General features: G+C 40.7%; 1 protein-coding gene and 2 pseudogenes across 2 annotated transcripts in view; all 3 read left to right on the forward strand.

Moving 5' to 3' along the window:
* Window positions 1-6,936, forward strand: part of LOC114263816 (uncharacterized) — an 8,322-nt pseudogene extending 1,386 nt beyond the window's left edge. The window contains exons 2-4 of the transcript XR_014343981.1: window positions 1,296-1,493; window positions 1,666-2,029; window positions 6,592-6,936. The product of XR_014343981.1 is annotated as an uncharacterized LOC114263816 (transcript). The remainder of the gene's footprint in view (window positions 1-1,295; window positions 1,494-1,665; window positions 2,030-6,591) is intronic.
* A 4,785-nt stretch (window positions 6,937-11,721) lies between these two features.
* Window positions 11,722-12,594, forward strand: LOC145802394 (disease resistance protein RPM1-like). The gene is made up of 2 exons (XM_082895106.1): window positions 11,722-12,112; window positions 12,197-12,594. Exons 1-2 carry the CDS (start codon window positions 11,722-11,724, stop codon window positions 12,592-12,594), a joined length of 789 nt encoding a protein of 262 aa, XP_082751232.1.
* A 9,343-nt stretch (window positions 12,595-21,937) lies between these two features.
* Window positions 21,938-39,246, forward strand: LOC114263831 (uncharacterized; annotated as a pseudogene).
* The last annotated feature ends 32,843 nt before the right edge of the window (window positions 39,247-72,089 follow it).

Genomic DNA, 72,089 nt, shown 5'->3' on the forward strand with positions numbered 1-72,089 from the left:
AGTTTGCAGATTTTTTTTTTTATTGATTTGTTCTCTGTTGATTCATTGTTTGAGAAAACTTTATTTCTTACTATGATTCAGTTTTGCATTGTGCTTGAGATCAATACTTGTCTAGACTGCAACTGTACTGGAATAAATTGTGCTTATGGCTTGCCAGTTTCTGATCTTCCAATGTTGTATAGCTCAATTTTGGTATCCTCTCCCCCCCTGCCTTCTCAAAAGACAAAAGACATACAAAGACAACTGCAAATGAGGCTATGAGACTCCTTGATAATTCTCTTAATCTTTAAAGAAGATATTTTATTACGCACCTTTTCATGAACTTTGTTGAAGGTAGGAATTTGGTGGTTGTTGGGCCATTGTAGTCAGCTATATAACACCCTTGTCTTCATTTGTAAGAGAAAATGATTAAACAAGCAGTTAGTAGTCTTTTCTTCTTTTTCTGTCCTTGTTGCTTAACCAAACAGATAAAGGGTGAGGCGATTTTTCCTATCCCTCCCTTTCTTTTCTTTCCTCTGTACACAATCCTTCCTCTCAGTTTTCTTCTAAAAGAATTAGTGGAAGGCCAAAATGAACATCAGCTGGGCCTATGGTAAAGAAATAGTTGCCAAGGATTTATGAGAGGATATGCCTTTAGATGGAGTTGATTGAAGGCTAAAGATGAAATCTACCTTAAAGGGTTTCAATGCTGGCTTTGTTGAGTTGAGTTGAGTTGAGTTTTCTTATTGAATTATTATATACAATTAAACTTTTGTGCTTCTTGTTCTGTTTTGAGTGTTGTCAGTGAGCAGTAGATATTGCTGAATTTAGTGCAAGGTTCAAGTTAGGTACTTGTGTTTTAAGTTCTTGTTCAACAAAGCTAATAGATGCTCTATATGTGGTTTTTAACGTTGTCGGATTTACCTTTCACCAATATATTTAGTCTTACCTTTATCTTATTTGTTTAGTTCTTATTATTTTTAAAGAAATATGTTTAACTACATTTTTTATTATATCTTCATATCTTTGTTTTTGTTATTCTATATTTTAACACAGCTCTGGATTGATAATACATGATTGATGTGTAAGTTTATATTTTTTGGGGGTTAAGTTTAGATTATATCTATGAGATTTGTAACACATTTCATCACCTCTCATTTATAAAGGTTCTCTCTGGAACTTTGGTTTACTATTTTATACTTATTTTTCGTTCGGGAGATATTCTTAAAATTTCTAAGATAGCCTTCAGAATGTTCTTGAAATTATGCGATGAAGAAATGCTTTCTACTTGACTTCTCTTTTTTTCCTTTCTTCATCGGCTTGCCAAGAAAGGACAAAAGTTTATAGACCTTCCCTATGTTGTCAAAGGAATGGACGTTTCGTTTAGTTGAATATTGAGTTACCTTGAAGCCACTGCTGAGGAAAAGCTAAAAAATAATGAATGCACCCCTGCAGATTTATGCTATCTAAAAAATAATGAATGCACCCCTGCAGATTTATGCTATTCTCTTCAGGTAATCATTTGGAATGCTTCCAATTTTTAATAATACATATTTTGTGGTGATAAAAAGTTTAGATGGTAATTTGGTATAGCTGTTTTTGGTAAATTGCAAGTTTTAGTTGAATATTTTGTTTACATGATCTAATTGTGAGCTCAATTTCTGTATACAATTTAAATTGTTTTAGGAAACTGTGTTTTCAATGCTCGTGGAGGTTACAGAACGAGCAATGGCACATTGTGACAAGAAAGATGTTCTCATTGTTGGTGGTGTGGGATGCAATGAACACTTGCAAGAGATGATGAGAATCATGTGCTCGGAGAGGGATGGAAAGTTGTTTTGTTACTGATGACAGGTACTATGTTGACAATGGGGCTATGATTGCGTATACTGGTCTCCTAGCTTATGCTAATGAGACGTCAACTCCGTTGGAGGAATCAACATTCACACAACGGTTCAGAACTGATGAAGTACTGGCAACCTGGAGAGAGAAAAAGGAGTCATCAAATGGTCTCATGGAAAAACGTGTCTAATTACCTATGTGTTTCAAGGTATTTTTTTTCAATAGATCATGGATTAGTTGCTTCCTACTTTTATAGAAGGTTTGAAATCCTTCACGAAATGATAAAATCGGCAAGCTGTGGACCGTCCATGGCTAATAATTTGGTTTCTCTACGTATCTGCATGGAAGTCCAACTGTGTATTGAAAATCAAGTGTGGATCGAGATTTTTTCTCTTTTAATTTTATTTTGTGGTGCTAGCAAGCTTTGTATTTATTTGACAGGCAAGCTTCTGCCTATGAAATTTGGAGAGCTTCTATTTCCACACACTATTTCATCTTGATGCACACATTTATTTTATTTTATTTTTATTTTTATGAATTGGATATCGACTTCCGAACAAAATATCATGGTTCAAAAATCAACTTCCTAACAAAATCTTATGGTTTGGCTACATATCTTTGGTTCGGAATTTGATTTCTGAACCATAGGTTTGGTTTCGAAAGTTGATTTCCAAAGTATGTAGTTTTGTTCAGAAGTTGATTTTGGAATGAAAACTGGTCTGTAAACTGAGAGAAAGTGTTGTGCGGAAATAGAAGCTCCCAAAATCAGCTTCTTGCATTGTTTATCAGGTTGTAAGCATACAATGCTTGTAGAAGCATGAATTTGGAACTAGGCAGGAGCAGGATTGAGACTTCACCTTCTGAAGTGCTTGGGTTTTCATGTTAGGAAGTTGGGGAGTTATAGGAGGGTTTCAAAACATATATAGTTATATACAAGTGTTATTTTGTAAAGAAATATATTTCTGTGTCAGTATTCAGTGCTCATCGAAAGGTTTTTGGAGACCCATCAAATTTTGAAAGCCAGAAATTGAAATGTGAAAGTAGTTGAAATTTTGTGAATTTTTTAATAATTGTATACAAATATTTGTAATGAAATTCTAAGAGGAATACGTTGTTTTTTCATAAGTAGTAGTAATACAACATCCATTCTTCCTCAACTTGGAATTATTTATATTTTTCTTTAGTATTCTATTTTTAGTATGTGAATCCTCTTGTTATTTAGTTGTTTCCATTCTTTATTCTATTTCTCTACTATTATTGCCTTATTTGTTTCCTTTTTTAAATTTAAACCTTGAACTTATGAGTAATGAGTAGAGAGGTCTCAACTGATTGGTTGGGCAAGATGGCCAGGTATTGCATGGAGTCATTTTCATGGAGTCATTTTGTGGGTGTGGTTTCTTAGTTCTTCAAATCAAGTGGCACTTTTCATTTCAAACAATCCTAATATGTATTATGTTATGTGACCTTGTGGGATATCAGTTTAGGCATTTGGATTCCCAATGGGTTTTGGAATAAAAGAAAATTCATTGGCATGTGCCTTTGGATATTTTTGGTCATGTAAACCATATTAGTGGTTGAGTGGGCTTCCTTAGGCTCAAGAGGTTTGGTGTGTGCGAGCCTATATACCGAAAATTTTGGCTTGCTTGTATTAACAAATGGTCTAGGGTAATTAATTACTGATTTTAATGACAACCGAGTTTGAGAATGTAGGCACAAAAATTTGTTATTCTGGTCTTTATTTTCACTTTGTTTGGTTGTTTGTCATTTATCTTCATTTATTTATATTGTAAAAATATATGTATTATTGATTGAGATAGATGTTACAAGATTGTTTGATATAGTGTTATGTATTACAACTCCTATATATAGAAGAGAAGGTGGTAGTAGGTGTAGTGTAGTGGAGGTGGTAGGTGAAGTGGGTGCTAGTGGAGATAGTGGAGGTGGTAGGTGAAGTGGGTGCTAGTGGAGATGGTAGGTGGAGGAGTAAATTGGTAAATTCTAACAGCCCCCCGCAAACTCAAGGAGGATAGAAACTAACCAACTTGAGTTTGGAGAGAGGAACAAAACAAGAAAATACATAAAAAGAAAAAAGGATAGGAGACACTGTATGGTCGTGTCAGACCGTTGGTGAAGACACTGTATGGGGGTGTCAGACCGATGTAGAAGACAGTTTATGGGGTCATGTCGGACCGTTGTAGAAGACAGTTTATGGGGTCATGTCGGACCGTTGTAGCAGACAATGTTGTGACAGTTGTTGTGACAGTTTACGGAGTCTTGCTGGACCCTTGTAGAAACTAACCGGAATCAATGTCGGGACAGTTTACAGAGTCTTGTCGGACCCGTGTAGAAACTAACCGGAATCTATGTCGGGACAGTTTACAGAGTCTTGTCGGACCCTTGTAGAAACTAACCGGAATCTATGTCGGGACAGTTTACAGAGTCTTGTCGGACCCATAAAGGAGCTAACCGGAATCAATGTCGGGACAGTTTACAGAGTCTTGTCGGACCCATAAAAAAATCGCATCCTCAAAAGGTGCGCCCAATTTTTCAAAAGGCGTGCCATCAAAAGGCGTGCCCAATCCATAAAAAGGCGTGCCATCAAAAAGGCGTGCCCAATTCATCAAAAGGTGTGCCGGACATGATGGCGAGGCACGTGGGCGCCTTGGCTTGCGTGCCCGAGTTGTCGGCTAGTGGCAAGAGGCGCGCGATGCGCGTGGCTGCCTCGGCTATAAGACGGAGGCTGAGGCGGAGGCAAAAACACCTGCGAGAGATATTCTGAGAGAGAGTTCTGAGAGAGATTTTGTAACACTCTGTTTTCTGAGAGAGTTTGCTGAGAGAGATACTGTGTAACACTCTGTTGTCCAGAAAAATGGCTTCGTCTTCGTCTTCCCGTGGACTGCTTACCCTCTTTCCCGACCTCAACGAGTCAACAAGAGAGAGAACTGGTGCGGTGGCACTGGAAACTCAACCAAGCGCCCCGGAGTTTACTCCGTTGAACTTTCCGATGCGGTCTGTGGAGCAAAGAATGGCAGTGCTGTCGGATGTGGAGGCCAATCAGTATACTTTGAAGGCATGTGTGGAAAGCATGACGGCGGTCACAAATTTGTCGCACCGGCTGCAGAGCAGGACAAATGAGGTGCAACAGTTAAACGCCCAACTGGCTCTGCTCCAACGCATGTATAAGGATGCGCGAGCAGAGATAAGCGTGCTGAAAGCGGAAAACAAGGAGCTGAAGCGGAAGGCCACCATGATGTTCCGATTTGGAGGTCCTCCATATGCTGCAGTGGAGGAGTATGGGGGAGTGAACGTGCTCGGCGGCATGGGAAACACGGAGGCAACACCGTCAAGGACTGTCCAAGACGGAGGCAAGAAGAAGAGACCGGCGGCAGAGTAGAGAAGGGATGTCGGTGTGTGGCCGTCTGCAGAAAAGAAAACAAAGCCGTTGTTTTTGTTTGTGTTTGTTTGTTTGTTTGTTTTTTTTTTTTTTTTTTTTTTTTTTTTTTATGTGTAAAATTGTGATCGGGGGTGATCCCGGAGATAAATAAAATATGAATTGGTGTGCAAATTGGTAATTTTGTTTTTTTTTATTATTATTATTATTTTTTTTTTATTTTTTTTTATTTTTTTTTTATGTGGAAAGAAGAAAAAGAAAAAAAAATATATATATATATATATATATATATTTAAAAAAAGTGGAAAAGGTGATGATGGTGTTGGGTGGAAAAGATGTTAAAATATGTTAAAATGGAAAATATGTTAAAATAAGAATTGTGAATGGGTGGCCAGAGGAGGTTCGCATGTGCTGATGTAGTTATTTATGTTATTTGTTGTTGGTGGGTGAGTAGTGATAATAAAAACAATGGTGAGCACTGAGGGAGTGAGAGGGGCCGCGGAGGGAGAGAAGAATCTGAGAGAGATGTCTAGCTGGTCCAGCCGAGCAAGACACGAAGATCTCTCTCTCTCTCTTCAATGGATGAGGTGATGACGGCCGCTGATGCGTCGTTGAGTCTTCGATCGTACTCATCAGAGCCGTCTGTTGGGCCGTGGAACCGCCCTCTCCTCTCTGCGTTTCTCGCCTGTGCTCTCTAGGCATCTTCTGTATCAATTCTCTTTTAGGGTTTTTTTCTCTCTCTATCGCTTTCTCTATCTCTTTCTCTCTCATATATGGCTGCGCAGGTAGAGTACAGATGTTTCGTCGGAGGTCTCGCCTGGGCCACCGACGGCCAGTCCCTAGAAAGGGCATTCTCTCAGTTTGGTGAAGTCGTCGACTCGAAGGTCCGTCAGAGACACCCTCCACACCAAGAAACTGAGGGGTTCGAGTGGTGTGAAGCGAGAGAGGCGGCGAAGCCGTGGTAGGCGGTGGTGATTTTTGTTGATGAGTTGGAAGGAAACTGAAGGTATGGGTAAACAAATTCCAGCGGGCAGCGAAGGCAAGGTTGCCGGCCGGCTGCCCGCCGGTGAGAAAACAAAATATGGGCCTAAATCTTATGGCTCTGATACCATGTAAAAATATATGTATTATTGATTGAGATAGATGTTACAAGATTGTTTGATATAGTGTTATGTATTACAACTCCTATATATAGAAAAGAAGGTGGTAGTAGGTGTAGTGTAGTGGAGGTGGTAGGTGAAGTGGGTGCTAGTGGAGATAGTGGAGGTGGTAGGTGAAGTGGGTGCTAGTGGAGATGGTAGGTGGAGGAGTAAATTGGTAAATTCTAACATATATATTTACATAATTACTTTGGCTAAGAAGATTTATTCTATTCTCAGGGCATGCAAATATAGGGTGGTTATTGCCAGGCAACAAGGAGGGGGTAATTTGCTGAGTAACAAATATTGATGAAGTTCTGTTGTGAGCTCTCACTATGAAGAATTGGTGAAATTAATGTGTTTCCAAGGAGTTGAATAGTTTTTCTTTAAAGACATTAGTGGAGAAAAAAGGATGTGTAACATTGATTAAAGAACAACTTACACCATTAATACCAATTGTATGTGTATATTTATAATCTTGAGTACTGTTTACCTTGTTCAGCTAAAACATATATGTTAAACAGTGACCAAAGATCAAGTTCTTGAAATGAAATATACTGATCTACTGGGTCTCATTGGATCGACTTATTTATTTGAAAGTGACTCAGATGGGTGTAGATTCTTAGATTGGTATGACTTTAAACTAATTATTGGATTGGTAAGACTTTAAATTACAAGGGAGAAAGTAAAGCGCAATTTCGCAGAATGTAGACTTTAAACTTTATAAACATTCTCTTTTGCATCCTCAGCAACTGCAGCAGAAGCATTGGAATGTTTGGAAGCTTTAAGCTGGTGCAATCTTAGTGGGTTAAAGGTGTCACGATAAGGACTGACAGTTAAGAGTTGATTCGGCAGCTTAAGGAAGGTAGTGTGATGGATTGGGATATATCATACATATTGAGGGATATTGAGGTTTTATGTAATTAGGGTAAATTACACTTTGCACCCCTGTACTTTGCATCAAATTTTACTTCGACAGATATGAAATCATGACAGTCAAATCTCACTTTAATCTCTACACAAGTATTAAAGTCTCTTTTTTGTTTTTCAATTGTTTAAATTTTTAACGAAATTTAAACATGTGACAAGAATGTGACTACGACATGAGGGTAAGAGAGGAAAATCATCTACATTTTTCACCAATGCACACTTTGTCTCAAAATTTACATCAAATTATGATGGTATTAAGCTAAAACAAAACTCAGATTGTGAACGATTAAGAAGATAAAGTAGGATTTTGTATAAATTGGAATCACGAAACTCTACTTTTCACGGTAACACAATTTTCTGTCTATTCATCTTCCTTTCTCTTTGATTTCTTTGTCGTATCTTTTTATTTCAAAAACTTTATTTTCTTGCCTTTTCGTCCCAATTTTTAGCATATGAACGTATATATATATATATATATATATATATATATATATATATATAACTCTTACGTGCTTATCATCTAGGACAAAATGTATTGGTAAGAAACGTAGATAATTTTTCTCTCTTATCCTCATTTTGTAGTCACATTTTTATCACATAATTAGATTTTGTTAAAGATTTAAAAATGAACTAACAGAATAGAGACATTGAGAATTGTGAAGGTCTAAAGTGAGATTTAAGCAAAAGTGTAGGGGTTAACTGTCACGATTTCATATTTAGAGACCAAAGTGAGATTTGATCATAAATACAAGAAAATTATGATTTCATATGTAAGAGCCAAAGTAAAATTTGATATAAAATACAGAGATGCAAAGTGTAATTTACTCATGTAATTATTTTGGTCATGTATGTATTAAGAAAGTACCTAGAAAGGAGGTTCATACTGCACATATAGCTGCAAAAACAGCGGCAAAATCGTTGCTAGTTTTGTTTTGTTATGAAGATTGTAATCTCCTTATATTGCCTATATTAATATATGCTCTGTTCCTAAATAATAAAAAATAAAAATAAAAATAAAAAGCCACCATATTAAGATATTTGGCATGAAAGTGACTTCTTTGAGATGGATTATGGCCTCGTTTGGAGATAGACTATTTTAGCAACTTTTTAACTTTTTGATTAAAATATGAGGTGAAAAAAAAAAAAAAACTAGTATGTTTAGAATGACTTATTGATTTTTTATGAAAAAATATACAAAAAGTAGAGAGAAAATAAATCTTTAACTTTTTTATATAAGTTATAGGCTTTTTAATTTTTTTAATAATTTTTTGACTTTTAAGTTAAAACGCTCACATGTCAAACGAAGCCTAAATATACTTTAGCTCTTTCCTAATATATTTAATGAAACTTCATTTTCAGAGGAAAGAGACATTAAAGAGCCACGAATTTTCCTGGAGTAAACCACCTTTTATTATATTAGTATATATATAAGTAGTGAAAAGGAGACTCATACAGTAGAATTTAAACAGTGATTGAGAGAAATATATATACATACCACAAGTCCATAAGCCATCTATTCAGGAACAGTTGGTGGAGGTTGTATTCTTAATAGAGCTAAAAAAGGTACATGCTTTGGTGCTGTTCGGTATAGCTGTTAAAACAGATTATAAATTATAACTTAACATATTATAGATTATGACTTTAATCAGAAGCTGTTAATCTGTTTGGTATAACTGTTGGATTATAGATTTAAGTTGCTGAGTAGTGTTTGTTAAATAAGCTGTGAAGTAACTTTTTCAATTAATTTTTATTTTTTATTATTCACTATTTGTCTATATTTTATAGTCTATTTGGGTCTTTTTCTATTTTTAAAAAAATAAAAAATAAAAAAATTTAAAAGTATAACCGCGAATTAACATGTCCACAGCAGAAGCTGATAATCAGAAGCAAGGGGTGAGCACCTTCTCAGCTTTTTTGACTTAAAATAAACTGTTAGAATGAGAAGCTGTTTGAAATAAATTTAACCAAACAATCTAAAATAATTTTTTAAAAGCCAAAACTCAAATCTCAAGGGCTACACAGTCTGTAAGCCAAAGAGTCTTTCACCACAATGAAGTTTTGCTAAAATCTGACAAACCATCAAAGCAGGCAGTGCCAAGAATTTGGAATTTTGATATCATTTTTTAGAATTGCATATCAATCTGCAGGTATGTTTTTACAAACACATATCCATATACATTTCTCATCATTTTTAGCTATATATCCAATTTTCTGAAAATATTTTTTTTTTGTTTTTTCATTTTTTTTTTGTTTTTAGTGAATTTTTTTTAATATTTTATATTTATTTTTTTTTACTTTTTAGATCCACCTAATCGAGATGTACCTAAAAAATACAATATTTATAATTTTTTTTAAAAATCAAAAAATACACAAGAATATGAAAATTTACTAAAATTTTCGTATTTTTGGTATTTAGTGATTTTTTTTAAAAAAATTCACAAATATTATACTTTTTAATTGTATTTATATTAAGTGTCTCTCAAAAGTAAAAAAATTACTTAAAATATATATAAAAAAAATTCACCAAAAACAAAAAATATGAAAAATTAAACAAAAAAACTCAATTTTTAAAAAATTGGAACCAAACAATGTGATATATTTGAGAATTCTAGCTATGACAACAATAATATTGCCTTGATCAGAGTCTCACATCTTGAATTTTTGCCTTTTCTAAATCCACGAAGACAAAAATCACACACAAAAATGAAGATTCTACTTAAATCAAGCAATATATATATATATATATATAACAAATGAATTACAAAAGCACTGCTATGATGCAAAACAGGGAGGAGAAAAGAGAATCTGAAATATTCGCTTTGGTATTATTGCCCAAATTCTACATACTTTTTCCTCTATAAATTGTTATTCAATGAAACTCTTATTCAAAGTGATGATTTATGTGCCTCTTTTCTTTTCTTTCATAGATTCCTACTCGTTCATGATTCAAGCACGATCAAGGATTAAAAATGATATTGTATCTCTTTTATACTCATATTCATCATTGTTGTGTTCACTTAATTTTTTTTTATTTTTAAAATAAAAAAATAAAAAGAAACCTTGAGGGGATAGTCACTTTTTTGTCTTTTTTTTTTTATAGAAAAATGTAGGGGTGAGTCTATAATGTGAAAATAATTAAAAACTAAAACTACTATTACAATAAAAGGTTATTTATTTATTTATTGCAAGACCTAAAATGTGAATCAAATCTATTCTTTTATCTAACATTTTGGAGGGAAATGTGGCCAAACTAATTAATTTCTCCATGACTGAAGTTTACCACCTCTCTCATAAACTGATAAACAGAGCTACGTGAAAAATCTAGAAATCCCCTAGATATTGATTTGTGATTATGTATCAATTTTAAGCAGTATATAACAATTCCAAACAAACAATCAAGACAAATCAACATAACGATTTTAACGTGGAAAAACCACAATTGGACACCTCCAACTGTGATTAAAAACCCACGGGCAACAGTCACAAAACAATCCACTAAGAAGATATAAAGGAATTACACAGGTATACTCTTAATTACCTAGTGAATCCACGCCCGAATTGAACCAACCCCTATGTGCCTCTTCCAACCCTGTCTTCACCTCGGAATTGTCTTTACGATGAGCCACTCCAGAATCCACCGAAGCTTCAGGCTCGAATTCTTCAGAATCCACCGAAGAACAACTCTCTCTTTTGTATAACAAACAAAACCTTTGATGTACTCTCTTTTAAACCATGAGTTGAATACTCAATAAAAACATCAAAGAAAACTAACAAAATATCTCCGGATATAAAACTTAAGATCCAAAAAGAAGATCTGGAGAAAGTACCCTTAGCTTTGGGAGAAAACCAAGTATTTATAGAAAACCAAAAGTAATCCTAGATTTAGAAGAAAACCAACTCCTTAAGAAATCCGGATTTTGAAGCTCGCTCGAGCGAAGCTTTTCTCGCTCGAGTAAGGAGCTTAACTTTCGTGGTTTCTACTAGTGCCTTGGCTCGAGTGACGAATCCTTGGCTCGAGTGAGCAAACTTTCGCTCGAGCGAGCACTCCTTGGCTCGAGCGAGCAATGACGGACATGCAATTTTGAATGCAATTTTGCATTTTGCTTCGGCCGCGAGCTAACCGGGCAGCTCGACCCCCGTCATAATCAACGAAGAGACAATCTTGAAAGCATTAGCACCACAAACTTCTCTGCAAGGCACGATTCGGGTTGGATTCGCCTCTAACAACTCATAGCCTCACTGAAATAAAAATGCGAATAAAATTACAACTCGAAGGAGTTTTGTCAAACAGGGTTGCCAATAATAAAAACCTAACACTACGCACTGAATTGAAACTTCACCATCATCATCATCCAACTAACTTCCTTTCTACATGGACACAATCCCATCAAAGCATAATCAGAACTAATAGTTATGATGTGTCCAGTGCAGGGAGAAGTAATGGCAAAAAGAGAAGTGAGCTCTGTTATTCAATATTTGGCACCATTGTTAGCCGATGAAGTAAAGTTGTTGAACGGTGTCCGCAAGGAAATTGTCAGCATCAAAGCTGAATTGGAGCGCATACATTCTTTCTTAGAAGATGCAGAAACGGGAGATAAAGGTGTGAAAATATGGGTGAAACAAGTAAGGCAAGTTGCTTATCGGATACAAGACGTTATTGATGAAAACATTCTCTTGGTCTTGCCAAAACAACCTGGACTATTCGGTTCCTTGCGTAAAGTGACTCGAACGATCACTAAGCTAAAGCCACGACATCAGATAGCTTCTCAGATCCAAGACACCAAGAATACAATCCGTGAGATCAAGGAAGGAGCTGATCGATATGCATTCAGTACTAGTAGTTCCACTGAACATACCAGCACCAGCTCCAAGGACAACATGTGGTGCGACCCTTGACTGGCTTCCCTTTTCATAGGGGATGACGAAGTCGTTGGCATTGAATCTCCCAAATCTGAACTAATAAGCAGATTGGTTGACAAAAATCAATCACAACGAGCAGTGATCTCATTGGTTGGCATGGGTGGAATTGGCAAGTCCATTCTTGCCAAGAAAGTTTATGATAGCCAAGAAATGGCTGCACACTTCAATTGCAAGGCGTGGATCACCGTCTCTCAATCATACAAGCTAGAAGAGCTCTTTAAAACAATGATAGAGCAGCTATCAGGAAAAGATGTTCTATCTTTACCTGATGAGGGAATTGATTCACTCATTGCCAAGGAAAGAGGATATTTATACGAAAAGAAATACGTCGTCGTGTTTGATGATGTATGGAAAATTGACTTTTGGGAATCCATAAGACATGCTTTACCCTAAAATAGCTGAGGGTTTTGTTGAAGAGCAGAAAGGAAAAATGTTGGAAGAAGTTACAGAAGAATACTTGATTGAGCTGATCCATAGACGCTTAGTTCAAGTGTCAAGGACAAAATCTGATGGAAGAGTTGGAGAGTGTCGAGTACATGATATAGTGCGTGAGATTATTATTTCGATGTCAGAAGAGTTTAGTTTTTGTCAAATTTTGGAAGAAGAGAATTCAAGTTTCAATGACACACCTAGCCGGCTATCTGTGCATACACATTATTGCAACATGGATAAGATTATGGAAAGCATTGGTAAATCCCCAGTTCGCTCTATTTTTCTTTTTCAAAGGGGAGTGCTACCAAAGAAGACCTTATTGGGTACAGTAGCTACAAATTTCAAGCTTTTGAAAGTGTTGGATCTTGAGGATGCTCCTTTGGATCAACTTCATGAAGAAGTGGGAAATCTATTTCTTTTGAGATACCTAAGCATAAGGAATACAAAAGTGAAGATAATTCCAAAGTCCATAGGTAAGTTACAGACTTTGGATCTAAAGCATTTCCCCGTGAGAAAGCTCCCATTTGATATCAGTAGGCTCCATAAGTTGCGACATCTTCTTGCCTATTCTCGTAACTATGAATCTGAATACTGGGTGGATTTAATAGTAGGAGTGAAGATACAAGAAGGGATTGGGGGCTTAGAGGAGCTGCAAAATTTGTGGTATGTGGACAAATCATGGCCTAATTAAAGAGCTTGAGAAATTGAGGCAGCTAAAGAAGTTGGGAATTACGAAATTGGAAAGAGAACATGAGAGGGCTCTATGTGCAGCCATTGAGAAGATGAAATACCTTCAACATTTGAGTGTATGGGCCTCAAGTGATGATGAGATTCTGGATTTATAGTATATATCATCTCCATCTCCATCTCCACCTCAATATCTTTAACGTCTCCGCTTAACTGGATGTTTAGAGAAGTTACCCGACTGGATCTTGAAACTTCAAAATCTAGTCAAATTATCTCCAGCGGGTTTAGGTTTGACCAAGAATGATCAACTAAAAGGCCTTCAAGTCTTGCCTAGTTTAATACGTCTTGGTCTTTGGGATGCATATGATTGGAAGCAGTTGTATTTTGAGGTTGGAGGATTTCAAAAACTTAAGCAACTATATCTCGAAGACTTGAAGGGATTGAATTCGGTGATTACAGAGGAAGGAGCATTGCCTCTTCTTGAAGAGCTAAAAATTGGGCGTAGCCCACACCTAAAGGAGGTACCATCTGGCATCCACCACCTCCAAAAACTCAAAACTCTTCGTTTTTTTGGTATGCCAGAAGAATTCATAGAAAAAATGCAACCCAAACCCCAACCCAACCAAAGCAAAGACTACTAGATCGTCGAGTATATCCCTTGTGTATCAGTCTTGTCCCAGTCTGGAAAATTTACATATACCCAAATTGGAAATCTTCAAGAATATTTCGATAAGAAGGTGGCAAATCAAAGGGTCACTGAAGCTAGAAACGAATCTTACACTCTGTTTGGATTGAGCGATTTGGTGAGAAAAGAAAAAAAAAGGTGAGAATAGAAAATCTTTTTACTTGTTTTAATGGTTAAGTAGGTGAGAAATGATGAGAGATGATAAAAAAATAATTCTAACCAAACTCATGTTTTGTTTCTCACCAAAAATTGTGAGATTTGGTGAGAAGCAGACTGAGTTTAATGAATTTTTTCTAAAATACCAAAATTACCCTAATGAAAAAAAATAGTTTATTAATATGGAAAGTTATTTTGGAAAAATAAAATACAACATTTTTTTTTCCTCTTATTTACTCTATCCAAACAAAATAGGTGAGAGATCATATTCTCTTCTCTATTATTCATCCAAACATAATGATGTCTTCTTTTTTTTTTCTCACCTCACCTCACGATCCAAACAGAGTGTTGAATGCCAATTTAACTCCAGGTTTGTCCCCAACTGAATTGCAATGTTTATTTATCATTTCATCAAATTAGATGGGAAAAAAAATATCATCTCCAATACTCCATCTTTTTAAATTTCTGCCAAATTTTAATTTGATGAATTCTCAATTTGATACAAAAAAAATATTTCTCCCTTGATTTGATGAACATTTGGAGGAAATTCTATGCACCGTGTTATGTATTTTTGTGATAAATATTATGTATTTATGTGATAAATATTACATAATTTTTTAGTAGAATTACATCAATTTGTGGTTAAGAAATGAACTTACACATTTTGTGATAATGTTACAATTTTTTGTAGTAATGTTACATTTTTTTATCCAAACATTTTCTAACAAAAAAAATGTGTAACATTACCACAAAAATGTGTAATGTTATCACAAAATATGTAAAATCATTTCTGAAACACAAATTGTCGTAATTGTACGAAAAAATTACTTAACATTTATCACAAAAATACATAACATATTCTACAAAAATGTGTACCATAGCCTTACCTAACATTTTTGAACACTTTTTTTCAAATCTAAACTTGACAAAAATAAAAATTAGGGGTTGGAGTTACTCTAACATACCATTATTATCAAGGTTGCCACATCTCCGCCACCACTACTCCACTCACTCTCCCATCACCTACACCACCACTATTACAACTACTACAATAACTATAGAGGAATCAAGTTAATGTGTCACACAATGAAAGCGTTGGAGAGAGTGATGGAACGTCAATTGCGAGATATAACAGAGGTGTCAGATAATCAATTTGGGTTTATGCCTTGTAGGTCAACAATGGAAGCAAACTATCTTTTGAAGAGAGTAATAGAAAAGTATAGAGAAAAGAAAAGAGACATTCAAATGGTTTTTATCGATCTTGAGAAAGCATATGTTGAGAAAGCATATGATGGAGTGCATCGGGATATAATTTGGTGGGTTTTAGAGAAGAAAGGAGTGACAAAATGTTACATTGATGTGATTAGAGATATGTATGAAGGTGTTGTGATCACTATTAGATTGCCTACTGGAGAGTTGAGTGAATTTCCAATTATTGTAGGGTTACACCAAGGATTAATCTTAAATCCTTATCTTTTCGTTTTAGTTATGGATGAGTTGACGCGCAATATTTAGGATGATGTGTCATGGTGTATGCTTTTTGCAGATGATATCGTGTTAGTGGATGAGACTAAAGAATGAGTTAACACTAAGTTGGAGATTTAGAGAAAAGCATTTGAATCTAAAGGATTTAGGATAAGAAAAACTAAGACAGAATATATGGAGTGTAATTTTAGTAATAATCACAATAGAGCAGAGGAGAAGTGAAGATTGAGGACCAAGAACTGCCTAAGGGTGAACATTTTTGTTATTTAAGATTGATTATCTCAACGACTAGGAAGATTGGAACGGATGTAGTCCATAGAATTAAGGCGGGGCGGCTTAAGTGGAGGAATACGTCTAGAGTACTGTGCGATAAATGAGTACCCATTAGACTAAAAGGGAAGTTTTATAGGACGGCTATTAGACCAGCGATGTTGTATGAAACGGAATGATGGGCAACTAAGAAACAACATGTAGATAAGATGAGTGTTGTTGAGATGTGGATGCTAAAGTGGGTGTGTGGCAAGACTAAAAAAGACAGAGTTAGGAATGAGTATATTCGAGAATGGGTAGTAGTAGTACTGATAGATGATAAGTTGAGAGAGAATAGATTGAGATGGTTTGGTCATATACAACGGAGACCAATAGAGGCAGTAGTGAAGAGATACGATACGGTGATGGTAGATGGTAGTGTTAGGAGAAGGGGTAGACCTAAATTGATGTGGACTAATGTAGTAAATAAATATATGAATCTCCTTAATTTCACTAACAAAATGGCCTTGGATAGAGTTGAGTGGAGAAAAAGGATTCATACAGCTGACTGCATTTGATGGAAGTTAAGGCTTGGTTTGGTTTGGCAATCAAATACAAAAAATATTTTTCTAATTCTTTTAGTACTTATTGTTTTTTGATATATTGTAGCGCCTTACATTTAGTATGCATTTTGTAATTATTAGGTCTTTTGCTACAAATGTATACAATTGTTGAGAATTCCATTGTAGAGACATCTAGAATACAAGTACTCCAAGCTCGTAATCACCTCATGATTAAGCAAACCCCTTTCTACTATCGTGATTTTTATTTTCTTTTGGATTGCAAAAAAAACAAAAACTGTCATCTCCGCCAACATGGATATGTTTAATATGGTTTTCTTTATTTTTAGGGTAATGTTAGGGATACTAAATTTTCTACTAAATAAATGACAAAATGTCTTACATGGCATGGCATGTGAGACATTTACTCATTTATTTGGTAAAAAATTTGGGACCTATAGCATTTTCCTTATTTTTAAGTAATGCTAAAAATAGTAATTAATGTACCAATTAATGCACTAATTAAAACACAAGACATATGTGAGTTTCATCACTTACCTTCGTTTGGGAAGTGGGTTGACTTTTTGACTATTTTAGCCTAGGTTAAAAAGCCTCATTTGGGATGGGTTTTTGGTTTTTATGAGAGAAAAAATAAAATGATTATGGTTTGGATGTGACATTTTGTCCTATTAACTTTTTCACCTATTTTATCTTTTTGTGCCTAAAATAACCTCCAACTCACATGCCAAACATAGCCTTAATAGGTCTTACCTAATATTGTATCAAGTTAACTAATGTTTATAACATCACTCTCAAAGCTTCACTCCAATCATTCTACTCCAAATCAAAACCCACTCAGAGCTTCAATTTCAGTAACTCTCTCTTTCTCTCTCTCTCTCTCTCTCTTTCTCACAATGTATATATATGATGACGGGTATATATGCATGCAATTTGTTTTTGAAGATCAAGACATGTCTGTGATTCAAATCCTAGAATTCAGCCAATTCGAGCTGTTTGACCTGCATTTGGTTTAAATTTTCAAAAATTTTGATAACCTTCTTATTTATTTTTATTTTTTTGTCAATTTAGGGCTTTGGGCATGGGAAATTAACTGTGCTTTTCTTCAAGCAGTGCCAGATTGCTTTGTTCTTGGTCTTTATTAGTTTTAGACCTAGTTTGGTTGCTAAGAAAATGTTAGTTTTGAATCATATACTTGTAATTTTAAAACACCCCTGAGATTATTTGTAAGTAGAAGCAAAGCAACAGAGAGAAAGGTGCTAGCAAACAATTTTACTATCACTGAGACTTATGCAACCTTTTTGCTTAATTTGGTTGATATTTAATTTTTTGGGAGCAAGTAAATCAATAAATTAATGGGGATTTTTTTAAGGTCTCCACTATTAAGATTTTATTAGATAAAGGGCGTACAATATTTTCATAGTGGTTGGGGTCTCTCAACATTAAATTTTGATACAATCAAGAGAAATCTCAATACACAGACAAACTTCTCTATATTTTGAAATTTCTCTGGTTTGAAATTTATATAGTTTGCTCAATTTCTCTAATTTTCTGTGTGTTTTGAAATTTTCTTTTATGGTTTGAAATTTTTTTGGGTTGAAATTTCTCTGTGTTTTGACAAATTTTTTTCTGATTTACTCGTAATTTTCTTTGTTTTTTGACCAAATGAGAGAAAATTGAACTATAAAATTGAATCAAGAAGATAAGGGTTTAGGATTTACCCTAAATACAAAGTCATGTACAATTGCATAGATAAATACGCAGAGAGAGATTTGAATTGAGAACCTGGAGAGGGAGAGTCATGAAAGTGGTGGGGAAGTGGGTCTAGTTGGGAGAGAGAACCTTGAAGAAGAAGAATAAGAAGAAGAAGAGGCAGATCTATCGATAGAAGCAGAAGCTGTTTGAAGATTGGATTTAATGGCGGACTTGAGATATGATATTAATGTTTTGTTGATGAATCTGTTGCATCTAGAAGCCATCACAAGAACTTCAAAGAAGCTTCCCAAGTTTCAGAGGACAAAAATGAGTGGTCTTGCTCTCTCGCAGCTTTCGCTCAAAAGCCAATGTTGTGAGCGACTTAGCCAATAAAAATTATATATAAATTAAATATTTCTAAATTAAAATGATTCTAATTTTTATTTTTATTTTTCAGTATGTTCATGATGGGTTAAATGAAATTTGTTTATTTCATTATTCTTTATTTTTTTGGTTGTGCATTGTGGGACAAATTATTTTGGACAATTGGTTAAAAGCTAGTTTTTGTGACTTTTTTTTTAAAAAAAAAAAAACGTGTAAAAAATTAAAAAGGTAATATGACCTAAAATATATTAAAAATCAAAAAATAACTTTTTACGATCTTCCTAAAAGAGGCCAAAATTCAACAATACTGAAGCGATACCAAATTTGATTAAAGGATTTGGGGGGAAAATGCATTACAATGACACTAACTAACAATTTCTTTATGTTGATTGAATATGTTCAGTAAAAGAGATTAAACTACGATAAACACTGGTTTTGGTGACCTAATTTTAATTGATTTACATAAATATATGAACTTCACATTAGTTATATGAATTCGATTACTTATTCTTTCTCTTTTTTTCTTTTTTTTTTTTGAACAACAATTACTTATTTTGTACGGTGACTAATCCACACTACATTCAAAATTCTAACTAGTTGTTGTTGATGATGTTGAGTTATATAAACAAACTCATGGTTAGGCCAAAGCCAAATGCTCAGTATTTACTGTTGTGCTAGATGATATCATTGTTTCCACATTTTATGATTTTTCATCCTGGAAATTTTCCCTTTTCGATTAGTTTTTGTGGAACACTTTGTACACCTTATAATTAAAATATATATATATATATATATGACTTTATACATTTTAAGTTATAACTAAAAAAAATATTATAATTAAACATAACATGAGGCATAATTAAAAAAATTATGAGTCATAACTAAACTAATATCATAATTAAAAAAAAATTACATAAGTTAAAGTATACTAGAATTTCCCAGTTTTTGCACGTCGTAGACCATCTCCAATGCTACACCTTTGGTTTCGAAAAGAGGAGTCTTTTGTTGCTCCAACGTTTTCACCAAATAAGTATCAAATTCAAAATATGTTAAAGTTTTCATCAAATTGAGGATGACCGTGCCTTTCATCAATTTACTGTTCATAGTTGTTAGAGCTGCAGGTTGTACAACACCACCGGACAACTGGCCGGATGTCTACATGATCATATTAAGCAAAATCAGTGTGTCATTGCTTCTAGATGTTGTTCACGCTTTGATACAATTGTTAATATTTGTTTTGTTTTTGGTAAGGCTGTAGCAATTGTTTTCATTGTCTATTGAAAAATCCAACCAGACAGTAGCGCTTGGGCTTAACTGATTTCACCCCTTCTTTCTCTTTTAATATTTTTGTTATTTTTTGTTAATTATTTTTTATTCCTTTTGGATCGAGAGAATGGGGCTTCTTATTACTTTATTTGGATGATTAATGAGGTGAGTAATTATGAGAAACACAAATAACAACAAACTTTTTGTTTATCACCAAAAATGGTGACATTTGATAAGATATAAAAGTTACTCTTTATAAAAAATTTTAAAAAAATTAAAATACCTAAACTACCCCTCTAAATACAAAACAAATAAAATAAAAAGGCACATGTATCCTCTTTTTGTCATTGTCCATCTGAACAAGAAGGTGAGAAATCATAGTCATTTCTTTATTTACTCACCTAGGTGAGAAACTCTAATAATTTTCTTTCCATTCTCATCTCCCGATCCAAACAGAGAGTAGAATGTGGCCTTTTTTTTGGTCTTTTCATTCCAAGCCGAAGCATCAGTAGCTCATAATTATAAAAATGTCATTGCCACATGATCCTGGATGGGCTTATTTATACAAATTATGTTTCTCCAGAATGTTTTAGTTTATGCTCGTACATATTATCTAGATATACCAAGAAAGATGTACGGTCTAACGAGGCTATTATGAAATATTTACTCATGGGTGGGTCAAGCTCTTCTATTCTGGTTCATGGTTTCTCTTGGCATGGACTGGCAAATCTAATTCTGAGTTCCGTTCTTGCAAATCCAAGCAAATAAGTTGGTGAGTCATATATACGATGCATTCTTTGCAACGAGTAACGGATAACCTACTAAAGAACTTCATTCGTTGGCCAAAGCCGGCTCACTTCATTCCTCGTTGAGGAGAAAGCTCTAACTCTTCTCTTTACACTTTGTCCTAGAAGCTCAGGACTAGCATTAATCGAGTATTTCTTCTTTTTAATATTTGCCAATTTGGTGATTTGAATCTTTTACCATGATAACTTGTTTTAGTAGGACTATCATTTATTCATTTTCATTTCAGAATTAGCTTGCTCACAAATCAGATAATAAAAAAAAAAGTAGTGGATAAGTTTTCTTTAGGTGTTGCAGTTTGCCATGAAGTAGTGGATAATTTTTTTTTAATCAAAAAAAATGTACAGAAAGTAGATGAACAACAGAATTAAACAATTAATAATCTAATTGAAGAAGTTATATTTGGAATCATCTCTTGGAAGAAAGAAGAGAATAATCATGGAAACTGGCAACTTTGCCTAGCTTGGAACATATATATCTCATAAAAGTATGAAGAACTTGTTATTTTCATTAAGTGGTGCGATGACATGTTTAAATAGTTTAAGTAACACATTCCTCTTGAATAAAAAAAGTATGTAAAATAGGATTTTTTGTTCAATATAGTCCTTTTGTTTTCTATTTGAGATAATCTTATACTTTTCATTTACTGTTTTGGAGTCAATCTAGTAAACATAAATAAAATAAATAAAATAAGGTTTAGTTTAAATAATTTGTGACCCGATCTAGTTGACTAAAAAAATATGTAAACTAGGATTTTGGAGTTGATATAAGTCTTTTTGTTTTCTATTTGAGATGATCTAAAATTTCCATACACTATTTTGTAGTCAATCTAATAAATAAACATTAAAAAAAGCTATAGTATTTTTAAATTGGAGAAATGGGTTTGAGTTTAAATAAAACCATTCATTTGACTACAAAAATGGAGTCCTCTCAAAAACAAGGGAAAAAAAAAAACTTTTCAATCTTTTAATTGACAATTGATGTTGACAAATTGAAGTTCAACATTTTCTAAGAAATCATCTCAACAAAAGCCTTCTTTCGCCTTACTTTTGATTCAATTTATTTCCAACATTAAGCCCATTTTATTTTTTTCCACTACAATGCTATTATTGTCTGTAACACTCACTGCATTCATGTTACAACTTCGTAATCATTACTGGCACCTCCAATCATGCCATACATGAAATGTATCTAGTTGTGACAAAGTCTCTTAACTATGTATTTTTTCTTCCCAGATAACAGGAATAAATAATTTCAGTTGAACTCATCAACTTAATTTGAAGACAGATTTGATTTAGGCATATTATTCTTAAAGATGAAGAAGATGATAGCTCTAGGGGTTTGGGGTCAGCCAATAAGATTGGTGTTGGGGTTGTGATCCTTGATGGCTCAATTTTATCAAACCCAAGACACACCTATGTTACCCCACCAGGGAAGGGATTCTTTCCCCGAGAAACTGCCCAACACCATTGTTGCAGTAAATCATTGTGTTGCTCATATTGAGATGGGAAGGGTTGTCACTGGTCCAGATGACCCTGTTATGCTATATGTAAGTGGTGGGAACACACAGGTGATTGCATAGAGCGAGGGGCAGTATCGGATTTTTAGTGAGACTATAGATATTGCTGTTAGGAATTGCTTGGACCAGTTTGTGACGGTTCTAACTCTGTCTATTGATGCAAACCCTGGGTACAACATTGAGCAGGTATGCAATTGGAAGCAAGTTTCCTTAACCTATATCAGTAGGTAAATTCACACAGAGGCTAACCATTAATAGTCATATCTTCATAGGTTATTGTGTTGAAATGTCTAAAAACTTGCGGAAGACAAAAAAATAAAAATAAAATTGAGCTGCTATTTGATGTTTTACTTGTTTAACTATAGAAGTTAGTAGATTTATTTTATTTTATTTATTGATATGTTCTCTAAGACGTTATTTCTTACTATGATTCAGTTTTGCATTATGTTTGAGATCAATACTTGCATGAGACCACCTTTTGATGTTATTTGACTAGCTTGCACTGTATTGGGAAAAGTTTTGGTTATGGCTTGCCAATTTCTGATCTTCGAATGTTGTATAGCTCGATTTTGGTATCCTCTCCCCCCTGCCTTCTCAAAAGACTAAAGATGCACACAAAGACAACTATAAATGAGGCTTTGAGACTCTTTGACAATTTTCTTAATCTTTAAAGAAGAAATTTTATTATTTACTTCCTTGTGAACTCTGTTGAAGATGGGAATTTTGTGGTTGTTAGGCCTAGGCCATTGTAGTTAGTTATATAACACCCTTTTCTTCATTTGTAACAGAAAATGATTAAATAAGCAGTTGGTAGTATTTATTTCTTTTTCTTTCTTTCATGTTTAACCAAATAGATAAAGGGTGAGGTAATTCTTCCTTTCCCTCCCTTTCTTTTCTTTACTTTGTGTAGAATCTTTCCTCTCAGTTTTCTGCCACTCCTCCCAAAGGAAGAATTAAATTTAAGTTGCTAAAAGAATAAGAGGAAGGCCAAAATGAACATCAGCTGGGGCTATGAGAAAGAAATAGTTGCCAAGGATTTATGAGATGATATGCCTGTAGATGGAGTTGAATGAAGGCTAAAGCTGAAACCTACCTGAAATGGTTATGTTAGCTTCCAGCCCACACTCCACATGGTGTGGGTGGCACCATGTACTAAAAAAGAGTGGTGGGGGCAACACCAACTCACTAAAGGAAGATAGTGAGGGTGGCACCACCTTGGCCAATTATGGCTGTCACTTCACCTGCTCCTCTTCTCTTGGTTATAAATTGAAATGAGTGAGGAGGGGTTGAGGACACAATAGGAGTGATACACAGAGCTGAAGAGCAAACACAGAGGGTATAATTTGTGAGTGAGAGTGCTACAGAGAGAGTTGTGAGGTGTGAGTACTGTAATCTCCTTCCGGGATAATTCTATAGTGGATATCTCTCTTGTGGACGTAGGCAATTGCCGAACCACGTAAATATTTTGTTTTATTGTGCGTGATTGATTTTTGGTGTCCCATAGTCCTAACAAGTGGTATCAAAGCCTCGTCGGTTGCGTTTCGGAACAAAAATAGAGTGTTTTTCGAAATTGCCCAGAAATAAAGTTGCTCAAAATCAGGTTTTGAGCATACTAGGAGCAAGGTCTCATGGAGAGGAGTCCAAAACAGCAAAGAAGAGCCCCAGAAGAGCTTGCACGCGCTCTCATGCTCTCTCTGAAGTCTACGCACGAATCCCAGTCTCGATATGCGTCGCTACGCGTCGTTAACACAGATGGCACGTCAGTCCAGTTTCACACATGCGCCTGACGCGAGGCTGAAGGAGGAAGGAGAGTCACTCTGCGTGTGACAGTGACGTCATCAATGCGCCACTACCACGTCACTAGCACATGTCGTCACGTCATCAACCACGTGGCAGACACGTCAGCCTCATTTGACCGTTGACTGAACTGCTAAAGCTGAGTCGAGCCGCGTTGCTGAGCTGCGTCGCGCCAGAAGCCGCGCTGTTGGCCATTCGTTGACCAAGCCGTTGACCAAGCCAATTGACCAGCCGTGCCAGAGGAATTATCCAGTGCATCTCAGACGCACCAGATTCTGCAAATCTGAACTGTCCAAACTGTTTTGGCTTGATCTGAGCCATTCTGAGTCCGTTTTGACGATCCAATAGTACTTTCCAGCTATTTGGAGTATTCTGGATACATCCGTATAGTCAAATTTTTCATTCGAAGTTTTTTTTGTAAAAAGAAAGAATACAATGAAGGAATCCACATCAACTTCAGGATTTATGTTCAAGTTGACTCCTTCCAATTATGCAATTTGGAAGTCATAGATGGAAGACATCTTGTTTTATAAAGACTTGTTTGACCCTATTTTTATAAAGGGGGTTAAACCTCAAGGAGTGAAAGATGATGACTGAATAAAGATGAACCGCAAGACTATCGGTTGTATCAGACAATGGATAGACCACGGTGTGTACCATCATGTCGCCGAAGAGACATATGCCTATTCTCTATGGACAATGTTAGACAACATGTACCGGTCAAAGACCGTTCGAAACAAAGCCTTGGTGATGAGAAGGCTTGTCAATTTGAAGTTGAAGAATGGAATGTCTATCGCCGAGCACACCAGTGAATTCAAAAATTTAGTGAATCAGCTTGCAACTGTTAAGATGCGCTTAGACGATGAAATGCAAGCCGTACTACTGCTCAGTTCTTTACCGGACAGCTGGGAGACGTTGGTGGTCTCTCTCAGCAACTCTACACCAGAAGGGAAGCTGATCATGAGCATGGTCACAGACGCCATGTACAATGAAGAGACAAGAAGGAAAGACATGGGAAGTAATTAGTCCCATGCTCTTGTCACAGAAGATAGAGGTAGAGAAAGAGGTAAATGAAGAGGTAGAGGAAGAAGCAAGAGTAGAAGCAGCTGGAACAACATGAGTAAATCCAGAGACAACAAAGGTCGAGGTAACTCCAACTTACTTGCTTTCACTGTGGCCAGCAGGGTCACATAAAGAGAAACTGCCCAAGCCGGAAAGAGAAAGGCCAAAGCAGTAAGTCAAAAGGAGATAAGAACACAACAGCCAGAACAACTGATGAAATACTTCTTCCAGCTGGTAAAGAGGAGGATTGCCTTCACGTGGCTAACCACAGCTACACAGAATGGGTGATAGAAATAGTTGCATCCTATCACGCCACTTCCCACAAAGAACTCTTTAGCTTGTACAACGCTGGAGATTTTGGCACTGTTCGAATGGGGAATTCTAGCTATTCGAAGATTGTGGGTATTGGCGACATTAGTATTCAGACTAATGTCGGGAACAAGCTGGTTCTCAAAGATGTGAGGCATGTTCCAGATTTGCGCCTCAATCTTATCTCCAGAAGCGCCCTGGACTGACAGGGCTATACAAGTAAATTAAAAAATGGCCATTGGAAGCTGACAGGAGGAGCTTTGACAATTGCCAGGGGAGAGATGTCTTCAACACTGTATAAGACTCAAATGAAGATCTGTCTGGAAAATCTTAATGTAGCAGAAAATAAGGAGTCACCGGACTTATGGCATAGAAGACTAGCTCACATGAGTGAGAAGGGATTGCATCTGTTGGCAAAGCAATCCATAATACCCTTATCCAAAGGGAGTGCCTTGAAGCCGTGTGATCATTGCCTTTATGGCAAACAACATCGAGTATCATTCAGTTCAATAAGCAGGAGGAAAACAGAAGTGCTCAATATGGTATACTCGAATGTTTGTGGCCCAATCGAAGTGGAGTCATGTAACAACCATCGTCACTGTTTACTGATTAACCACTGATTACCGTTAAACTAAGACTGATTATGATAAGTAATTGAATCAACTGAAATACTGAACTGACTAACTGAAATCTGGAACTAAATTGACTGAGTGTATCTGTTTAATTGTATATCTATCTGTTGCCTGTTTGATTATTTGTTTGTGTTTTATGTTTAAACTGCTAATTGAAGGCCTTATCGGCGGCCGAACCAGAAATTGATTAGTGTTTCATGATCAGTAGAATTTATGTGATTTAATGGTGTATTTATCTAAAATGTGATTTGGTATGATTAAATTAGATTAAAATAAGCTTAATGTCAAGAGTTGGCCATATTTACCTTAATGCCATTGTGAGTGGCCACTAGCTAAACATTTGATCTTCATACACACTTGAACAAAAACATTTCATCAGGCCATTTCATGTCTCAACCGAAATAGAGAGAGAGAGAGAGGGAGAGAATTAAGAGAGAATTTGGCTTCATCTTGTTGAATTGCTTGGAAATTGAAGGAATTGAAGTGTAGATTGCTAAATTAAGCTTCCTTGCCTATAATTCAAGACTTAAGGTTGGAGACTCACCTTCTTAATTGTGTATTTGAGTTGATTTTACATGTTTCATGAGCCTCTAGTGATCTAGGTCAAGATTTAGTCTAATAATGTTGAATTGTAGCTCTAATCTTGCATGCATGTGTACATTGAAGAGTTTTGAGTTTGATTTCATGGAAATCTTGCATGCATGTTCATGTTAATATAAGGACCATGAATTCACCATATTTTTGAAGATATAGACTCATTGAGCAAGTAATTGGAGCTTTGAATTGGTTTAAATTCATGCATGTCATGTTTTAAGCATGTTCATGAAAATTGGTTTGAATTTGGATTTAATTGACTCACCCTTGGGCTTTGGTTTCACAAATTGAGCTTTGGAACTAATTGTATATTGAGTTTAGATGTGTTTTCCAGAAATTGGGCCCAAGAAGTTGAGTTTTGAGCTAAGGAATGCTTGGTTTGAGCTTGGGAGGCAAATCTGGAAATTCCAGAATTTGGCTTCTTCGCTCGAGCGAAGGATTCCACGCAGGAATGGTGGCTCGAGCGTAAATTGCAAGCTCTCAAGTTCTTGGTGCACGCAGACGCACGCTCGAGCGAGAGAACCTACGCTTGAGCGAGGACTGTGTCTTACGCTCGAGCGAGCATCGAGCGGAGATTTCCAACATCCAGCACTTTTTTCATTTTTACAGATCGCTCGAGCGAGGAAGTCCACGCTCGAGCGACCCCATTGTTTTGTCAAGCTCGCTCGAGTGAAGAAAGCCATGCTCGAGCGAGACCCCTGTTTTCTGAAAATGCTTTTAAAGTGCATCTTCGCATCCTCATTCCATCCTAGGCATTCTTAGGCCTAGTTTAAGACATTTTAATGAGGATATAGATGTAGAACCACAACGAGGCAAATTAGGGATTAAGTTATCATCTTTCCCAACTGTGAAACTTAGTGTGTGCTCATCCTGTAAACTGTGTAGAGTTGGCTTTCCGAGGAGACGCTCTAACTTACTGTAGCCCAGAACTCTGTGAGTAACGATTGTGTAAAGATATGTTCAACTGTGAATATTTTTGACTGTTTAACTGAACTGCTTTCTGAACTGATACTGTTAATTGAATGAATGTATGTCCTATATTCTGAACTGTATTGTGGCATCCTTAGCACCTACTGTTTACTGTTACTGTTACAGAGATCTCTGTCAGTTCCCTTGTTGGAACCACTACTGTTTACTAATTGATGGCCATCATTGACTGTTCGGTCTTTTAAGACCTACTGTTTACTGTACTGCTATGCTAATGGATGTACTACATATCATTGAATGTCTGAACGACTGAAATACTGATTTAATGAACTGTTTTCATTATTGTAAGGACATTCATTCTAAACCCCTTTACGCATTATGTTATTCACTGGGCTTTAGCTCACTGCTCATATATATATATATATATATATATATATGTAGGTGTACAGGCACCAGACCGCGGCTAGAAGCGTCGGGGTAAACTCCAATTTTGTCAAGCCAACCACTGTGCCTCACTACGAGGTTCCGAGCTTGCCAAGCTATGGCTTTGGGGTGTTTTAATTTCCCCATCGGTCTCTATATCTGTTTGTGATCTGTTTAGACTGTACTGTACTATTTAATGGGGATTAAGTCCCTGTTCTGAGTGACTGTGTATAATGTACATACTGTTTTGTCACTGACTGCGTATATGTATGAAAGTCCTTTTGCATACAGACTGTCACAGCTCATTGGACATTGTTTATTTATTGTTTTGGCTTCCGCCATGCCCCTGTACTTTGTTTTACTGTATTACTGTTAAGCAGGCCTTCGGTAATCTCGGATTACTGGCCGGTTACGGTGTTAAACCCATAGGGGCGGGTTTGGGTCGTGACAGAGTGGTATCAGAGCGATACTTACCACGACTTATACCGCACACACGTGTCCAAATGAGCTATAGGATGTCTTAGAAAAGCGATTAGGGCATTACATGAGCATGATAAGTGTGTGGCTATGATGTGACTGAATATATGCTAATGTGTTAATCTGTTTAAACAAATGACTGCCTATGTTGATAACTGTTATAACTGCCTATAGTGAAATGGATAATGCAAGAACTGCAAATGAATCTGAATCCTCATCCTCTGAGGCAAGAATGGCAAGACTGGAAAGAATGATGGAACTAATAACTGAAAGACTAGATCAACAACAGAATCAACAGCCCCCACCTCCTCCTTCGGTACAGCCGAAACAGAATGTGAATGTTAATGATGGGGACATAATTGCTCTCACCCAAAAGTTCAGCAAAATGAAACCGCTATCCTTTCAGGGAGGCCTTGAACCGTTAAAAGCTGAAGCATGGGTTCTTGAAACAGAAAAGTTATTTGAGGTGTTTCTGTGCTCTGAAGCACATAAAGTACTGTTAGCTACCTTCACCTTACAAGAAGAGGCTAGAAGGTGGTGGATGCTTATCCGTGATGACAACACTGTTATGACTTGGGCTCAATTTAAAGGAGCCTTCTTCGAAAAGTATTTCCCTCAGTGTGTTAGGGACAGAAAAGTAACTGAATTTGAACAGTTGAGACATGGCACAATGTCCATTGCTGAATATGAGACAAAGTTCACCGAGCATGCTAGATATGCACCACACATGGTGGACACTGATTACAAGAAGGCCAGGAAGTTTGAAGGTGGCCTTAATGTTGCAATACTCGATAGAATTAATGTTCTGAAATTACCGAATTATGTAAATGTTCTTGACCGAGCACTGATGGCTGAGTCGAACATCGAGGCACTGAAAACTGAAACACCAGCGTCTGAATGGCGTGGTAAAAGGCAGGGTTTTAAGTTCAAGAAAGGCAAGCATAACCCATTGAACAAGAAACAGAACATGGGGTCAACAACTAGCCCCAGCCAAGGGAGTGGTTTCATACCACCCTGTTCTGAGTGTGGCAGGAAGCATAAAGGGGTTTGTTACAAAATATCTGGAGCCTGTTACAGGTGTGGCAAGGTGGGCCACATGGTTAAAGACTGCCCCTCTACACCGCAGGCCAATAGTAAAGCTGCACCAAGCGTAGCAGCATCAACTGTTGCACCAAAATCGAACCCCAAAGCTACTGGGAAAGAGCCTATGAGGCAGGGCCGAGTGTTCGCCCTAATACTGGGAGACGTACAAAATACTGAGACCGTTGTGTCAGGTATCCTTTCTATTTGTGCTCAAAATGCATATGTACTGATTGATTCGGGGTCTACGCATTCATATGTATCGCATGCTTTTTCACGAAAATTGAATAGACCCTTAGAACCCATGAATTATCTGTTAGCTGTATCTTCACCCGTTGGGGGATCCATGACTTGTGCATACATGTACCCTGCTTGTGAAATTATTGTTGGAGATGCACATCTGTATATTGATTTACTGCCTTTGAACATAGACCATTTTGATGTTATATTGGGAATGGACTGGTTAACGAAATATCATGCCACTATAGACTGTGTAACGAAACAAGTAGTTTTCTGTCCACCTAGTTTGCCTGAATTTGTGTTTAATGGAAATGGAGTAGTACCTCCTTCGTATTTGATTTCATCCGTGAAAGCTGTTAAATTGATTAGAAAGGGGTGTAAAGGATATATGTATTCTGTATTGACTGTATCTACTGATGATAATGCTAATGTGAACAGTATTCCTATAGTCAGAGAATTCCCAGATGTTTTTCCAGATAATTTGCCAGGGGATTTGATTGATAGGGAGATTGAGTTCACTGCTGATGTGATTCCGGGAACATAGCCAGTATCTAAAGCTCCTTACCGAATGGCTCCAACTGAACTGAAAGAATTGAAAGTGCAACTGCAAGAACTGTTAGACAAAAAGTTCATCAGGCCTAGTACTTCGCCGTGGGGCGCACCTGTCTTGTTTGTGAAAAAGAAAGACGGCTCACTGAGACTGTGTATTGACTACCGTGAACTGAACAAGGTAACTGTGAAAAATAAATACCCATTGCCTCATATTGATGACTTATTTGATCAGTTACAGGGTGCCTAAGTGTTCTCTAAGATTGATCTCAGATCCGGATATTATCAGCTGAAAGTTAAACCAGAAGACATAGACAAAACTACTTTTCAAACGAGGTATGGACATTACGAATTTTTAGTTATGCCTTTCGGAGTTACCAATGCATCTGCTGCATTTATGGACCTCATGAACAGAATCTTTAAACCATTCCTTGATGACTTTATTGTTGTATTCATTGATGACATCCTGATTTATTCTAAGACTAGAGAAGAACATGAACATTATCTGAGACTTGCCCTACAAACCCTAAGAGAACAGAAACTTTATGCTAAACTGTCTAAATGTGAGTTTTGGCTCGATCATGTTATGTTTTTGGGGCATATTGTTAGCAAAGATGGAATTTCTGTTGATCCGCAGAAAATTGAAGCTGTAGTAAACTGGCCTAGACCAACAAATGTGACAGAAGTCCGAAGCTTTTTAGGACTAGCCGGGTATTACAAAAGATTTGTCAAAGATTTCTCCAAAATTGCCTTACCATTGACTCAACTGACACAAAAGGGGATATCATTTGACTGGACTGACCAAAGGGAATCCGCTTTCCAAGAGTTGAAAACTCGACTTGTGACTGCACTGGTTCTTACCCTACCTTCAGGTACGGATGGTTATACTGTATTTAGTGATGCTTCTCATAAGGGTTTGGGGTGTGTTTTAATGCAGAATGGGAGAGTAATTGCTTATGCTTCCCGACAACTAAGACCGCATGAAAAGAACTACTCGACCCATGATCTGGAACTTGCTGCAGTAGTATTTGCACTGAAAATCTGGCGTCACTACCTATATGGGGCGACATGTGAAGTGTACACCGACCGCAAGAGTTTAAAATATTTCTTCACACAGAAAGAACTGAACATGAGACAACAGAGATGGCTAGAATTGATAAAAGATTATGACCTACATATATTGTACCATCTGGGAAAAACCAACACCGTTGCTGATGCACTGAGCCGGAAATCAATTGGAAACTTAGCCTGTTTGCTCACCGGGCAGAAAGAGTTGCTTTGTGACCTTGAAAAATCTGAAATTGAAATTGTTTTGCGAGAACAAGGTGGAACAATAGCTTTATTTCTGCTCAACCGGCACTAATTGAAGAAATTAAAGAGAAACAGCAATTGGATGACTTCTTGAAGAAGATCATCGAAGAAAGGGAATCTAAACCGAGACCGGGGTTCAAATTTGAAAATAATGTACTGAGGTTTCAGGAAAGACTGTGTGTACCGAGTGATTCTGAATTGAAAAGAAGAGTTCTACAAGAGGGCCACAATTCAAAATTTTCTATCCATCCGGGAATAGGAAAATGTACCAAGACCTGAAACTGAATTTCTGGTGGCCGGGAATGAAGAAAGAAATTTCTGATTTTGTATCAAAATGTCTTTATTGCCAACAAGTCAAAGCCGAACATCAATGACCCGTAGGCTTATTGCAGCCCTTACCGATACCGGAGTGGAAATGAGAACATATTACTATGGATTTTATCGTTGGATTGCCTCGCTCCAGTAAAGGTATGGACTCAATTTGGGTTATTGTTGATAGACTGACTAAATTTGCTCACTTCTTACCTATCACGACAATTTATAATGCGGACAAATTGGCTGTAATTTATATTGACGAAATTGTTAGACTGCATGGAGTGCCTGTGTCCATTGTTTCTAACAGAGATTCGAAGTTTACATCAAGATTTTGGCAAAGCCTACAGACTGCATTGGGTACTGAACTGAGACTGAGTAGTGCCTATCATCCTCAGACAGATGGCCAGTCAAAAAGGACCATCTAGACTCTGGAGGATTTACTGAGAATGTGTGTCCTTGATTTTTAGGGAAACTGGGAAAGCCATTTGCCCTTAGCTGAATTCGCCTACAACAACAGCTATCATTCAAGTATTGGTATGGCGCCTTTCGAGGCATTGTATGGCAGAAAATGTAGATCTCCGATTTCCTGGGCAGAAGTTGGAGATGGGCCTTTGCTTGGGCCCGAGATTGTATATGAAACGACTGAGAAAGTGAAACTGATACAACAGAGACTGAAAACTGCACAGAGCCGACAGAAAAGTTATGTAGATGTCAGAAGACAAGACAGAGAGTATGAAGTGGGTGATCACGTTTTTGTGAAAGTGACACCGATGAAAGGCCAGACTCATTTTGGAGTCAAAGGCAAGTTAGCGTCAAGATATGTCGGACCGTATTAGATTATTGAGAAAATTAATCCGGTGGCGTATCAAGTTGCGCTTCCTCCTGAAATGGAGCATATGCATAACATCTTCCACATTTCTATGTTGAGGGACTACCTCCGGGATCCTTTCCATGTGATAGAGCATACTCGTGTAGTGTTGAGTGATGACTACACTTACGAGGAACGGCCTATTCAGATTGTAAACAGACGGATCAAAAAGTTAAGAAACAAAGAGATTCCGTTGGTGAAAGTCGACTGGCAAAACCATGGTGGCGTGTATGCCACTTGGGAAAGGGAAGATGACATGGCCAAGAGATATCTTGAACTGTTTCCACTGAATCCTGTTTTCTTCCAGAATTAAGGTAATTCGAGTTTAGAGGACTAAACTCTTTTTAAGGAGGAGAGACTGTAACAACCCTCGTCACTGTTTACCGATTAACCACTGATTACCGTTAAACTAAGACTGATTATGATAAGTAATTGAATCAACTGAAATACTGAACTGACTAACTGAAATCTGGAACTGAATTGACTGAGTGTATCTGTTTAATTGTATATCTATCTGTTGCCTGTTTGATTATCTGTTTGTGTTTTATGTTTAAACTGCTAATTGAAGGCCTTATCGGCGGTCGAACCAGAAATTGATTAGTGTTTCATGATTAGTAGAATTTATGTGATTTAATGGTGTATTTATCTAAAATGTGATTTGGTATGATTAAATTAGATTAAAATAAGCTTAATGTCAAGAGTTGGCCATATTTACCTTAATACCATTGTGAGTGGCCACTAGCTGAACATTTGATCTTCATACACACTTGAACAAAAACATTTCATCAGGCCATTTCATGTCTCAACCGAAATAGAGAGAGAGAGAGGGAGAGAATTAAGAGAGAATTTGGCTTCATCTTGTTGAATTGCTTGGAAATTGAAGGAATTGAAGTGTAGATTGCTAAATTAAGCTTCCTTGCCTATAATTCAAGACTTAAGGTTGAAGACTCACCTTCTTAATTGTGTATTTGAGTTGATTTTACATGTTTCATGAGCCTCTAGTGATCTAGGTCAAGATTTAGTCTAATAATGTTGAATTGTAGCTCTAATCTTGCATGCATGTGTACATTGAAAAGTTTTGAGTTTGATTTCATGGAAATCTTGCATGCATGTTCATGTTAATATAAGGACCATGAATTCACCATATTTTTGAAGATATAGACTCATTGAGCAAGTAATTGGAGCTTTGAATTGGTTTAAATTCATGCATGTCATGTTTGTAGCATGTTCATGAAAATTGGTTTGAATTTGGATTTAATTGACTCACCCTTGGGCTTTGGTTTCACAAATTGAGCTTTGGAACTAATTGTATATTGAGTTTAGATGTGTTTTCCAGAAATTGGGCCCAAGAAGTCGAGTTTTGAGCTAAGGAATGCTTGGTTTGAGCTTGGGAGGCAAATCTGGAAATTCCAGAATTTGGCTTCTTCGCTCGAGCGACGGATTCCACGCTCGAGCGACCATTGTTTATTCTGAGCTCCGCTCGAGCGAAGGAATGGTGGCTCGAGCGTAAATTGCAAGCTCTCAGGTTCTTGGTGCACGCAGACGCACGCTCGAGCGAGAGAACCTACGCTTGAGCGAGGACTGTGTCTTACGCTCGAGCGAGCATCGAGCGGAGATTTCCAACATCCAGCACTTTTTTCATTTTTACAGATCGCTCGAGCGAGGAAGTCCACGCTCGAGCGACCCCACTGTTTTGTCAAGCTCGCTCGAGCGAAGAAAGCCATGCTCGAGCGAGACCCCTATTTTCTGAAAATGCTTTTAAAGTGCATCTTCGCATCCTCATTCCATCCTAGGCATTCTTAGGCCTAGTTTAAGACATCTTAATGAGGATATAGATGTAGAACCACACTGAGGCAAATTAGGGATTAAGTTATCATCTTTTCCAACTGTGAAACTTAGTGCGTGTTCATCCTGTAAACTGTGTAGGGTTGTCTTTCCGAGGAGACGCTCTAACTTACTGTAGCCCAGAACTCTGTGAGTAACAATTGTGTAAAGATATGTTCAACTGTGAATATTTCTGACTGTTTAACTGAACTGCTTTCTGAACTGATACTGTTAATTGAATGAATGTATGTCCTATATTCTGAACTGTATTGTGGCATCCTTAGCACCTACTGTTTACTGTTACTGTTACAGAGATCTCTGTCGGTTCCCTTGTTGGAACCACTACTGTTTACTGATTGATGGCCATCATTGATTGTTCGGTCTTTTAAGACCTACTGTTTACTGTACTGCTATGCTAATGGATATACCATATATCACTGAATGTCTGAACGACTGAAATACTGATTTAATGAACTATTTTCATTACTGTAAGGACATTCATTCTAAACCCCTTTACGCATTATGTTATTCACTGGGCTTTAGCTCACTGCTCATATATATATATATGTGTGTGTGTGTGTGTGTGTGTGTGTGTGTGTAGGTGTACAGGCACCAGACCGCGGCTAGAAGCGTCGGGGTAAACTCCAGTTTTGTCAAGCCAACCACTGTGCCTCACTGCGAGGTTCCGAGCTTGCCAAGCTATGGCTTTGGGGTGTTTTAATTTCCCCGTCGGTCTCTGTATCTGTTTGTGATCTGTTTAGACTGTACTGTACTGTTTAATGGGAATTAAGTCCCTGTTCTGAATGACTGTGTATAATGTACATACTGTTTTGTCACTGACTGCGTATATGTATGAAAGTCCTTTTGCATACAGGCTGTTACAGCTCATTGGACATTGTTTATTTACTATTTTGGCTTCCGCCATGTCCCTGTACTCTTTTTTACTGTATTACTGTTAAGCAGGCCTTCGGTAATCTCGGATTACTGGCCGGTTACGGTGCTAAACCCATAGGGGCGGGTTTGGGTCGTGACAAGTCACATTGCGGCCGCAAGTATTTTCTGACTTCCATTGATGATGTATCAAGGAAGTTGTGGGTGTATTTCCTGAAGACAAAGGATGAGGTATTTCAGCACTTTCAGGAGTTCTATGCAATGGTGGAAAGAGAGACCGGGAAGAAGTTGAAGTGTCTTCGCACAGACAATGGAGGCGAGTACACTTCCAATGCTTTTGCAGCATACTGTGCCAGTGGAGGTATCAGGCACGAGACAACAGTTCCCGGCAGCCCGCAACACAATGGTGTGGCAGAAAGGATGAACCGCACTATTATTGAAAGATTCAGATGTATGCTCAAAATGGCAAAGCTGCCAAATTCATTCTGGTTTGAAGCCGCCCGTACAGCCTGTTATCTCATCAACAGGTCACCTTCAGTCCCATTGAATTTTGCGATACCTGAAGAAGTCTGGTCTAGAAGAAAGGTATCATATTCTCACTTGAGAGTCTTCAGGTGTAAGGCCTTTGCACATATCTCCAAGGAAAACAGACAAAAGCTTGATGACAAGTCCACTCCATGTATATTTGTGGGCTATTCAGGTGCAGCATTTGGGTACAAGGTGTGGGACCCAGTGAACAAGAAGATGTTCAGGAGTAGAGATGTTGTGTTCCAAGAAGACCAGCCAGTAGCAGATTTTGAGAAATCTGCAAAGTCTAGAGATGTCATCACTCCAGACTTGTTTCCATCTCCCGAGCCATCACAAAATGCTAGATGTGATGATGTGCAACAAGAAGTGCCAGAGTTGCAGGATCTTATGCCAAAAATTGAGGATCACGAGAAAATAGATGAAGACCTGGATGAAGAAGGTGATGAGCAGGGGGAGTAACCCCCTCAACCAGAGGCAACTGGGCCTCAGTTGCGGAGATTTGAAAGAGTTGCCGTGCCATCAACCAAATATCCCGCTTTTCGGTATATTCTGATTACTAATGGAGGGGAGCCCGAGAGTTTTTCGGAAGCCAAGAGTCATACAGAGAAAGACTGTTGGATGCAAGCCATGAAGGAGGAGATGAGTTCTTTGTAGAAGAACCACACTTATGAGCTTGTTCCACTTCCAAGAGACAGAAGAGCCTTGAAGAACAAATGGGTGTATAAGTTGAAGAAAGATGGAAACGGTAAACTATTGCAGCATAAAGCTCGTTTGGTGGTCAAAGGCTTTATGCAGAAGAAAGGAATTGATTTTGATGAGATCTTCTCCCCTGTTGTAAAGATGACTTCCATTCGAGTAGCTCTGGGATTAGCAGCTCGCTTGAATCTGGAAGTAGAACAAATGGATGTCAAGACTGCCTTTCTCCATGGTGATTTAGGAGAAGAGATCTACATAGAGCAACCAGAAGGATTTGAAGTTAAAAGAAAACAAAATCTAGTCTGCAAATTGAAGAAGAGTCTCTACAGCCTGAAACAGGCGCCTAGGTAATGGTACAAGAAGTTTGATTCATTTATGGTGGATCACGAGTACACAAGACGGTGGCAGACCAGTGTGTATATTTTCGAAGGTTTTCGGATAGAAACTTCATTATCCTACTGTTGTATGTCGATGATAGGCTGATCATCGGACATGATACTGCTATGATCAACAAGTTGAAAAAGGACTTGTCGCAGTATTTTGACATGAAGAATTTAGGCCCAGCACAGCAAATTTGGGGCATAAAGATTGTTCGTGACAGAAAAGCCAAGAAGATATGGCTGTCACAGGAGAAATATGTTGAACGGGTGATTGAAAGGTTTAACATGAAAGATGCCAAGCCAGTCAGCACACCACTGGCCAACCATTTCAATGTGACAAAGCGTTCGTATCCCACGACCAGCTCTAAAAGGAAAAAAATGGAGGCAATCCCTTATTCTTCCACAGTAGGAAGTTTGATGTATGCAATGGCGTGTACCCAGCCAGATATAGCTCACGCAGTTGGCGTTGTGAGCAGATTCCTCGCCAATCCAAGAAAGGAGCATTGAGAGGTGGTCAAATGGATTCTTCAATACTTGAAGGGAACTTCAAAGATGTGTTTATGTTTCGGGGGAGCTGAACCAATTTTGGAGGGTTTACAGATGCCGATATGGCAGGTGATCTTGATGGTAGAAAGTCTACATCAGGATTTATGTTCACCTTTGTAGGGGGAGCTGTTTCATGGCAGTCCAAACTACAACAGTGTGTTGCTTTATCTACAACAGAGGCAGAGTACATTGCGGTTGCAGATGCTGGAAAGGAAATATTGTGGTTAAAGCGGGCGTGGAGGGGGAGAATTATTAGATTCCATCCCACACTCCACACGGTGTGGGTGGCACCATGTGCTAAAGAAGGCTGGTGCGGGTAACACCAACTCACTAAAGGAAGATAGTGAAAGTGGCACCACCTTGGCCAATTATGGCTGTCACTTCACCTACTCCTCTTCTCTTGGTTATAAATTGAGATGAGTGAGGAGGGGTTGAGGACACAATGGTAGTGATACACAGAGCTGAAGAGCAAACACAGAGGGTATAATCTGTGAGTGAGAGTGCTATAGAGAGATTTGTGAGGTGTGAGTACTGTAATCTCCCTCCGGGATAATTCTATAGTGGATATCTCTCCCGTGGATGTAGGCAATTGTCAAACCACATAAATCTCTTGTTTTATTGTGTGTGATTGATTTCTTGTGTCCCATAATCCTAACAAGTTAGGATGCTGGCTTTTTTGGGTTGAGTTCTATTACTATATTATTTTATATACAATTCAACTTTTGTGTTTCTTGTTCTATTTTGAGTTTGGTCAGTGAGCAGTAGATATTGGTGAATTTAGTGCAAGGTTCAGTTTATTGTTAGTTCTTGTTCAATATAGGTAATAGAAGCTTTATCCGTGTTTTTTTTTTCTTATGTTTCTCCAATGTATTTAGTCTACCTTCATCTTATTTGATTAGTTCTTATTATCATTTTTTAAAAATATGTTTTTTCTTATCTTATTTGTTTTTCAATATTTTAGCAAAGCACTGCGTTGACATTACATGATTGATGTGTAATTTTTGATTTCTTGGGTGAGTTTAGATTATGTCTTTGAGGTTCATTACACCTCTCATTTATGAAGGTTCTCTCTGGGACTTTGGTTTGCTATTTTACGCTTATTTTTCATTCTAGAGATATTCTAAATTTTTCTTAGATAGCCTTTAGCTACTGATCATGCTGTTATGTGCTATTTTCATGCAAGCAGAATGTACTTGAAATGATGAAATAAATAAATGCTTTCTCCTTAATTTGCCTTTTTTTATTTTTTCCTTTCTTCATCAGCTTGCGAAGAGAGGAGAAAAGTTTATAGACTTTCCCTACGTTGTCAAAGGTAATGGATGTTTCATTTAGAAAACTGTGTGCAATGGCACAATGTGACAAGAAAGATGTTCTCATTGTTGGTGGTGTGGGCTGCAATGAGCGCTTGCAAGAAATGATGAGAATCATGTGCTCCGAGAGGGGGGGGGGAGGGCGGCGGAAGGTTATTTACAATTGATAGCAGGTGTTGACAATGGGGCAATGTTTGTGTCTACTGGTCTCCTAGCTTATGCTAATGAGATGTCAACTCCGCTGGAGGAATCGACATTCACACAATGGCTCAAAACTGATGAAGTACTGGCAATCTGGAGAGAGAGAAAGGAATCCTCAAATGGTGTCATGGAAAAAAGTGTCTAATTACCTACATGTTTTGAGGTATGTGTTTTTTTATTCTTTTCCCATATTTTTTCAACAAGATCATGGATTAATTCCTAATTTGAAAGAAGGTATGAGGCCCTTCAGCAAATGATAAAACTGGCAAGCTGTGGACAATCCATGGCCAATTTATTTATTTTTACTTTGTAGAGCTAGCTTTGTAGTTATTTTACTTTAAACCAGATATAAAGGCTTGAATCCAACCAGGCAAGCTTCTGCCCATGAAATTTGGAGAGCGTCCAGTTTCACACACTACTTTTTCTCAGTGCCTACACTTTTTTGATTCGGATATCAGCTTCCGAACAAAATTGGTGTGTGAATTGAGAGAAAGTGATATGTGGAAATAGAAGCTCTTAGAATCAGCTTCTTGCAAAGCCCTGAAATAGGTTCTGGTGACGACAGGACTAGGTGTTGTGTGGAGTCATTTTGTTGATATGGTTTCTTAGTTCTTCAAATCAAGAGGCACTCTTCATTTCAAACAATCCTAATATGTTATCTGACCTTGTGGGATATCTGTTTAGGCATTTGGATTCCCAATGGGTTTCAAAATAAAAGGAAATTCATTGGCATGTGACTTTGGATATTTTTGGTCATGTAATGCATATTAGTGGTTGAGTGGGCTTTCATAGGCTCAAGAGTTTGGCGTGTGTGACCCTTACCGGGAGTCCCATTCTCTTGACCCTATATACCAAAAAATTTGGCTTGATTTAGATTAAAAAGTGGTCTAAACTAATTAACTACTGATTAGTTTAAGAATGTGGGCGCAAAAATTTGTTATTCTAGTCTTGATTTTCAATTTGTTTGGTTGTTTATCATTTATCTTCATTTATTTATATATTTACATACTTATTTTGGCTAAGAAGATTTATTCTATTCTCAGGGCATGCAAATATAGAGTGGTTATTGGCAGGCAACAAGGAGGGGGTGTTTTGCCAAGTAGCAAAGATTGATGAAGATCTGTTATGAGCTCTCACTTTGAAGAATTGTTGAAATACTAAATGCGTGTTTCCAAGGAGTTGGATAGTTTTTCCTTTAAAGACATTACTGGAGAAAAATTTTAGTGTAACATTGATTGGAGAACAACTTCACCATTGGTACCAATTATATATGTATATTTATAATCTTGAGTACTGTATATCTTGTTTGGCTAAAACATGTCTGTTAAACAGTGGTCAAAGATCAAATTCTTGAAATGAAATATGTTGATTTATTGGGTCTCGTTAGATTGGCATATTTATTTGAAAATGACTCAAATGAGTGTAGAGTTTTGGATTGGTATGATTTTAAACTAATTATTGGATTGGTAAGACTTTAAATTAAAAGTAATGATCAGTCTCTGTCAATTTGCTTACTGATATAGATTAAGGAAACTCATTGCCAATTGCATACCTGCTCAATGTTGTACCCATGGCTTGGATTATTCGACAGAGTTAGAACCTTTGCAATCAGTCCACGCAATTCTCGACAGCAATATCTATAGTCTCACAAAAAATCCGATAACGCCCCTCACTATAGGCCAACTGTGGCCAAAGGTCAAGTTCTTGACATGAAATATGCTGATCTAGTGGGACTCACTGGATCGGCATATCTTTAAAACTCGCTGGATCGGCATATTTTTTTAAAGATGACTTAAAAAACTTATGAATCTTGATGCCTTTGACGTTGAATATTCATATTAAATTTAGGAAATTGTAAATCTCAAGGTTTTCAGTGTTTTAATATTCAATGTTGAATCTCAAGATTTTCATCTCAAGGTATTCTGTTCTCACTAATAAGAAAAATTCATGTTAATTTTTTTAAATTCTTAATTTATATTTTAATAATCACTTAAATTTTTAATTGATACGAATTGTAGTTGTCAAACTTACTTGATTAATTTTTATCTAATACATTCCTAAGTTAATGTTAAAAAATTGTTAGTTTGTTTGGAACAAACCTTCTTCTTCTTTTTTTTTTTTTAACATTTCTTATGATTTTTTAGAGTGATTAAAGTGAATTTTTTAATAAAAAATAAGTTTATTAAATGATTTAATTTTTTTTTTATTAAAATGATTTATTATTATTTTATTTAACGAAGAAGTCAACTTTGAACCACATGAAGCCAAAATTTGTTTCAGATAATGTGTTTGAAGATGCTCTACGACCACTAAGAACTTGCTTGGAATCTTCCCTATTGATTTAAAAAAATGAACCACTGGGTTGATTATGTGCTTGGCTTCTGCTGGTAGAGGTTGTATTCTCAGGGATGGGTGAGACAGAGAGGTAACATGATATCAGTCGAGATTAGGCCCCAAAACTGTATTAACTCAAAAAGTCTTTTCATACAGTAAAGAGCTTTAGCTGAAATCTTGGAAAGCAACTAATGCAGTTCCCAGGGTTTTTGTATAATCTAAAGGTATATATTATAATTACATTAGTTGAACGAATCTCATCACTTTATCTATTATCAATGCAATAACAATACATTACATATTTGGATCTTCACATAATTTCTTTTGAGAGTTGCACATGAATTTGCTGATATGTTTCTTTACAAACACATTTCTCATCACTATTTACTATATGATGTTGGATTAATCATCTTATTTGTCATATATGAATGAGCCTTATCATTTATATTTTTTATCAATGTAATAATAATACATCACATAATAAACCTAATATGATATATAAACATGATTATTGCAACATTACTCATTTGAAAATTTTAACAACGACAACAATATTTTCATGATCAGGTTTTCTCTCTCACACACATGTTGAATAGCTTTTCCTAAATCCACAAGGCAAATCACACACAAACAACAAGATTCTACTTAACCATATCTATCTATCTTTTCTTTTTTTTTTTTGGGTAAATTACACTGACCTCCTTGAGGTTTGTGATAATAGCAGACACCTCCCCTCTGGTTTCAAAAATGACACTCATATCCCCTATGGTTTAGTTGTTAGTAACAAACTCCTCCCTCTGTAAACTTTCAATCAGTGACAATGACAGAAATAGTAGGCATTGTTTGTCTATGTTTTGAAAATACCAATTTTACCTTATTAAATGAGTTAATGAGTAAATAATTTTATAAAATAAAAAATACTTATACAATGAAACAGCCCAACCCCCAACAATACATAAACACAACTCTCTGAACAAGTTCTGCACAGCATAAAGAATAAAAGGAATAAAAGGAAAAAGAAATTAAGTTTAGTTTTATGTGTGCATCAAAATGTTATCAAACAAACCCACAGTAATGAAGCATGTAATTCAAAGAGATTGGTTTACGAAACAAATGATCCAAAGCAATCCAAGAACAATTGTTTGATTTTGTTTTTCAAATTTTGTTTTGTGAACATTGAAAAAAAATAAAAATAAAATAAAAACTAATTTTGTGAAAAAAATAAGATACTCATCATTTTCCATAGGATTTTCCGCTGTAACTCAATTACCCATGACATCGGTGGGCCCAGGAAAGGTTTTGGCCCACGACTTAGAGCCCAATTCACGATTCAAGTATTAAAGCCCAGCACCCTTGAGAACCCAATGTTGAACCAGGAACCAATGGCATCTAAACACTTATCAAGCAGGGAACCAGCTACGTAAGCAGATAAAGATCCTGTAGATTTATTGCACCACACATCAGCCATTAATGAGGCTCTTACAGCATTAAATGCAATAACCCCTTCACGTCGGAACAGGCAACCTCACCGTGAACAATGCAAGCTAGAGTATAGACTTTCGGCCAACACGACAGGTCGGAGTAGACAAGGAAATGATGGACAAAGGATATAAGGAAGTTTCCAAGACACACCAAAGGTTAAGTTCGTCCTTCTTCTTTTTCTTCTTCTCTCTCTCTCTACACAGTCAATCTCTTCCGTTCTAACTTGATCGTCGGAGGGTCCGCTGGGAGACTCCCATTCCCTGTTGGACCTTTTTGCAGGCACCACTAGCGAGCTCCGAGACCGGCAAAAGGTGTTGGAAGCGTGGGTCAACCCGATTTGCCCTTCCTTGGATCAACAACATCATCAGTTGGCGCCATCTGTGGGAAACGCCACTCTAGTTAACAGTTGTGCTCATTGTTATCGGAGACTCATTCCCAATAATTTCTCCTTACCTTCCATCGAAGTGGATGGTTACAACGAGATCCATGGCTTCTCAACACAATGTCAACGGCCCCCAAGCCGACTCTTCCCCAAACAACCCACCTCAATACTTCACAGAGCTCACCAACAGCATCAACCGCTTGGCCGAACAAAACTAGGCCTTGATCAACGCTTTACTCCAACGAAATCTACCTATACCTCCTCCACCACTGCAAGATATCCCTCCCAATCGAGAATAGACCCCAAGCCATCCTTTCCAACAAGACAAGATTTCCAACTTAGAGGGTCTACAAGCCCTACCTCAAGACATGAGCCCACCACCTCGAGGCTTACATTCATCAATTCAAGCACCTGTCCCTAAAGGAGAGGCTAGTAGTGTTTATCCCCCACTGCATTCTGGAGGGGACAATGTTCCTATTTGGGATGCGGAACTCCAAGCCATGAAACTCCAGCTTTAGGGAGTCATCCAGAACATATTGAATAAACCCTCCACAATAGCCAACTCCCTATTTGTTGCCTCCATCAGGGTCAAACCCCTACCCCCCAAGTTCAAAATTCCCTCGATCGACACCTTCGACGGCACAACCGACCCGGTCGACCATTTGGAGACCTACAGGACCCTCATGATCCTTTATGTTTTCCCTGATGAAATCATGTGTTGAGCCTTCCCCGTAACGCTTAAGGGGTCGGCTCGACTATGGTTTAGTCAACTATCGCCGGACTCTGTCTCTACTTTCCAACATCTAAGTGATTCTTTCTTGAGCCATTTCATCAGTGCTCCGTGCCAACGGCGCCCAGCAACTCAACTGCTTAATATCCGGCAGACGGAAGGGGAGTCACTACGCAGCTTTGTCACTCGTTTCAACACTCAGGCCTTACAGGTAGCGAAAAATGATGACAAGGTCATCCTCACAGCCTTCATAGCCGGTTTACGACCATTTGATTTCCTTTTTTCCCTTTCTAAAAACCCTCCGATCGTCATGGCCACCCTCCTTTCCAAAGCCCAAAAGTATATGAATGCCGAAGGCTCTTTGGCAGCCCGCCAAGATTCCACACCTAAAAATCCACCCCCCTAAGGACAAAAGAAAGGAACCTGAACCCAGATCCTCCCAATATACACATCAACCCCCTCAATATACTGACCAACTTGCTCGAGCCGACCAACCAACACCTACCCGACCACCCGATCGGTTCGAACGATACACCCTTCTCAATTCCCCCATGGAACAAGTCTTGAACCAAATTCAACGATACTGCAACCTGAAATGGCCTCAACCATCATGATCTCCCTCTAACCGGCGAGATCAGTCCAGATACTGCCGTTTCTATCAAGACTACGACCATAACACTAAGGAATGTGTTAACCTTAAAGACTAGGTACATGATTTGATATGCCAGGGGCGCCTCAGTCGATTCACGACAGCTCGTCCCCAACAACGGCAGAGGACCGACCCGCCAGGGGGCCACTACCGACATTTCCCCCCCCGACAACCTGCACAACCTAAGCGAGACAATGATCAGCCCCCACTACAACCTAGGGCACAAGGCAATCCCGCTCCCCCGGTTGGCGAGATCAGAGTCATCCCTGACGGGCTCGCATATAGAGGGCCATCTCGATTGGCCCAGCGAGCTAAACTTAGAAAAATCAAACAAGGCTCCGATAAGGAAGTAACGACATTAGATCGCCCCTTCAAACACCCCAAGCAATGGTCTGAACCCATCACCTTTACCAAGGCCGACTGCACAGGAATCTGTTACCCTCACGATGACCCCCTTGTCATCTTCGCTCTCCTATCCAACTACAAAGTCAGACGGGTCCTTGTCGACAATGGCAGCTCTTCAGACATCTTTTTGAACGCCTATTGCCAACTCAAGGTTGGAGAAGAAAAGTTGTCTTCACCAACGATTGGGTGACCTCCAGAGGCTCCATCGATCTTTCCATTACCATCCACGGCAGACCACCAAACTACTCACTTTCCTCATCGTCGATTGTCCTTTTACTTATAACATCATCCTCAAACGCACGGCTCTCAACGCCTTCCAAGCTATCACCTCCACATTCCATCTAGCCATGAAATTCTCGACCGACCTTGGGGTCGGCAAAGTGAGGGGCGAGCAGACGATGGCCAGAGAGTGCTACGTCACCTCGCTAAAGGAGGTCAAAATAAAGGAGGCTATGATCATCGAGGGTCTCGATGGCAAAGACGATGAAGAGTTAGTCCGAGGGGAACCAGTGGAGGAACTTGTCGAAGTGCCTATCGATCCTACCGATAGCCAGGAGTGGCAGCCAACTGTCCTCTTAGGCGAAGGCTGATCGCACAGCTCTCTTAGCCGAGCACAACGATGTCTTCGCTTGGACCCATTCAGACATGCCAGGTATCGATCCGTCTTTCATTACTCATCGCCACAGTATTGAGCACCACTTCCGACCTTTCTGACAGAGGCAGTGTATTTTTCACCCAGAACGTAATACCCTAATCACCACTGAGGTGGAGAAGCTACTGAAAGCATAGCTCATCAAAAACGTGGACTACCCCAAGTGGCTGTCCAACGTGGTCTTAGTCCTTAAAAATAATGGCAAATGGCGACTCTGCGTCAACTATTCCGACCTCAATCGGGCTTGCCCCAAAGATAGCTATCCCCTTCCCCGGATAGATCTGTTGGTCGACGCAACTACAAGACATTAGATGTTTAGCTTCATGGATGCCTTCTCCGGCTATAATCAAATCCTGATGCACCCGATCGACCAGGAGCACACCTCCTTTATCACTGACAAAGGGACTTATCATTATCGTGTTATGCCATTCGGCTTAAAGAATACTGGAGCAACTTACCAACGCCTGGTTAATGCCGTCTTTCAATACCAGATAGGTCGTAACGTGGAAGTCTACGTCGATAACATGCTACTCAAGAGCAAACTCTCCTCCAATCACTTGGCAGACTTGCAAGAGACCTTCAAAACCTTACGCAAATATTAGATGAAGCTGAATCCGGAGAAGTGCGCCTTCGGCGTGGGATCTGGAAAGTTCTTGGGCTTTATGGTTAGCCAACGACGCATTCAGGCTAACCCCGAAAAGATCAAGGCCTTGATAGAAATGTGGTCTCCTAGAATGGTCAAGGAGGTTCAACGGCTCACGGGCAGAGTTGCTACCCTCAACCGCTTTATTTCCCGAGCAACCGACAAGTGTCTTCTATTCTTTAAAGTTCTCCGATAGGCGTTCGAATGGAGCACCGAATTTGAGGAGGCCTTCCAACAAGTGAAGCAATGCATGGCCAACCCTCCCCTCCTCTCTCAAGCGCTTCTAGGCAAAACCCTCTTCCTCTACTTAGCTGTGTCAAACACTGCGGTCAGTGCTGCCCTCATCAAGGAAGACGACTCAGTACAACGTCTGGTCTACTATATTAGCCGCGCTCTCAAGGGGGCATAACAAAACTACCCTCTGTTAGAAAAAATGGCCCTCGCCTTGGTCATAGCCTCCAAATGCCTCCGACCTTATTTCCAAGCTCACTCCATAGTGGTTCTTACTAATCAGCCTCTAAAAAAGGTCATGCAACAACCAGAATCGTCAGGAAGACATATGCAATGGTCCGTTGAGCTAAGTCAATTTGAAATCTCTTACCGATCTCGAACAACGATCAAAGGCCAGGCTATCACCGATTTTATCTTGGAGTTCACCAATCTCACTCCGAACGTGCCTCCTCTACCAGCACACTTCACCAATGATACAGAAGACCCCCACTCCTGGATCCTTCGTGTTGATGGTTCATCTCACAAAGAGGGTAGTGGAGCCAGTCTAATCGTCACCACCCCAGAGGGTGAGTACTTTAAGTGTGCCCTCTGTTTCCTGTTCGACGCAAGCAATAATGAGGCCGAGTATGAGGACTTGATAGCAGGTCTTCAGCTGGCCAGAGACATTGGCGTAAGCCATATCCAAGTGTTCAGTGATTCCCAATTGATAGTCGGACAGATTACTAGGTAGTTCGATGCAAATGAGGAGACGATGTGAGTAGATAGGGACATCGCCCTTCTTCTTGTCCGCCTTTTCAATACTTTCCAGGTTAGACACATCCCCAGGTCAAAAATCTCCAAAGCGGACGAAATGGCTCAATTAGCCTCAGCCGACCAGTCAGACTTCAGTCATGGCATCCACATTGAATACCTGACCTATCCGGCGACTTCGCCAAACCCACAGGAGATCCACTTCCTCCAGAATGAATCTATCCAATGGGCTCAAGACATCATTCCGTTTTTGACAGGAGGGGAGTTACCAAACATTAAACAGCAGGTCGCTAAAGTCAGAGCCCGGTCGTCTAATTATATCCTTATCAACGGCCTACCATACAAACGGGGATTCTCACGCCCATACCTCAGGTGTCTCAGTCTTGCTCAAGTGACCTATGTGATGAGAGAAGTACACGAGGGCATTTGTGGTAATCATTCAGGTGAAAGATCTCTGGCCCATAAAATCCTCTGCACCGGCTACTTCTAGCCCACGTTCAATCAAGATGCCAATGAATTTGTGTTTAAGTGTGATAAATGTCAGCCCTTTGCTAACATCCCCCATACTCTACCAACTGAATTGATTACACTCAGCAGTCCCTACCCCTTCGCTAAGTAGGGCATCAACTTAGTCGATCCTTTGCCCACTAGTAGGGGCCAAACCAAGTTTGCCGTGGTTTCCATTGACTACTTCACCAAATGGGTGGAAGCAGAACCCTTTGCTACGATTACAGAGCGAAACACCATCAGGTTCATCTGGCAGTCGATCATGTGCTGATTTGGAATCCCCCAAGCCATTGTCTCAGACAATGGAAAACAATTCGACAATGCAAAGTTCAGGAAATTCTGTGAAGAGCTCAACATTAGACCATGTTTCTCTTCCCCAGGCCATCCCCAAGCCAATGGGCAAGTCGAAGTCACCAATCGCTCCCTTCTAAAGATCATCAAGACTAAGTTGGAAGCCGCCAAAGGACTCTAGGCTGAGCAATTACCAAACGTGCCCTGGGCTTATCAGACGACAGTTCGAACCCCCACTGGAGAGACCCTTTTTCGCCTAACATATTGCGCCGAGGCGGTCATCCCAGTGGAAATCGGCCTGCCGACCCCTCGGGTTCTACATCCGAATCCAGAACTAAATGAATAGTTGCGTCGGGCTAATCTGGACCTAGTTGAAGAGCTTCGAGAGACAATTGCTGTCAGACAGGCATCATATCTGCAGAGAATGAGAACACATTATAACAGCAAAGTTTGACCTCGAGAGTTCATAGTAGGAGACCTCGTCTCGCGTGAAGCAACCCTTGCCACTAAAAATCTGATCGAGGGCAAGCTAGCAGCCAAATGGGAAGGACCTTATGTTGTCAAGGCCAGACCCGCCTGGGTACTTACCGTCTCCAAGATATGGAAGGTAGAGTCATCCCCCATCCATGGAATACCGAGCACTTAAAACATTACTTCCAGTAAAATAGCATCTCCTTTTTTTTGTATCACTCACTTGTTGTATGTTCTATTTTCCTGATCTTAACACTTGTTCATTTTTGCCCTTTCCATACACGGTGTAAATTTGTGATCGACAAACTATTCCTTAATGACAACGATTTCACATCTCCATTATCTATGTTGTGCTTCAATGACATGTTTTAGGCCTAGTCTCAGCCAGACTGAGCCCTCCAAGTCTCAGCCAGACTATGCATGAAGAGCTCAGCCAGATTGAGTTAAGCCAAGCCTCAGCCAAACTAAGTATAAAAAGCTCAGCCAGACTGAGTTAAGCCAAAACTTAGCCTAACTGAGCCCTCCAAGCCTCAGGCAGACTGAGTATGAAGAGCTCAGCCAAACTGAGTTAAGCCAAGCCTCAGCCTAACTGAGCCCTCCAAGCCTCAGCCAGGCTAAGCCCTCCAAGTCTCAGCCAGACTGAGCATGAAGAGCTCAGCCAGACTGAGTTAAGCCAAGACTCAGCCCAACTAAGCCCTCCAAGCCTCAGCCCGACTGAGCATGAAGAGCTCAACCAGACTGAGTTAAACCTAGTCTCAGCCAGATTAAGCATGAAGAGCTCAGCCAGACTTGTAGACTGAGTTAAACCTAGTCTCCTCCAGACTGAGCCCTCCAAGTCTCACCCAAACTGAACGTGAAGAACCCAGCTAGACTAAGTTGTACATAGTGCCACTACTTAGTTAAATCTAAGTTCATTCTTATCCCAGGTCATTTTTACCTAGGTTAGCTTACTTATCCAATTTTACCATTCATACACTTTATCAACAATTTTACCATTAAAAAAAAAAAAAAAACAAACCATTACAGAACTGGCACCTTTATTTATTAACAACTTGCACCATCATACACTGTATTACAGAAATCACATTCACTTCATTACAAAAAACAAAAAACAAAAACAACAACAAAAACACCAACAACAAAAACACAGGAAAACACCCAGCCCTCACTCGCCTTCGTTGGACGCCAGATCTTCCTCTTCCACCTCCTCATCTAGGGAAGTCTGGGCGACATCGTCCTCTCCTACTTTCACTAGACTGAAGTCCACATCTGGGAACAACTCCTGCGCCTTATACTTGAAGCTCATCCAGCTGTTGTCCCAGTACTAGCTCATTTCGTGCTTATAGAAGTCCGACCGCTAAAAAATTTGGATTACTTCTTCTTCGCTCCTATCCTCAGCGGCCACTCCTGATGGCCCAGCACCACCTTCACCCTCCCTGGCCAAACTCCTCGCGACCGCTGCGTTGATGGCCATTTGGAATTCAGCAAATCCCTTAAACTGGTCCACTGTCACCATCCACAGGTCTGGGTATGTCGCCCTCTCAGAGGCCATTTGGGCCCTCTCTTCTCCCAGCGTCCTCTCTAACTCCGCGATGCGCCCATCCGCTTCTTCTTTGTCTTTTAGAGCTTAGTCGCGCAAATTTTCATTGTTGGAGAGAGCCTCTTCTAACCTTTCCCTGGCAGTGTTGCAAGCTTCTTGGACTTCGCCTACCTTCCCCTGCTCGCCTGCTAGCTCAAACTCCAGCGATACCGCCTTGTGGCACACCACTTCCAGTTCCGATTTGGCGACAGTAAGCTCGGAGGCAGTGCATTCTGCCAAGTAGCTCTGTACCACTGCCAATACTTCCATCTTTTTTGCCCTTTGCGCGTAGTCTAGGCCCTTTGCATAGGCACTCCGCGTGGCTTTTCTCCAGCTCGCCGTCTTCACCTTTAAGTTTTGCAACTATGCCTTCACCCCCTTCCAGCTGGGCCTTCAGCGGCTCTGCATCCACCTTCGCCCGCGCCGCCTTATTCAGCAAGGCCGCCGCCAACGTAGTCGCTTCCATCTACGCTGAGTAGAACCCTCTTAGGAGGTCGGCCTCTGTAAATTATGCCATTGACCGCACGGTTGCATCCTCCACTACTCCTAGGAGACGATCTGCTACGACCCTGGCTTCACCCCCTTCTTTCGCTGAACGACTGGCCATAGCACGAAAATGATACGTGGCGGTCTTCAACATGGCGCTCGTCTCCGATCTGCTCGCTCACCCCCTCCCTACCCCAGGACTTGGGGACACTTCTTGTACAGGCACCATCTTGGGCTATTGGTCTTCCAACCGCTCGCCTCCTGCCAACTACTTTGGCTTAGCTGCTCCACTCACCACTTAGGCACTTGGCTTCTCCCACCCCCATCCTAGTCTCCCCCACCTCTACTTCTGGGGATGCCTCTGCCACTCCCTCTTTCACCTTCTTCAACACTGGCCCCCCCTCACTCTCCTCCCCAGCTGCCCTCATTTTTTTTTTCTCTTCAACACCGCCTCCACCTCCTTTTTGCTTCTCTCGTTCATCGAATCCACTGGCGGTGACAGAGGTCCAAAATCGATTAAATCCTTATCTTCCAGAGGCTTGGGGTGTGGTCAGACTCGCTTTTTCATGACCAGCTTAGGCACATAGCCTAACTGTGATTCTTTGTACTTATCTGCCTTGGCGAATGTCCTTTTATCTTTTGCCTCCTGCATCTTCCTCCTCGCCTCTAACTCTTCTGGTGCAGGGTCCTCCTCGGTCCGCTGAGGCCCCAGACTCAAGGCAAACAAGGTTGAAGGCTGGACAAGGTCATCCCACTTTACGCCCTCCTTCTCCCTCCACTATTTCACTCGTTTAACCCTATTCTCTGCCTCTGCCTCCAGCCTTAGCTCCACCGACTTGATGGGAATTTTCCACATTGTACGTACCCCCCTACCGCCATTTGCTGATACATAAAACCACCTTAGTCTCCACCCCTTTACTGACGATGGTAAACCCGCCACCACTCCTCTACCCGCCACCGCCTGCAAGGTCACCCATGTTTCTTGTTGACCAGAGGCCTTTTAGCAAGAAAAGAACTCATCCACTGTCATCGCCGCTCCCCCAGTCACCTGTGGCCATGTGATGGCGCAGGCCGGTAATATTTTCCATCCACTGGGCATAAGTTGACCTGGCACCACCTCCAACCTGTTCAACACGTCTACCAGTATTTGTGGGAGCGGCAACCTCAGACCCCCCCCCCGGCGCAACGCCTCCTCGTACAGTGTAAACTCTATCGGACGTGCATCCGACACCCTCTCCTTCGACGTTGGCAACTTTAACTCTATCTCCGCTAAAATCTGGTATTTCTTACGTACCTCCTCCAACTCCTCTACCATCAGGTCCCACTTGGCTAATCGGCCTCGCCGCCACAATCATTGTGGATAGACGAAATCGTGCCACTTGCTCTGCCCCTCTTTCCTCCCACCTCTCCATCCTATATTGCTCCGCCAACTCCACTACATCGTCTTCACCTAGTGCCTCTAACCTCATGGCTGGCACTTCGTCTCGAGCCATCTCTTTTATGTTTCAATATATTACTTCGGACACAAGCGTGAGGAAGTTTGCAAACTGTTGAAGGGAAGTATCACACGAAACAAATGAGGTCAGGTCTGGGATGTGTTGGTTTCTTGCAATGAGATATGTAAAACGAATAACTCCAAATGCCCACGGTTTGCCTATTTGCCAAGGATCGAGATTAAATTTTGCCAGTTTGAAAATTTCAAAAGTTACAACCCTTGCCTTTTCCACGTCCTATCCTAGTCCTAACCTTTCGCTTCCTACTAACGTATCACCTCCCCCACCACTAGTTTAGATCGCCCCACGTGTAAAACCACCATTCCCCACCCTTTTCCCCTTCCCTGTCTGTTCCACTTCACATCATCATGTACCTCATTGCTCTTTGAGCCCTGTGCGCCGCCACCACTTCTCGTTCGACCCCCTTCGCGGTCAGTCCTCTCACTCAACCCCACCCCTCTCGCGGTCGGCCCTCCTCACGGTCGGTCCTCTTGCTCGGCCCCACACACTTCCCATTTTCCTTATTATTCCCTTTGTTGGACTAAAGCTGCACTTGGGAATGGGAGATTACTGACATTGGTGGGCCCACAAAAGGTTTTGGCCCACGATTTAGAGCCCGATTCACGGTTCAAGTACTAAAGGCCAACACCCTTGAGAATCCAATGTTGAACTAGAAACCAATGGCATCTAAACACTTGTCAAGTAGAGAACCAGCCACGTAAGAAGACAAAGATCCTGCACATTTATTGCACCACACATCAGCCATTAGTGAGGCTCCTACAGTATTAAATACGACAACCCCTTCACGTCGGAATAGGCAGTCTCACCGTGAACAGTGCAAGCTAGAGTATAGACTTTCGGCCAACACAATAGGTCGGAGTGGACAAGGAAATGATGGACAAAGGATATAAGGAAGTTTCCAAGACACACCAAAGGTTAAGTTCATCCTTCTTTTTCTTCTCTCTCTCTACACAGTTAATCTCTTCGGTTCTAACTTGATCGTCGGAGGGTCCACTAGGGGACACTCTCATTCCCCATTGGACCTTTTTGCAGGCACCACCAGTGAGCTCCAAGACCGGCAAAAGGTGTAGGAAGCGTGGGTCAGCCCGACTTGTCCTCCCTTGGATCAACAACATCATCAGCCCACAACATAATTTGTCCATAAATAATCACCAGCACCCCCAACTCTTTCCCTGTGCGCACCAACCACCCAGTTTTCTTGTAAAAATAAAGTTTCACAAAGTTCTGATACAAAATTAATAAATGAGTAAAATTGAATGCCAAACAAAATGCACCCAATCACTCAATCCTCAGTAGCTTCCCTTATGATGTAGGGAAACGTATCGAAAAGAAGAGCAAATAATTATGAATATATCTGAACTAGAGATACTCTTTCTAAGAACGCTTGTTTGGTACTTTTCAGAAAATTGAAAATTTTTATTTTCCGTATTTGTTTGTTTTTACTAATTTTTTTTAATATTCTAAGTAATTTTTTTAATTTTTAGATATGCGTAACATAAATACACATAAAAAATATAATATTTGTGAAAAAAATCTTTAGAAAAATCACTAAATACTAAAAATATAAAAAAAATACGAGAATCCAGTACATTTTTAGTATTCTTGTGTATTTATTGATTTTTAAAAATATTTTACTTTTTAGATACATCTAAGTAAGGTGAATCTAAAAAAGTAAAAAAATTGCTTAAAATTTTAAAAATATTCACCAAAAACAAAAAAATACAAAAAATAAAAAAATTCAATTTTCAAAAAATTGAATTAAGAAAATTGAAACCAAACACACAATTTTGAGAAAACTCTCAATTTTCATTAATCAAATATCAATATCAACTTCAACTTCTCTTGCCCTATGGTTTATATCTTCCTTTATTTATACTAAAATAAGTCTTGCTAGTCAAGAAAATTTAAAAAGGAAAATATATATATTCTTGCGAGTCAAGAATATTTAAAAAGAAAAATACAAATTCTTACCAAACAAAGAAATAAACTAAATAGGCAACCTAAATAAATATAAAATTAAATATTTTAATGTTAAATAATAATTATAATTAAACACTAAAATATTAAAATAAATATATCATTTATAAATTCTAATCTGCATCACTTTTCATGAACCAACCATCTTACAACAACTCTTTTTATCTCTATAAATTTTTCTATAAAACTCACTATCTTTCTACTATGTATGTGTGTATATTCATATTCTAAGTGCAAAAAGTACATATATGTATATATAGATCAAGTGATGGCAGGCAAAAACAAAGGTGTTCAACTGAATGTAAAGCCATCATTAATGCAATCAATAACAAATTTGAGATTCATATACATGCTTTCAACCTTAAAAAAAAATTAAAAAAGATTAAAAAAAATGTGTTATTAAAGCAATAGAATGAAAGTGGTAGATTTGCATGGTGATAGGTCTCATATTGTAGAAAAAGAGAATGACTCGTGAGTTGGAGGTATGGTAACAATAGGCTCAGTGTTATTATGGTGTGGATTTGGGTTTTGTGTGACAGTGGTTATCAACGATTCATGTAGTGATGATTGGCATTGTTGAAGTCGTGATCAGCAAGAAACTGTTAATGGAAATGGGGTGGATTTTTTTGGGCAGAAAAATCAATTTATCTTTGGTTACAACAATGATCTTTGGGTTAAGGCTCTTTTGTACCAAGATATTTTAAGTCAAAGATAAGGGTAAAATAGTAAAATACCATTCTTGGTTGACAGTGTATGTTAGGCTGAAAAATCTGACAGGGTAGGCGAGTGTCATTTTAGAAACATCAGGTGAGGTCTTTGAAGTTGTCATAAATCTCAGAAGAAAGTGTAATTTACTTTTTTTTTTTTAAATCAGCAAAGGATTAAACTTAGGATTTTTATTGATAAGTCCAATTTAGAAGTGTTTTAACCCAAGAAGTTTTAACCCATTTAGTCCCATGTATGTATAGTTTTATTCCATAAAGTCCATTTTCTTGATTTACACTATTTTTTTGGATATTTATGCCCTTATATTTAACTTTGATACCCTTATAAATATTTTTTCAATGATTAGCAATTTAACGATGTGAACATTCTTATTTTAAAATTCACATTTGTAGGAATGTAAATTGGCCCGTAGGCGGCCCGAAACCCGCCTGCGAGCCAGGACGGGCCCGGCCCGTTGACAATGTGAATATTCACATTGACATGTTAAAATTCACATTAATAGGAGTGTAAAATTGGCCCCCATCCCGTGGCGGCGCGAAATCCGCCCGCGGCCCATGGGCGGCCCGGGGCTGGCCCGATCCGGCCCGTTGACAATGTAAATATTCACATTGACATGTTAACATTCACATTGATAAGAGTATAAAATTGGGCCGCGGCCCATGGGAGGCCAAAAGCCCGCCCGCAGCCCGGGGCGGGCCCGGCCCGGCTCGGCCCATTGACAATGTGAATATTCACATTGACATGTTAACATTCACATTGACAGGAGTATAAAATTAGCCTGCGCCTCGTAACTGCCCGAAACCCGCCCACGGCCCGTGGGCGGGCCCGGCCCGGCCTGTTGACAATGTGAATGTTCACATTGACATGTTAACATTCACATTGATAAGAGTATAAAACTAGACAGCAGCCCAGGGCGAGCCCGACTCGGCCCGGCCCGGCCCGTTGACAATGTGAATATTCACATTGACATGTTAACATTCACATTAATAGGAGTGTAAAATTAGCCCCCGTCCCGTGGCGGGGCGAAACCCGCCCGCGGCCCAGGGGTGGCCCGGGGCAGGCCCGGTCCGGCCCGTTGACAATGTGAATATTCACATTGACATGTTAACATTCACATTGATAAGAGTATAAAATTGGCCCGCGGCCCATGGACGGCCAAAAGCACGCCCGCTGCCTAGGGCGGGCCTGCCCGGCCCGTTGAAAATGTGAATATTCACATTGACATGTTAACATTCACATTGATAAGAGTGTAAAATTGGCCCGCAGCCCGTGGGCGGCCCGAAGCCTGACCGCAGCCCGAGGCGGGCTTGGCCCGACCCGTGACAATGTGAATATTCACATTGACATGTTGACATGCACATTGATAGGAGTGTAAAATTAGCCCGCGCCCCGTGGCTGCCCGAAACCCGTCCACGGCCTGTGGGTGGCCCGGGACGGGCCTGGCCCGGCCTGTTGACAATGTGAATATTCACATCCACATGTTAACATTCACATTAATAAGAGTGTACAATTGGCCCATGACCCGTGGACAGCCCGAAGCCCGACCTCGGGCCAAGGGGGGCCCGGCCCGTTGGCAATGTGAATATTCACATTGACATGTTAACATTCACATTGATAGGAGTGTAAAATTGGCCCGCAGCTCGTGGGCGGCCCGAAGCCCGATCGCAGCCCGAGGCGGGCTTGGCCCGACCCGTGACAATGTGAATATTCACATTGACATGTTAACATTAACATTGATAGGAGTGTAAAACTTGTCCGCTGCCTGAAGCTCGCCCGTGGCCCGGGGTAGGCCCGGACCCAAACCCGGGCCACCCCGGGCCACCCACGGACTTTGGGCCGCCCATGGGACGCGAGTCAATTTTATACTCTTATCAATGTGAATGTTAACATGTCAATGTGAATATTCACATTGTCAACAGGCCGGGCTGGGCCCGCCTCGGGCTACCCACGGGCCGTGGGCGTGTTTCGGGCAGCCACGGGCACGGGCTAATGTTACACTTTTATCAATGTGAATGTTAACATGTCAATGTGAATATTCACGTTTTCAACGGGCTGGGCCCGCGTCGGCCTGGGGCTGGGCTTCGGGTTGCCCACGGGTCACAGGCTAATTTTACACTCTTATCAATGTTAATGTTAATATGTCAATGTGAATATTCACATTGTCAACGAGCCGGGCCGGGCCCACCCTGGGCAGCCGGCGGGCTTCGGGCCGCCCACGGGCCACGGGCCAATTTTACGCTCCTATCAATGTGAATGTTAATATGTCAATGTGAATATTCACATTGTCAACGGGCCGAACCGGGCTCGCCCCGGGCCGCCCATGGGACGCGAGTCAATTTTACACTCTTATCAATGTGAATGTTAATATGTCAATGTGAATATTCACATTGTCAACAGGCCGGGTCGGGCCCGCCCCGGGCCGTGGGCTAGTTTCGAGCAGCCACGGGGCGCGGGCTAATTTTATACTCTTATCAATGTGAATGTTAACATGTCAATGTGAATATTTGCATTATCAACGGGTCGGGCTGGGCCTGCCCAAGGCAGCCCACGAGCCGCAGGCGGGTTTCGGGCCGGCCTCAGGCCGCAGGCTAATTTTACACTCCTATCAATGTGAATGTTAACATGTTAATATGAATATTCACATTGTCAACGGGCCGGGCCGGGCCCACCCCGACCCGGGCTTCGAGCTGCCCACGGGTCATGGGCCAATTTTACACTCTTGTCAATGTTAATATGTCAATGTGAATATTCATATTGTGAACGGGCCGGCCCAGGCCCGCCCCGGGCGATGGGCTAGTTTCGGGCCGCCCACGGGCCGCAGGCTAATTTTACACTCCTATCAATATGAATGTTAACTTGTCAATGTGAATATTCATATTATCAACGGGCCGGGTCGGGCCTATTTTTTTGGCTTGTGGGCCTGCCCGGCCTGACTCGAATTTTTCCGGGCACCCACGAGGATCGACATGAGCCAGGCCCCTACACGTTGACGATATAAACATTTATATTGATGGTGTGAACATTCACATTAAGGGTATTTTGGTAATTATGTCACCCATAGGACTTATTGAAACATAAGAAAATAATGTGAACTAAATGGAACATAAGTAGATGAAAATGGTATTTTGGTCTTCTTATCTCAAATTGGACCTAATGGAATAGTCAAAAAGAATATGGGTTGGATGGAATAAAACTCTTAGAAAATGGATTTATCAAAAAAGCTCCCATTAAACTTTTATTAACTTTATAAACAAATTACATCCCAAAAAAAAAAAAAAAACAGCTTCAATTGTAAAGGGCCTATCCCAAACAAGGTTGGCACAAACCAAAAGAAAATCCCAAGCTGCAAGATAGAACCGCAATCAAACACCTCTAAGTTACCAAGATACCGACTTAGACAAACCCAAATAACAACCACTTAGCTGAGCAGCAGCAGCAGCAGCAACACCTATTCAGAGGCATAGCATCCAACCCAAATAACCAAACAAAGAAGGATTTGCACAAACAAAAACCAGCAAACAGAGTGAAGACATTGCACAGCTGGTCCAATCTACTTAGCTGAAGCCTCAACGGCTCAGTTTCCTGCACTACCAGCTCTTTCTCCCATCTGAATGGAAAAATAAAATCATTAACCGAATTATCCAAAATTTAACAATATCAACCACTTGGTTCCAATCTGGCTCTACATTATTAAAGACTCAAAATCATTCTGAACCGGCCAAACTGTCCACAACACTGCTGTGGGGATATATTTTCTGAGTACCAACACGTGGCAATGTGACGTCGACGTGTCAGCCGAGGTACCACGTGTCGTGGTAGTTATGCCGAGGTTATCTCGGCGAGGCCGAGGTTACCTCCGAAGACATCGGAATCCGAGATAAGCGGATATGGGACAAGAGTCCTAGATTGGGAGAAGACTTCAGTTTGGGTAAAGATAAGACTCTTAGAGAGTTTATCCTAATCCCACTGGGAGTCCCAGATTAGCAGTAATCCTAAGTCCATTAGGGCTAGGCTCCTATTGGGACTAGGATTATATTGGCTATAAAAGAGAGGCACCCCCATGGGTCTAAGGTATGTTTTTATAGACTCAAGCTAGTGAGTTGAGTACTTAATTATCTTTGAGAGATATACTGACTTAATCGTCGGAGTGCCCCCGGGTGGAAGAACCACCGCTGGAGCCTTCTCTTTCTGTGCAGGACAGTAGGGTGCCATCTATTCTGCCTGTATTCTACAGCTGAATTACTAAGGTGGGCAGTGTGATCGGAAAATCACTCACATAATTTGGCGCCGTCTGTGGGAAGGAAAGACGAATAGATGGCCAGTAACGCACAAAAAGAAAAGGTTGGGGACGACACTCCCGTTGGGAGTGGTAGGCCTATCGACCTTGACATTGAAGGAGACAACCACAACGAAGAAACCCGTGACCAGGGACACGGAGGAAGAGACATCGGCCAGGAGGGCGACACTTCAAAGAAGACAGACCAGGGCAGATACTACAACGAAGATAACCTCCAGGTATGGAGGGATAGGTGCCCACGAAGGGATGAGAAAGTGAAAGAACTGGCAGACAAGTTGGCAGACCTACAGTCGGTCGTCAACTTCATGATGCAAAACAATGTCATGCAGCCACCCTTCCCACTGCATGACACACCAGTACCAGTAGCCAATACCTAGAAGGGGGGATAGATCCCTTTAGCACCTCAACACACCAGGAGCGGAAGGCACTCTCACCCGCCTTCCAGGGAAGTCGGACGAAAGGAGCCGAGACAAGAGAAGTCCCAAAGGACGTATCACACGTAGGATCCAGAGCCCAAAGAACATCGGCATGTCCAAGGGCAGGCGCTCTGCTTTGACACAACCCATGGAGAAAGATCAAAACGAGCCCACCATGAGGCCGAAAGTAGTGTGCCGAAAAGACTGAAGTCCAAAGATAGCCGAGCTCCGGGGAGGAGTAAAGAAGACTTGAGAAATTACCTCAAGAGGAAGGAACAGAACGCTGAAGTCGAGGTTACTTCACCCGACAAGCCGAGGACACCGATCTTGGTAGAGCTGGACAAATTTGAGGCACCCAAGAGATTCAGTATGCCGAGGTTTCAAATATATGATGGTAAGTCAGACCCTAACTTCCACGTTGGATTATTCTTGAACTCAATGGCATTATACAGTGGAAATGAGCCGTTGCTCTGCAAAGTATTTCCCTCGTCCTTTGGGGAGATTGCATCAGATTGGTTCCACAAACTGCCAAAGGGAAGCATGAAGACATGGGAAGGCCTGGCCGAGATGTTCGTGACCAGATTCGTGACAAACAAGCTGCAACCCTTAAGGGTGGACGCATTAATGGCTCTGAAGATCAGCAAGGATGAAGGCCTTAGGGCCTATACAAAGAGATACTACGTGGTGTTCAATCGAATACCCTCATGCAATCAAGAAGTGGCGGTCGTGTCTTTCAAGAACGGCCTGAAAGATGATTGTTCATTGTGGAAATCTTTGGCAAAGACATTGCCAAAAAGCATGGAGGAGCTCATGGCAAGAATCGAGAAGTATGCCAGAGCCGAGGAAGATACATCGGAGAATAAGGAGGTAAAACAGGAAAAAGGGAACGGCTCGCCGAAGCGAGGCCGAAGTAACAACGGATTTAGCAAAGCGAAGATAGAACTGAGGGGTAAACAGGCAGTAACGACAGTGTTTCGAATCCCGGTCCACAAAGTCCTAGATCAAATCCGAAATCAACCCTATTTCAAAGCACCAGCAAAGGCCCCAGGGGAATACATGGGCAGGAACGTTGGTAGGCGTTGTGCTTACCACAATGAAGAAGGGCACCCAACTCAGGGCTGTAGAGCCCTAAAAGCATACCTAGAGGACTTAGTAAGGCAAGGCCATCTGAGGGACCTTGTCGACGAAGCCAGGACAAGAGAAGAGCAGGCAAGATTGCCTCAAGCACCAGCAGCCCCGCCTCCCCCAGCACAACAACCACAAGGAGGGAGACCTAGGGTGGTTAATGTAATTCACTCCAAGGTGAACGAAAATGACATACGGGGGGAAACCCAAAGAGTAAAACACCTGCAGCACGTGAACTAGGTCGAATAGAAAAGACCTCGACCTGAAGAGTATCCAGGCCCGATGATAGCCTTCACCGAAGCCGACCTAGAGATGGTCCAGCATCCGCATAATGATGCCTTAGTAGTATCCCTCCAGGTTGAGGAGTGCCAAGTGAAGCGCATCTTGATAGATCAAGGTAGCTCTTGTGACATCATGTATGTTAGATGTTACAAGGAGCTGGGCCTTCACCCAGACAACATGGAGCAATCGAATAGCCTGATGGTCGGCTTCAATGGAATGCCGACATGGCCACTGGGGGCTACAAACTTGAAAGTACAAGCCGGCACTAAGAAGATCAGGACATAATTCATCGTGATTGATACACCATCACCTTACAACATCATCTTGGGAAGGCCATGGTTGCATGCAATGTGGGCAGTTCCCTCAACGTTGCATCAGCTATTGCGGTTCTCAATAGAACATGGGATTGAAGAAGTCAGAGGAGATTAACTACAGGCAAAAAATTGCTCCATGGCAGCAATGAAAAGTACGTGCAACATACAAGAGCCAGGGAAGGCAGGGATTGAAGATGAGGACATGGAGGTTCTAGATGATGTCTGCAAGGAACCGGTCGAGAAAAGTGAGGAAACACTAAATAAAATCCACATCCAGGAGGGCGATGAAGAGCGCTTTTGTAACACGTCCGCGAGGGACCCCGCTACAGTTCGGACTCGATTTGTGTCACGGTTCTTAATCTAAACCAAAGAGTCCAAATCTGGCAAATCGTTTTGAGAAACAGATTTTTAGAAAAAGAAGTGCCAAACATGGACTGCTTTGCTAGATACAGAGTTGCCACCTAAATATTTTTTATGGGGGAATTTAGGAAACCCTGACTCGGTGCCGAAGGCCACATGTCCGTCATCACCAGAGTTGCCTCGGCTCGAGAGCTAGGATACGATTGGGGAAGGTCAGCTATGAGCACCCCCTCTCGCCCGATCCGAAGATCGGCCTCTACTAACCGTGATATCCGTTTTTGAAAACGTTATGTGTTCTTATTCCATTTATTAGCCTAGAATTACTACGTTATGCGCACAACAAACAAGTATAGACTAGCTTGCCTAATTTGGAAACAAGCATTGCATATCCGTTTGTTTTTGGAAAAATGTTTTGGAATTTGCTACTCGCAAGTAGGCTAAAAATATGGATTTCAACGAGTTTTTCCAACTCAAGCAATCCAACCTTCACCCACAGGCATTCAAATAGTTTATAACACATAAGCATCTAGCCACATGGTAAGCATGCTATCATGTTAACATTCACACGCATGCGAGATGCTAAAGCATAAATACTTACATCGTACTCCGTGCCAAAACAATAAACTAGTTAGCAAACATGCGTGATCCTAATTCATGTTAAAGTGGCTAATGCAACACATACAGAATGCAATTAGAGTAGGCTCGGCTAACTTAAGCATGGCATATGAAATGTAATCAATTGATGCACGTATTCAATTTGGAATTGAAGTACAAATGCAGTTAGCATGATGTACTGAGCCCGGTGCATGCAAGACAAATGTATGGATGCACGCATACATAGCATAAGGTATGCTAATTTAAACATGCCCTAATCTACCATCATAAGCAGGTAAATAAAAGGGAAGAAAGAAGTGGGGGTTGGAAGACATTCACACACTCACGCACACTTATTACATAATTGCCCTCACTCGGAGGGTACAAATAAATATTACAGTCCGAATAATAAATACATTAATTATTACAGAATTTCTAATTAATTAATAGAAAGAATGCCAAAGAAGGAGAAAGGTGGCCACAGCCTCCGCCTCGGGATGCGTGAATGATGCATGCTCGAACCCGCCTTGCCCGGAAAGTCCGCACCATACTACTGCCGCCTCTGTTTACACTACCCTGTCTCTCTGAAAATTTCCAAAGCCCTAGAACAAGTTCCTTGCATGCTGTAGAATACCACCGGCTGGAGGAAATTCCTACCGGCCAAATGTAATTTCCATCGGCTGCTGTTGGAGTTATCGGCCATTCACACATGGCCGGTCGGCATTGGATGTTGCCGGTCGGCAGAAGATTCCTGCAGAGGACAGTTTTGACAGCAACAGAGGACAGACAGTATATGGCATGGGATTTCAGGCACATGTGAGCACGGTCATGTTTCCCATCATGCTTTGAACTCAGGGAAGCATGGCCCTCGATCCTCGAGCCATCAATGGTGCATGATAGCCCAAGAGATCAAGCTTGCCATTTGATGTAAAAATGCATGCAATCACACAAATGAGGACCAAGACCCTATCATACCGAAGTCAAGGGCCCCGGTGACCGAGAGTCAAGGCACATTACACCACTTATAGTATGAATGCTCCTTGGCCCTCACACTTGGTTTGACACCCCAAACCAAGTAAGGCAATGCATGTTATGGGAACAATGACTCAAAGGTACAACATGAGATTGGAAATGCAAGGCATGCCAAATGCCATGCAACTAATATGGCAAGTATGCAATGCTAGGCATGCAAGATGCAAATACAATGCAAACATGGACAATTTAAGCAATAGGATCAACATATTACAACACTTAATGAAGCAATTATGCAATGAACACGAGACAAGCATGCAAAGGGGCCTTAAACCATCAAAGGGCAGACCTTGATCCACCCCAAAATAGTGGCCAAAAGTGCCTAAAAAGGTGGACAAATACTCATGCCAACAAGCAAGCCAATGGTCCTAAGGTTAAGGCACAAAAGGGGGCACTTCACTTCCACCAACATGACCACTCATGGCATGAATTGGGCAAGCCAAAACAGAAACTTAGCATGCAAAAATAGACCCCAAAACCTACTAACATGGCAGCCAAAGTGGCTCCAATGAGATGCATGCACCAAGGCTCATTTCTAGGCATAAAAGGCATATCCTCAAAGCATGAAAGAGGTCACTTATGCACACATATAAACATGATTTATGGACTGAAAAACGATCCTAAATGATGCCAAATCATGAGGATGGTCTAGGCTATGCATGCTAGAGGCCAAAATGTTCAAAGCTTACAAGACAAAACACAAAGAGAGGACACCAAATAAGGCAAGCATGACTGAAATAGATGGCCAACAGGCCTTAAACATGGTAAAATAATGCCAACACCTTCATGGGACTAAGCCAACACATGCAAGAATCATGATCTAAACACAAGATGCATTTCTAGGCCAACTAAGGGGATGTGAAGCAAGTATGTTAAGCATGCAAAGGGGCACAAATCTGACCAAAAACAGAGATTACATACGACCTAAAAACATCCAAAAACCTCTGAAAAAGGGGCAAAACCATTCAAGCATGCATGTTACCCTTTAAGCCAAAATGCAAGGAAATAAGACAATGAAGGGAGAGAGGTGTCCCTCCCCTATGCAAGACTTCAAACCACCTTCCTCACCACTGAAAATCCACTGGTTTTCAGTGGTGAAAAGGCCAAAACACTTAAGCAAACAAGGCCTTACCAAGGAGGCAACAAAAAAAGCCAAATAAGGCCTAAGGGGTTGAGTTTGAACTCAAACCACAAAAGACCCTTAATGAAAGTTCTTAAGCATGAAAATATAAGTCTTTTTTATGTTATGCACAAAAACTAAATCAGCAAGCAAGATAGGTAAAAGACTAGTGCAAGTTTGGGGAAACTAAAGCAAAGTGCTCACCCTTGAAGCACACCTCAAGAACAGCCAATGCAGCCCTCTTCTTTTGATCAAAAACAGCCCCAAAACTCAAGAATCAACCCTCAAAGCCCCTCAATCTTGGAGCAAGGTGTAATAGTGTGTGTATTAGTGCAAAAGTAAGGTAAAAGCACACTTTTAGGCTAAGAAACACACACAAGGGAGGAGAGAGAGGGAAATATAGAGAGAGGGTGTATCTATATGTATAAGCTCTGGTTTTTGCCTTCAAAATTTCTAACCTAGAACAAGGAGAAGACCTCTCCTCTTATAGAAGTCCTTCTTGCAAAGCTTACACAACAAGCTTGCTTAGAGGGAAATCCCTCCATACACGTGTATGGAGGGAAGCAGAGTTGGTGCCAGCTATGACAGCTGGCACAAAATAGCTACATAAAGTAGATGAATAGTAATCGGCTGCTCAAAATTGCCATTTTGACAAAATGGAGTGCCGACCGGCAACAAAGAATGCCGACCGGCATCACACATTGCCGATGGCAACAAAATACCAGCCGGTGGCCCATGGCCATGGCCGGTGATGTGTGGGGATGCCTCACAAGGCATTCTCTGCCCCTCCAAGGAAAAACACAAGTGTTTGGTGCAAAACCATACACTAAACAGTCGAGTTCGGAGATCCTGAGGCAAGGCGCGTAGCTGAGACCTCCGGGAACTCCAAACAAACACAAACATGGATGATCACCGGGTGTTCAAACGGTGACGTCCAAGTCTTGAGGACGGTCAAAAATGGGATGTCTATAGTTGCCCCTCTTTGACAGAGCTCGAAAGTCATAACAATGACGGGAGTGAATGTCAAAGCCCAGAGACGACCTATTTTTGACAAGGCCGAAGACTCAGACAAACATGCAAGACAAACAAGGTATGCACCCGAAGGCGGGGGCAAAATGCAAGACAATGCACAGGGCCGAACATAACTTATGATCATGCAAAGAAAGCTATAATGAAGCATACATGCGACAATTTTAAGCTAGCATACACCAAACTACACTAAAATGCAGAAAGGATGTAAGAGAATTATACAATTCTCGATATGTCTCACTCGGAGGATACAATACCTGTGCGGCTCGTCTGGTTGCACCAACCTCAAATGAACCATACATACAATATCGTGCCTGAAAAGAAAACAACTTAATAGGTACGATGTTGTTAGCAACATACATATTAATGTATTCGAAAATGCGTGACAACGCAAAGCGAATGGGAAGCATAACAATGCTTGTGAAGGCACAGACATGTAAGTGGAGCACGCGATCTACGCAGGTAATAGAATTAACATGTGGTCTACACAAATAAAACATGCGGTCTACGCAGGTAATGAAATTGAACAAACATGCGGTCTACGCAAGCAAAACATGCAGTCTACGCAAACAATGAGATTATCATGCGGTCTACGCAAGCAAAACATGCGATCTACGCAAGTAATGTAATTAACATGCGGTCTACGCAAGTAATGAAATGATTATGAACATGCGGTCTACGCAGGCAAAACATGCGGTCTACGCAAGTAATGAAATTAACATGCGGTCTACGCAGGCAAAACATGCGGTCTGCGCAAGTAATGTAATTAACATGCGGTCTACGCAAGTAATGAAATTTGAGCAAACATGCGGTCTACGCAAGCAAAACATGCGGTCTACGCAAGTAATGAAATTGATTACAAACATGCGGTCTACGCAGGTAATGTAATTAACATGCGGTCTACGCAAGTAATGTAATTGATTACAAACATGCGGTCTACGCAGGTAATGTAATTAACATGCGGTCTACGCAAGTAATGAAATTGATTACGAACATGCGGTCTACGCAAGTAATGAAATTGATTACAAACATGCGGTCTACGCAAGTAATGAAATTGATTACAAACATGCGGTCTACGCAGGTAATGTAATTAACATGCGGTCTACGCAAGTAATGTGTATAAGGAGAAGCTTGAACACATGTGAGTGAGAACATATCATTCATAATGCAAGGGAGGGGGTAAAATACTGTAACACATTCTTCGTACGTATCGAGCATCATTCGCAGAAGTTGTGGCCTGAGGTCAACTCGAAGGTCCACGTTTCAAAAGTGCGCTTCCCCGCATGGTCTCAAGTAATGAAGGTGCTAAACCATGTGGTTGACCCGAACAAAGGCATGGAAGGTGCGTTGACCGCCAGGGGAGTTTTGTTGGTATCCATTCCGACACTTTGTTACCTCATCATTTTATGTTTTACTTTCCCTTTTACTGGTAGCTTAAGCACATTGCACTGCTTCGGGCAGGTTTTATTCTTTCTCAAAATCACACATTTTGTAAAATACGTGATGGGAATGAAACAACCATTTTGTTCAAAAGATGTTGCATTCGTAAACTTTCTATGCATCGCATCGCATCGCAAGGTATCACACCATAATGTGAACGAAATTGAACCTGTTTTGAACACCGAGTATTCGCATCGTAATAATCAGGTAGTGAACCGATTTACAACTCGATAAGCAAAACAAAGGCATGGTATAACCAAACAAGTGTGAATACAACTCGATACACAAATCAAAAATTCAAAGAGAGTGAAATACAACTCGATAAGCAAATGTATAATAACTCGATAAGCGGACAGGTGTGACTCCGCAAGAATCGGTCGCCGGGGGAGGGATCGGAGGTGGTGGAGTTCCCCAATCCCTAGCATAAACAGCTCAGGAGACCAGGAGGAAGCCCATCGGCCAGGGGTAAAGGCCATCGGCCACAAGGAATGGCCATCGGCCAGAAATTTGTTCGGTCGGCAACAGGTAATGGCCGGTCGGCATAATATTTGGCCGGCCGGCTATTAAAGAGGGGAATCACCAGAATGTTGACACCTGTCCTCCACCCAACCTTATCTCCTACAAAAGACCCCAACTTCGTAGTTTCTCTCAATTCCACACTGATTTGCTCTGATGGAAGGATTTCTTGCCCAAAATCTCACAGCTTGGATTGCTAGCTTGGATGGCTCGGAAAAGTTGAATTTCTGGGGTTTCGGCATAAATGCACTATTCACTCTGGGTCGTACCCAGCTGCACCTCCCGTTTCTCCACATCACGGCAAGGATTTGGAATCCGGTGACGCATGTCTTTAGCTTTGCTGGGCAAGAGATATGTCCTACCTTTGAAGATTTTCGAGCCTTAATGGAGTCCGAGCGCGACGAGGAGTTCTTGCCCCAACTTAATTTTGGCCATGCCCAATCCTTAGGGTGAATGTGTGGACTTAGCATGCATGACGCTCGGTCTCTGATTTGTGACGGGATGCTGGACATTCCGAGTCTGACCGATCGGTTTTCTGATGCTGGTGATCGCAACAACCATTACTGGCAAGGCTTCCGGCGACATGCCCTCTGTTTGTGCATGCTATCTCATTTTCTATTTGTCTCAGGCTCCGGAGGGTCTAGTGTTCGGCTGATTGAGGTTGCCCAAGGCTTGAATGAGGGCAAGAGCTGTATTGCCATGACTCTGGCTGAGACGTTGATGGGCTTAGACGCCTTTTATCGTCGTGAGACGACCAGATTAGCAGGGAGTCCACTACTACTACAGGTAACGTTTCCCACCCATTCTCACATATGCATTGCTCACATCACTCGGCCCTCAAGCTCGGTCTTTTCTCACAAAGCCCTATTCTCACTTGTCTCTCCTCGTACATCTCTCTATTCTTTACTCTCTTATTTTTTCATCCCTCCCCAGGTATGGTTGATGGACAAACTGCAGGTCGTGGACTCTTGCCCAGCATATCCAGCTCGTGGCTACTTCTTTCGGCACCGTCTAGTCAATGCCCTGGATAAGGGATGGTGGTTCGCTTGGATGTGCCGCTTGTCTGCAGACCGTATTGCTTGGCGGTGCCCTTGGCTGAGCCTTCCGGCAATGAGTTACAATATGCCCCGGCAGACTGGGATCCAATTGATTGGTCTCACTCACTGCGTATTCTACTTCCCATTTCAGATTCGACGCCAATTTGGCCATGATCAGACCTGCTCGCCAGAGGGGATAAAGTATCCTGCTGCATTCCCAGCCTGAGGCGCACAGCTTGCTTGGCAGGCCACCGCGTGGAGGATGAGAGAACTCCTGGCCCCCACCCCTACTTTCAGTTGCACTTTGTCTGACGAGTGCGTGGATTGGCTCAATGAAGAGGCACAGATTGGGCCCAACTTGGCATCAGAGGCTTCGACCAGCTCTGGGAGGGGGCGCAGGAGCACCTGACTTGACTATGCCCCAGATTTATTGCTTTATTAGTACTTTCAAGTTTTCTTTATGAATGTAATAAAAAGCAACTTCGATCGTATGCAAGAGCATGAGAGCTCTGTTTTTTTGAAGTCAATGAAATTGAAGGTTGTGGTACTGAAAAGTTTCCGCTTTGGTCCAAAAATGGTCAAAGTTGTAAAAAGATTATTTGAACAAAGTCGGCTTTTATTAAAACTTCTCAAAATCATTTTCGATGTGGATCAGAACTGGACACGCCTGAGATCTATCACTGAGATGCACAACCCCAGATCCCTGCAACTGGAAAGTTGCCCCTAGTCTGAAGAGCACCACAGCACTGCACAGTAACGGAAAGTTGTCCCTAGTCTGAGTAGCACTGCACTGGAGATTCGAATGGATGCTGATAGACAAAGATGACTGAGATGATCAAATGGACAAAGTTGATCGGGGAAGTGTTACGGCTGAACTTCAGGATGAAGCTGCCTACGTATCCCAAAGATGGGAATTAAGCCTTACGTAGTTCAGGCTTAGGTTCACTCGAGTATTTTCACTCTCCTTTTGCGCTCTAACTTTTGCCAAAGCCGCCTTTTGCGGGTTTTCAGCCTTGCGAGCTCAGTTTTTATATTTTCTAATTTTTTGTGCTCTAACTTTTGCCTAGGTCGCCCTTTCGGGTTTTCGGCCTAGCGAGCCTCTCAAGGGTAATATTTCTTCAACTTATCCATGTTGATCGGTTGGGAGAACTCCAGGCCATCTAGGTCCATCAGAACCACAGCTCCACCTGACCAGATAGCTTTGATGATGTAGGGACTCGTCCAATTGGGTCTGAACTTGCCCCTTGGGTCGTGGATGGGAGCTCGGTTGTCTTTGAGCACCAAATCCCCTTCCTTTAGATTCCTGGACTTAACCTTCTTGTTGAAAGCCCGGGCAATTCTGCGCTAATAGCTTTGAACGTGGTACAGTGTTTTCAGTCTTCTCTCGTCAAAGAGCATGAGTTCCTCAAACCTGCTCTACTGCCAATCTGCTTCGGCTATTTGACACTCAGCCAATACCCGTAAGGACGGAACCTCAATTTTGATAGGTAGAATGGCCTCCATTCCATAAACTAGTGAATATGGAGTCGCTCCGGTAGAAGTTGTAATTGAAGTCCTGTAGCCCTACAGAACAAACGGCAACTTATCTGGCCAATCCCGGTAGGTTTCCACCATCTTCCGCAGTATATGCTTGATGTTCTTGTTGGCGGCCTCAACTGCTCTGTTGGTTTGTGGCCGGTATGTGGATGACTTATGAAAAGCCACGTTATATTTCTCCAACAAGTCAGTCACTTCCTTCTTAAAGTGGGATCCATTATCCGAAATAATCTCGTTTGGCACCCCGTAGCAACAGATGATGTTGTTTCTGATGAACTTTGCGACGTGCAACGCCTTCAACACCTCGTATGATTGGGCCTCGACCCACTTCGTGAAATAATCTATTGCTATCAGGATAAACTCATGCCCATTCGATCCCTTCGGGGTAACAGCCCCAATCACATCGATTCCCCAAACTGAAAACGGCCATGGGGACGTCATGTTGTACAGCTTTGACGGCGGGATGTTCATGCGGTTTGCATGGATCTGGCATTTGTGGCATCGCCGAACAAAGCCGATACAATCCTCTTCCATGGTAGACCAGTAGTAGCCTTGTCTGAGGATCTTTCTGGCTAGCATTACTCCATTCATGTGTGCACCGCACTCCCCTCCATGGATGGCCTCCATCAGGCGCTTCGACTCTTCAGCTTCTACACAGAGCTTATGCATTCCCAGATGACCTCTCTTATATAGTTTACCCCCGCAGATGATGAACTGAACAGCCATTCTTCTGATTGCCCTTTTATCCTTGGCATTTGCCCCTGGCGGATACGCCTCCTTTTCCAAGAAGTTCCAAATGTCGTAATACCAGGGGTTGTCATCCTGAGCCTTATCTATGGCGGAAATTGACTCGTACGTCAATAATGACTGGACGCATCCGGACTCCGGACGGGATGTCTATCATGGAAGATAGAGTTGCTAGTGAATTTGTGAACCTGTTGTTCTCTCTTACTAGGTGGGTGAAATTTAGCTTCTCAAATCGAGGAATTAACAAATCCAAGGTTTGGTGGTAAATTATCATCCTTTCCTCTTTGACTTTCCAGTCTCCTTTTGCTTGAGATACAACAAGGTTCGAGTCCCCAATAACGTCCAACCGTCTTGCCCCTAGTTCTAAGGCTGCTTCTAGGCCAGCAATACATGCCTCATACTCTGCTTCATTATTCGAGACTTTGAACCGGAGCTTGAATGCTAAAGGGATACGGGAATCGTCCGGCGCTATCAGCAACACTCCTATCCCATACCCGTATTGGTTCAACGCTCCGTCAAAGTACATTGTCCAAGTTTCCTCTTCGATGTGCAGAATGGCTTCATCTGGGAACAGGTACTCAACCGCTTCATCCCCTTCAACCGGGTGGTCGGCAAGGAACTCCGCTACCACTCTTCCCTTTACTGACTTGCGTGTTACATACTTCAAATCAAATTCACAAAGCAACAGCAGCCAACGAGCTAGCCTACCCGTAAGTGCCGGTTTCTCGAAAAGATATTTGATGGGATCCAAGCGTGAAACCAACATTACAGAGTGAGCTAACAGGTAGTGCCGCAGCTTCCTGGTAGCCCATACCAAGGCCAAGCAAGCCTTCTCCAGCGGACTGTAGCGGGTCTCGTAATCCAGCATCTTCTTGCTCAGATAGTAGATGGCCCTTTCCACCTTGTCCTCTAACTCTTGTGCAAGCATGCAGCCCATGGTGGTCTCAGTTACTGAAAGGTACAATATCAACGGTCTTCCTGGTTCTGGCGGTGACAACACGGGCGGGTTCTGTAAATATTCTTTGATCTGTTCAAAAGCTGCTTGACATCGGCCGTCCCATTGGAATTTCTTTCCTTTCTTCAGGAGACCAAAAAGTGGTTCACAAGTCAAGGTTAATTTTGAGATAAACCATCTTATGAATTGCACTTTACCTAGAAAGCCTCGCACCTCCTTTTCAGTCATTGGTGGTGGCATTTCTAAGATAGCCTTGATTTTGGAAGGGTCGACCTCGATGCCCCTTTGCGTAATCAGAAACCCTAGCATTTTCCCTACTATAACATCGAATGTACACTTCTAGGGATTCAACCGCAGCCGAAACTCTCTGATCCTTTGA

Source organism: Camellia sinensis, chromosome 11 (genome assembly GCF_055761805.1).
Source record: "Camellia sinensis isolate YWXY chromosome 11, ASM5576180v1, whole genome shotgun sequence".
NCBI lineage: Eukaryota > Viridiplantae > Streptophyta > Magnoliopsida > Ericales > Theaceae > Camellia > Camellia sinensis.

What these genes read in the sequence shown, in the direction of transcription:
- LOC145802394 (XM_082895106.1), top strand. Translation starts at nt 11,722, where the DNA reads ATGGCAAAAAGAGAAGTGAGCTCTGTTATTCAATATTTGGCACCATTG. An exon ending in AGCTGATCGATATGCATTCA is followed by an intron (nt 12,113 to 12,196) that starts GTACTAGTAGTT and finishes CCCTTTTCATAG; the next exon opens with GGGATGACGAAGTCGTTGGC.